The sequence below is a fragment of the Pinus tabuliformis genome, chromosome 9, assembly GCF_031772625.1.
Source record: "Pinus tabuliformis cultivar Carrire ecotype Pingquan chromosome 9, CPIR1, whole genome shotgun sequence".
Classification (NCBI taxonomy): Eukaryota; Viridiplantae; Streptophyta; class Pinopsida; order Pinales; family Pinaceae; genus Pinus; species Pinus tabuliformis.
This window is the reverse complement of record NC_142307.1, coordinates 1,507,039,318-1,507,111,406: the sequence shown is the minus strand read 5'-3', so window position 1 is coordinate 1,507,111,406 and position 72,089 is coordinate 1,507,039,318. Positions and strand designations below refer to the sequence as shown.

General features: G+C 37.9%; 1 pseudogene; it reads right to left on the bottom strand.

Annotated features, from left to right (window-relative positions):
* Nucleotides 1–34,984: 34,984 nt before the first annotated feature.
* Nucleotides 34,985–65,640, bottom strand: LOC149154321 (2-oxoisovalerate dehydrogenase subunit alpha 1, mitochondrial-like; annotated as a pseudogene).
* Between the last annotated feature and the right edge of the window lie 6,449 nt (nucleotides 65,641–72,089).

The window sequence follows — 72,089 nt, the reverse complement described above, 5'->3', positions numbered from 1 at the left end:
ACATAACAGGTTAGGAGTAACTTGTACCAGGAGCACGATCATTATTTAGTTTACGCAATATTCTTTGTTTTCTCAGATGAAAAAAGCATTATATTTAATTATGGAAGTAATTTCATTATATATCTTCAGATATAGTGACTGCATAGAACTAACCAGTCTATCAACAATTCAAAAAACTACCGAACTGTTCAAATGATTTTCTACAAATAACCTTCGAAAAGATACAATTTGATCGATAGACATGTTTCATTCTACATAGAATCAAAAAGGAAAGTTAAAGAACAGCATGGAATCAACCAAAACATATTATCCAGGAATTGGATACACCCCAATATCATGCCAGTTATAGTGCATTTTAATGTTCACATGTAGACCATCAAGCTCCTCCCGCATTCCAAGTTTTGATAATCTGTCTACCTCCAAGTTTAGATTCTTGCATATGTGCTGAATGGAGGGTTGATTGAGGGAGTTCCATATGAGCTTGATCTGATTTAGCCAGCCCTGAAGTGAGGATTTATAGATATTAGCATTTGTGCTCACGTAATCAGTAACAACCTTGGAGTCACTGAAAACATGGATGTTTTGTATGTTCAGAAATTTAGTGAACCACAATAGACCCCACAGTGCCATCACTTCTGCCTTTGAGATGGTTCTAGAGCCTGCCCCTAGTGTACATGGTATGACAATTCAGGATGCATATAAATGATGAAACTGCATCCACATTTACGGTCTTGAGTGGCCCCATCGAAATAGCCCGTCGGATATTCAATCTCCAGCATTTTTTGTGGTCATGAGGGCTTTTGTTTTGAAACATTTTGTAAGACAACTTGAATCTTGTTTAGAATTTTCATCAGCACATCCGACTCGAGCTCTCTATGGCTATTGAAAATCATGTTGTTTCACCACTTCCATATTTCACAAATGAATATAGCAGGGATGAGTCGTCACAGGCCATTTTGGTTGCTCCACCATATCAACCAGTTCTCCATATCTCCAAAGTTCAGCCCCATGAGACCAATTTTGTTTTCCAAGAGATTCTAGAGTATATAGACCTCTGAGCATGTTCTAAAGAGATGTAGATGGTCTTCTGCAACATTTCCACATAAAACACAGTAACCAGGGCCACACCAGTGACTCTTTTGTAGGTTCTTCCATGTAAGGTTCTTGTTCTTCCATACGAGCCACAAAAGGATGGAGATTTTTATGGGGAGGTGTGGGCTCCAAAATTTGGTAAACCATCCAGTAGTAAGCATCAGCAACCACAATATTATTTTCAGACGTTTTACCATTCCAGGTAATTGAGTCACATGCCGCATCACGGTATATACCCGCCAATCTCATTTGAATGTGAATACTCTCCCAATCGGCCACTTCAGTGCCCATAAGATTTAACTAAGATGTTTTTTTCCAAACTGAGCAGTCATTTTCCCAAGCAGAAATGATTTGGTGCCAGAAGAAGGTCCCATTTTGGTTTAAGCTTTTGATGATGCAGTCTGGGAAGGGGTCCATGTCCATCAGATCCTGAATGTGGTCATGGCCGATAATCATATGATGCCCAGTGCCAAGTTTCCAAGCGAGCATATCAAGAAAAGTTTTCTCAATATCAGAGAAACTGCGCCATATGGCAGTGCCAACAAATTTTCCAATGTGGCCTAATCGCAACGAGACTTTGACGTCCATATTCTTCAAGAAAATTTTTTTAATGACTTGGCTCCAAATGACATTACCAAATATTCCATGCCATATGGATTTTAGGAGGATAGCATGCCATATGGATTTTAGGAGGATAGCATGCCCAAATCGGCGGAGATCGAGGATGCCCCATCCATCCATCTTCTTTGGTAGAGTAATGAGGTGCAGCTTTGAGAGGTGAAACTTTTTCCTTTGTTTCATGCCAGACCATATAAAATTTGCTATGATTCCGTCAAGTTTCTTTATGGTGGTAGCAGGTAATTCGTTTAAATGCGCCCAATAGACGCTGAGTTGTGTTATCATAACTTGAACTAGTGTGAAACACCCTCCCATAGGAAGGCACTTGTTTTCCCATCCAAAGATTTTCAAGAAGTATCTGTTGACTAGCCAATGCCGGTCCATAATCCTGTACTTGTAGGGTTTTAAATGAAAACCAAGCTATTTTAAGCCAGAAGAAATGCATTCAAAAGTGATACACAAAAAGTTATCAATATATGCAATGGTCACAGAAATCTCCAACGCATGCATTATAACCGATTTTCTTTGATTCATTTTGAGACCCATAGCATTTCCAAATGTATAAAACATTTGACATAAATGCAACCATGCAAACCTGTTTAGAAGCCCCGTAATAAGCACGTCATCCACAAAAAAACTATGAGATATCCAAATATTTCTTCCAATCTTAAGAGGAGAGAAGAGTCTCATGGCCACATCATCAGATATGTGCAAGCTTAACCTATCCAATGCTAGTATGAATAAAAGGGGCGATAGAGAACATCCTTACCGAAGGCCCTTGCCCACTCGGAAAAAAGATGTTGGATATCCATTGATAATTACAGTGAACTGGATGGTTGTGACATATGCCATTATCTAGTTTATAGCCGTAGGTTGTATACCGATCTTGTGGAGGACCAATCTCAGGTACCCCCAATCCAGACAATTAAATGCTTTTTTTAGGTCAACCTTCCTAACAGCAGCGTCAAGTTTATTCGACTGGATGAAATGTAAGCATTCATGTGCTGTAACAATAGCATCATGTATTTGGCGGTGTTTGAGGAAGCCATATTGTTGTGGAGAGATAATTTCGACAAGATGGGCTTTAGTCAGTTTGCAATGGATTTGGAGATGATTTTGTAGACTAGATTGCATAGAGAAATAGGACGAAAGTCAGAGAAAGTGTGGGCGGTATGCTTTTTTGGAATGAGGGTGATATAAGCAGAATTTAGATGAGAGTGGATAGTACCCAGAATTCAGGATTCTTCAACAAGGTTAACTAGGTCCGATTGAAATAGTTCATAGAAATGAGTAAAAATTTCCATAGTCCAACCATCAGGTCCAGGACTTTTGTCACCATGGAAAGAGTGTAGGACCTCATATATTTCTTCGACTGTAATAGGTTTAAATAAGTCTCTATTCACTTCCTTGTCGAACATCTTTTGATAGTGCTTAACCCCCATAATAAATCTTCTGGGCTGTCAGAGGGTAAATGGCTATAGGCCAATTTGAAAAACGTTAGAGCAGGCCGACTGATTTCTTCTTGTGTTTGACATTTTGCATCATCTAAGTCGAAAATCTCCCATATAGAGTTTTTTTTACGACAGCTGTCTGCAAATCTATGAAAAAATTTTGTGTTGCGATCACCCTCCTTGAGCCATGTGGCTCGGCCCTTCAGCTTCCAAGTCATCTCTTTTATAAGCAGTATTTGAGTTCTTCTTTTCTCAAGAAGATGTATTCGGGATCTAGTGTCTGGTTGGAGCACATGTGCAGACAACAATGGGCATATTGATTCCAACTCCTGTTCAATATCTACAAGTTCTTTTCTGCGCTGTCTTTTTTTCTCGCTCCCACTTCTTAGTAGCCAATCAGAGAGCCCTTAGTTTGTCCAAGAACAAACCCATATGATATGTGGTGTTGTTAGTCACAGAGTCCCAGATACTTTTGACCAAGTCAGCATAGGAAGGGTCCTCCAGCTAAATCCTATTAAATTTGAAAAGAAGCCTGCACCTAAAGTCTTGATGTCAGCAATAAAGTATGATAGGGAGATGATATGAAATATAACAACTAATGATTTCAAATGAAACCATTCCAAGTCTTTCAATTAACATATCATGCAGGAGAAACCTGTCAAGTCTTTTTGCAATCTATGAGTCCCTCAATCTTCCATTATCTCAAGTGGGGGCAATATTAGATGGGCAGATATCAACTAGATTGTGATCCATGATTATGGACTTTAGTGAGTCCGCCATAGAATCCCTACGACAATTGTGACCCCAGTATTCATGAACCCCAACAGTACAATTTAGGTCCCCCGCCAGAATGAGAGATGTCAGGTTCAGGAGTCCTGACTCAACCAACCTAGGAGAAAAATGCTCTCTGTCGTGAAAAGGAGCATAGATATTGAGGATGCCAATATGTCCCAATAAGCCGTGAATGTTCCCAGCAAGTAAAATGTCAACAAAACATGAGAATGCCTGCAGTCGGACACGGTTAGGGTCCCAAGTAGCATTCTGATGTCCAAAGAGGCAAGTTGTGTCTATGGCCACCATGTGCCAAGTCGAAAGCATTCGACGAAAATATCCAATAGAGTGGTGGGCAGGGTGCATAGTTTCTTACAGTAGTATAGTGAATGGGTGGTACATGGAGAATAATTCTTTCAGAGCCAAATATTTGGGGGCGGCCCCTAGTCCCCTTATATTCAATGAGAGAATAAAAGTCATTTGTGCCATTTGGTGGGTTGTCATGCTCTAAGGGATCGTGATGAAGACTTAGCAATGGGGATGTCAATAAGGGAGGGTGCATCCGAATGGCAGGGTGTAGGGGGTTTACGTAGATGGCCATGAAAGTGTTGGTTGTCCCATGGATTTTTCTTCCGAATAGTAATGTTACCTGCTGATGCGGGTCTGATGTGTGGTGATGGTTGATCGAGAGGTTTGTGTATTGTGAGGGACCAAAGGTCTAGGGTTTTTTCTGTAGCAGGTATTCTAAGATGCTATCCACCGAGTTTGTGGGAGATGCCATCGGAGTGGTTGGGGTGGTAGGGGAGGATTGATTGGGCATATCAGAGGTCGGGATGGTGGGGACAGTACGAGGCAGGGAGATAGCCTGGACATAATAGATATGTGTAGCTGATAGGGGGTCGTTTAGAGTAGGCTGAGGTGAAGCATTTGGTGGTGGGGATGGGAAATATTGATAGGGAATGGACTGTTCGATTGGGGGGAGGGTGGTAGTGAGGGGTCCAAGTCAACCGATGATGGGGAGGATGATATGTGAATATGAGAAGATTTCAGCGGATGCTCCATAGAAAAATGAGTGGAAAATCTAGGAGTGGAGAGAGGTGGAATACCTTAGTGAGGTGGTGGACTTTTCCCATGAGAGGGAGTCTCAGATCCACTGTGTGATGAACTATCAACACTCTGGAATATATTCTATTTCCAATTTATTTGTCGCGGCCTGTTTTCACTTGAGGGTCGAGTGCTCCATCGATTGGGGCAGTGTGCCAGTAGGTGATGAGTGCGGTGGAAATTCAGACATCAGAAGGGGACACCCCAGTAGTCGAGGTGTTGAACTAGCATAGAATCATTCCAGCATATAGAGATATGGTCTGTAAAGCCCCCCTGTAGTTTTTTTCTACGAGGATCCAGGAAACTTGGTTGTCAGGTGCCCCTAGACAGCGAGATTCCACATATACAAATTTTCGAATGGTGTCCCCAATGGCTTGTAAAATCTTATGCAATAAGAATTAAATTGGGAGCCCTTGTAGTTTAACCCAGAAAAGATTATTCTGTTGAGTATCTTTCAGTGGGTTAAAACCAATGTACCAGGAATACAATGCAAGGAAGCTGTGTCCTTTTACCCATGGAATGGACCTTATATTCTCAAGGTCTTCCTGGCATGAAAAGTGGAAACTATACCAACCCTTTAGAAACCTAACCATCGTAGGCATATAATCCAGAAGAACGTGCCATTTAGAGTGCAACCAAACCCTCATGGCTGAATCTTCCATCTCAGCAAAATGTCATTTCCCAACCAAAGCACAATTTTGTAGACTGTTAATTCTATCAGATAGTTCCTCGAACACAAAATCCAGATTAGGAGCTGCTTCAGTTATTTTTATGGCTCAAGCGGGGTGGTGAGCACGTTGATCATTCCCTAAGTGTGGTAAAGCATGCGACGATGAAGGCACATGTAGGCCATGTGGCCAAGTGGATGATGGGAGAGTTAGTGACTTTGTGGCCTGGATAGTGGTTCTACCAAATGCCCAATCATCCGCCAGTGTGGCATGTGAATAGGACCATCATGGCCACACCATGCATTCTTAAGCATGGAATCATGTGCCATTAAATAACCCATGGCATATGGAGATATAAGAGTGAAAGGGGGGACCCAAAGTCGAGGAGTTGGGGCTATGTCAACAAAATGCTAAGGGTTCTGAGAAAGGTTTCCTAGCTTGTTTCATGTAGAAACTCAAGGGTCACTAGAAATGATGAGTTTCATCCATACTCGAGGCTAAATTGGTTTTCTATCCAATGAACATTTATGTATTATCATATTAACATACTAATGCAGAGTGTGGACTATGTAAGAGAAATTTATCTACTAGCACTGTTAGCTCTGCTACATGTCGTCGATGTTCGAGGAGCCTAAGTAAGCTCATTCCTCGGTTTTTTCTCAAAAAAGGTCTACGACGGTTATCCTCGCCCTTTCTCCATTTCCTCGTCCATTCTCCTCTCATCTCCTTTGCACATGCTTCTGTTTAAAATCACATAAAGTGCTTCTCCTTCAACCCCGAATGCCAAAACCCCATATAACCGCACGCCTTCACAAACGACGCTCTCCGCCACCCCCGACCCAAATGTTTCCCTGTCACATCAAACGAAAACCATGCGATCAAATCTACATCATCCAATCATCTCCACCACGATCGGACGACGATCGCTTCCCCCGCGTCCGCAAAACAACCGCGTGATGAAAAGTGGTTTTCCCGCCCTTCTGCTACCACGTGTCGCCCTCCGAGTGGTATCACACATCGTTGTACATTTGCCGCCTAACCTCCAACAGCGGTGCAATCAATACCACCTGCTACCAAAACCACTTTTCCCGGCCGTTAAACCCTGCGCGTCTCCTCCGCCCGATGGCCATCAGATCTGCTCACCCGAGATCCAACGGCTCATGAATGTCTTGCCCCATTTCCTCCTGATAACTTCTGCCAAAACATACCCGCCGTCCATCTGCTCAATCCGACAGCCGGTCTTTTTCCTCTATCCAGTTCGCTTACCTACTATGTAGCCCACATCCTTTAACTGTTCCGTGCATCCGAAGGACGAATATAACCAGTTGTCGGTACTGTTTTTAATAGATCCTCAACCACCGCATTCAACAGATTGCAGACCCGAGAAGGAAAAGGACAGACCCGAGCAGGTGAATGCATTTAACAGTTATGGGACTTTATCCCATATGAGACTCCACCTACCTAAGAAGGACAACAGAGCACCTGAGAAGATCAAATTTGTTCACTGAAGCAGGAAAATTGCACCAGAGACTCCATCAGGCAGTTAAAGCGGTTGGTGGTCGATTATGACCTCCCCATACTTAGAATGGCCAAGTTCCTTTGAAATAAAACTCTATATATACCCAAAAACAAGATGTAATCAGGGTTGATGGTTGTGGTTTTGATGTAAGGTTCAACTTCTGGAGACTGTAACTGCTTTAATACTTCTAGCGTCTCGTCTTCATTTTCAGCTAACACAAGCTTCTTTTGCTATTAATTGCTCACTTTCCATTTCTATTCTGCTCTAGGCTATGCTTGATATGCAATTTTCCTGAACTCTTGATGTTTAGCATTAGAGGAGCTGTCATCCTACCTTTGTGTTTAAATCTTGTATGTATTAGTGAATGTGTTATTCAGGTTTCTTTTTACTTAGTGACAGAGAGTCCTCATCTTGTCTATACACTAGGGAATTAGATTTGTAGACCTCTTTACTCGTTGCAGCCAGCCATCACAAGGTCTTGTGCATCTGATGGTGTGGTCAGTATTCTCCATATTCTCCCAATCCTTAAACTGTGAGTAATTGGTGGTCTAAAGCCTCGTAGTCTAGGGGTGTTCACGCATGTCTGGAGTCAAGCAAAGTAGAAGTGGTTATCTGGCTTCAACAAGCATCATTCCTTCCATTCATCCATTTCCAACATTAAGTTGAGTTTGTAATGTTGCCGAGCATATCCAAGCTACAACCTAGAAGAGTTTCTTAGGGTGATAACATTAATTGGTGCCGTTTCTGGGGAGAGGAGATTGAAGCTCAACTTCCCTGGGAAACAACATAGTTCCATGCTTTGATGATAGACAAAGTCTAGACACATTTCTAGTTGTAATCATCTATTTGGCGACTCTATTGGAGAACCAACCTTTGGTGACTCCACATTTTAGTTCTGGCTCAGTTTGTGAGGCATACCTAGAGAAATCCTCAAAAATCACCAGCTGACCCAGTGCCTAACCCTAAGAAGATTGCTAAACAAAGGAGAACATCACAGAAAGGAGCATCAGGATCAGGTAAGCCTAAGAAATCTTCTGCATCTCTGAAAGACAATATTATCGCTGAGCATATACAGTTTGAAGATATAGAGCCTAGCATTGTTAGTAAAGAAATACCTTCAGAGATTCATAAATCTCCTTGTTCAGTTAGTTCCCCTTTGGATCTCAGTCCAAAAAAAAGCCTCCCATATAGTCCATCATATTCCTTTGCGTCTGTCATCAATTTTATTACTCCCTACCATTCAATCTTCCAGTATCCTTCCACCTATCCGAGTCATGGGCCGCCAACAAGCTCCCACAAAAATGGAAAGAATCATAGCTGCTAGGTATCGACCCCTAGTCTTGCATGTTCCTTTGAATGCCATGCCTGCAGGAGAATATCGGAAATATATGCCCAAATTCACTGGTACAGAGGGAGTAACTGCTGAAGAACACCTTGAATCTTTTTATAGCTATGCTGATAACTTTGATATCAGTGAAGATGATGTGTGGATGAGATTGTTTGTCCAGAGCCTTGATGGAGAGCCTAAAAAGTGGTTCAGAGAACTGCCCCATAGGTCCATAGCAGACATCAAAGCTTTAGATGATGCATTCCTGAAGCAATGAGGGGATAGGAAAGATCTGCTCGATTACCATACAGAGTTTGGAAACCTAAAGAGGGAGAATGGGGAATCATTGCCAGATTTTAATAAAATATTTAACCGTATGTATAGTAAGATACCAGCTGAAGTAAAGCATACCCCCACCTCTACCAAACTCACTTATGCTAATGCTTTTGACTCTGATTTCTGACTGCTTTTGAGAGAAAGAAGATGTGCCACTCTAGTTGATATGCAAGATGCAGCACTAGAGGTGGAATCTAATATTATGGCTGCAGAAAAGCTTAAAATTCATGTTGATAGAAGGAGGTAGAGAGGTGAGGCTTCTTCTTCCTCTGCTTCATCTTCAGAACCCAAATTAGATAAGATGACTAAGATGATAGTCATTAGTTGCTGAGATTTCTAAGCTGAAAGTTGAGTAGAGTTCTGGGAAAGCAAGGCTTCCAAACACGGTTTCTCCAAGAAATCCAAATCCATTTAGAAGAGCAAATGAAAAAATTCAAATCATTCAGAGGGGTAAATAAGCAAATCAAGAAGAAAAGGTTAAGGCTCCTTTCCAAAATGTATTCATGGAGGATGAGCAGTTGGAAGAGGAGGATGAGATTCATTGCATGGAAGATAAAGGTAGTGCTGCCTTTTTGACATTGGTTGCATATGAAGAATCATTGCTGTAGGACCAAAACAGTCAAATGTGGGACAGAGAGGCCGTTCTGCAGACTGGTGAACAGCAAAGATATAATCTGAGGTCAAAAAAGAAAACAACGTCAAGGAGAACCCTGCCCAAAGAGCTACTGTCCAAACAGATCAACATAATATCAGACAAAAGAGACCAGCAGCTAATCCAGTCATCCTCAAAGCACCAGCTCAAGAGGTAAGAGGTCCTAATAAGTCCCCTTCCCCTTTCAGTTTTGAGTCAGATGTCTAGAAGTTAAAAATATCTGTACCTCTGATAGAACTAGTGAAGAGTGAAGTTTTTAGAAACCCTATCCTTGATGCCCTTGAGCTAAAAGCCACACAAACCTCCACCGACTTTGTCAATTTGCAAGATGATAAACCCACAGTTTTGCTTAGCCCAATGACTGAACCTGCTGATGATAATTTTCCATCATTTTATGTCTCCTTGACCATTCATGACAAAATCCTCCACAATTTCCTGCTAGACATGGGGGCCAGCCACGATTTGATGCCTAAAGCTGTCATGGAAGAGTTAGGCCTTGATATCACTAGACCATATCATGACTTATTCTCATTTGATTCAAGAAAGGTAAAATGCCTCGGATTAATCGAAGACCTGGCCATTACCCTAACTCAGTTGCCCATGAAGAGCACGATGATGGATATTGTGGTAGCAAATGTCCCTCCCAAGTTTGGCATGCTGTTATCCAGAGGGTGGATTAAGAGACTAGGTGGGACATTACAGAATGACTTATCTTATGTCACTGTCCCAGTCTTTGGAGGGGAAAGGAGGAGATTGTATAGAGAAGCACAGCTGGCCTACATCATTAGTGATGAGAAGAATCCTTATAATCATCCCATATATGTTGTGGACACCGAATTTGGAGCTTGTATTCTCCAAATTGAGGAACCCAGAAGGCCTCTATGCAGATCAAGAAAACAACAAATTAGGCCGAGGGAGAGCAAGGAGATATAGTTTGGGAGAGGTTCTTTGATGGAGCATGTTCCAGGGAAACTGCAGGAGTAGGGGTGGTGTTGATATCTCCAACACAAGAAAGCAAAAATCTATCTTTTAAGCTGGCTTTCTAAGTCACCAACAATATAGCAAAGTATGAGGCTTTGCTATTGGGTCTCAATGCAGCCAAAGATAAAGGAATCAGGAACATAAAGGTGTTTGGAGATGCTAATATTATCATTCGGAAAGTGAATAAAACATTCCAAGCAAAGCAACCAAGGTTGAAAGCATACAAAGATGAGGTATGGAGACTTAAATATTCCTTTGATAATTTTTGTATCTCATATATCCCTAGGGTAAAAAATTGGCTTGTTGATTCCCTTGCTGTGTCTATTAGCATGTTTATCCCTCCCATGCCTCGCAGACTAGTTTATGAAGTTCAAATGAAATACAGACCATCCTTGCCTGATAATGTCCAGCATTGGAAAGTCTTTGAAGATGATGATGAAGTGAATAGATTCCTGCAAGTCATTGATGAATTTTCTAAAATGAAAACTGACCAAGATAATGAAGCCTTGGAAGAAAATCCCCAATCCCAGTTTAGAAACAAAATTGGTAAAGATAGCATTGTCCAACTGCCCAGCAATCATATACCTAAGGATCTGGTTCCATTAGAAAAGTTGTTTGACCAAAATTATGTGCCTGATAAGGCTGCCCAAAAAGAAGACCAATCTGCAGTCTGTAAGCATAATATAGGGAGTCCAGATCAGCCCAGATATACAAATCTGTCCACCTGTTTATCTGCTGCCCAGAGTGCTGAACACTGCAATTTAATGAAGCAATTTGCTGATGTCTTTGCCTGGGAATATAGTGACCGGAAAACATATGACAAAAATATCATCCAGCATAAAATCCCTTTAGAGAAAGACACCATCCCTTTTAAGCAAAATATGAGACCCATAAATCCTTTGCTCCTTCCTCTTATTGAAAAAGAAATAAAGAAGTTACTGGCTGCCAAAATCGTAGTTCCTCTCAGATATTCAAAGTGGGTAGCCAACCTAGTAGTGGTAAGGAAGAAAAGTGGAGAAATCAGGCTCTGTGTTGATTTTAGAAACTTAAACAAATGCTTTAAGAAAGACAATTATCCTCTGCCCAAGATGGAGCATTTGCTATAGAAAGTCCCAGGAGCCAAAGTAATGTCTTTCCTGGATGGATTTTCAGGATATAATCAGGTTGCTATACATCTAGATGACCAAGAAAAGACTGAATTAACCACTCCTTGGGGCACTTTTATGTATTCCAAGATTCCTTTTGGACTGATGAATGCTGGAGCTACCTTTCAGAGAGCTATGGATATAGCATTTGTGGCAGATAAGGATAAGTTTGTCCTTGTATACCTTGATGATATAACAGTGTATTGCAGCCGCCATCAAGACCATTTGCAACATTTGAAGAAAGTGTTCCTGAAGTGCAAAAGGTTTGGAATTTCAGTCAATCCTAAGAAGTCACAGTTTGCTTTGGAAGAGGGCGAGCTATCAGGGCATGTTGTTTCTACTGCGAGTGTCCGAATTGACCCATAAAGAGTAAGAGCAATACAGACCTTGTCTGTCCCAAGATCAAAGAAGGATATCTAGTCCTTTCTAGGCAAGATAAATTTTGTAAGGAGGTTTATCCCAAATTTTGCAGAGCTGGTAAAGCACACTACCTCCATGTTGAGAAAGGGGTCAGAGATCAACTGGACTGATGTAGCAAGAAGATCCTTTGAGTCCATTAAGAAAGCTATTATGGAATCTCCCACTTTAAGCAGTATAGATTACAGCAAGGAGTTCCATATATTTTCATTTGCCTCTAAAGACACCCTTGCAGCAGTTTTATTTCAGGCAGATGAAGAAGGCTCAGAGCATCCAGTAGCATTCTTTAGAAAAACTTTAAGAGATGCTGAGCTAAAGTATGATAGCATTGAGAAATAGGCATATGCTCTTATAAAGTCTTTGAAAGCTTTCAGAATTTACATTCTGCATTCCAAGATAATTGTATATGTGCCCTCCGCTTCAATAAAAGAAGTCCTAACACAACTTGATGCTGATGGAAGAAGGGTTAAATGGATCGCAAAGTTAATTGAATTTAATATAGAATTGAAGCCCACCAAGCTTGTCAAAGGTCAAGGCCTTGCCAAGTTATTGGCCGAAGAAAATTGCAGAACGCTGAATATAAATCTCATGAGCACAATTACAAAAAATGGTCAAATAGCAGAAGAAACAGCTAAACCAGGAAAAAATCAGTCATTGGAAGAAAATCTAGCTTCTTGTGATTGGTACCATGCAGTAGCTCAAGTTTTGCTAAAGCTAGAAATTCCTCCAAGCCTTAGTTCAAGCCAAGCCAGAACTATTAAGCTCAGAGCAGCTAGATATTGCATTCATGAAAATCTGCTCTACTGGAGGGATCCCTCTGAAATCCTTGTAAGGTGTCTAGACAAAGAACAATCCATTGAAGTCATGCAACACTTTCATTCCAGCGTGTGTGGAGGACACCATTATTGGAAAACTACAGCCCACAAAATCCTCAGAGCTGGTTACTATTGGCCCACTTTATTTGCTGATGTTTTTTCATTTGTCAAATCATGTGACAGGTGCCGAAGATTTGAAGGGAAACAACAATTGAAGTCCCTACCCTTAAAACCCATAGATGCTAAAGGACCTTTTTAGCATTGGGGCTTTGATTTCATTGGAGAAATCAATCCACATTCTAGTGGTCAGCACAGATGGATATTAGTAGCCAGAGATTATTTCACTAAATGGATTGAGGCCATCCCTACCAGAAAGGCTAATCATCATGTGATTATGAGGTTTTTAATAGAGAATACCTTATCTAGATTTGGTTGTCCACATAAATTAGTCACAGACAATGCAGCAGCCTTCAGGGCAAAAGAATTGGTGGACATGTGTGACTCAATGGGCATTAAGCTGGTTCATTCCACCTCATACTATCCTCAAGGCAATGGTCTAGCAGAGTCTTCCAACAAAAGCCTGATAAGGATAATTAAAAATTTATTGGAAGACAACAAAAAGAATTGGGACTCTAAACTCAAGTATGCACTGTGGGCTGATAGTTGACCACCAAGAAATCCATTGGGAACTCTCCATTCAAGTTGGTATATGGCACTGAGGCTGTATTCCCAATTCAGTTAACCCTCCCTGTGGCAAAATTCCTACAAGAATTGCAGGATGGGGAAGAAGACATGGCAAAAAGGATCACTGATTTAGTAGAGGTACACCAAATCAGAGAACAGCTGGTGGAAAGGTCTATGGCACATCAGAAGAAGATCAAGGAAGTCTTTGACAGAAGGACAAAAACAGATAATTTTCAAGTTGGAGACATGGTTCTGAAGTGGGATGCACTGAAAGAGAAGAAAGGCAACCATGGGAAGTTTGATGCTTTTTGGACAGGGTCTTTCATCATTTCTCAGATCCAAGGGAACAACACCTTCATACTGCAAAGTATGGAAGGGGAGACAGTTTTTGATGGCCTAGTTAATGGGAATTTTTTGAAAATTTATGTTGTTTAAGGTCTTTTGGCCTTAAAATTGTAAACATGTTGCTTTATCTATTTTAGTATAGGCTCAGTTAGGCTCCATGCCAAATGGAACATTAGGAAATTTTGCTAATCTGATTTTCACAGGAAAGGCATTGGTCTGCAGTTCTTGAGACCTCACAGGGAGGATCTCATCCCCAGAAGGAGCCAGTGTTAGCTCTGCTACATGTCGTCGATGTTCGAGTAGCCTAAGTAAGCTCATTCCTCGTTTTTTGCTCAGAAAAGGTCTACTTTAGTTATCCTCTCCCTTTCTCCATTTCCTCGCCCATTCTCCTCTCATATCTTTTGCACATGCTTCTGTTTAAAATCACATAAAGCGCTTCTCCTTAAGCCCTGGGTGTCAAAACCCCAAAACCCCATATAACCGCACACCTTCACAAATGCCGCTCTCCGCCACCCCCGACCCAAACGTTTCCCTGTCACATCAAACGAAAACAGTGCAGTCAAATCTACACCGTCTGATCATCTCCGCCACAATTGGACGGTGATCGCTTCCCCTGTGCCCACAAAATAACTGCGCGATAACGCGCGATGAAAAGTGGTTTTCCCGCCTTTCTGTTGCCACGCGTCACCCTCTGAGTGGTATCACACGTCGTTGTACGTTTATCACCTAACCTCCAATGGTGGTGCGATCAATACCACCCACTGCCGAAACCGCTTTTCCCGGTTGTTAAACCTCCCGCATCTCCTCCGTCGGATGGCCATCGGATCTGCTCACCCAAGATCCGATGGCTCACAAATGTATTGCCCCGTTTCCTCCTAATAGCTTCCGCCAAAACATACCTGCTGTCCATCTGCTCAATCCGATGGCCAGTCTTGTTCCTCTGTCCAGTTCGTTTACCTACTATGTAGCCCACATATTTTAACTGCTCTGTGCATCTGAAGGACGAATATAACCAGTTCTCAGTACTGTTTGTAATAGATCCTCAACCACCGCATTCAACAGATTGTATACCCGAGAAGGAAAAGGACAGAGCCGAGCAGGTGAATGCATTTAACAGTTATGGGACTTTATCCCATATGAGACTCCACCAACCTGAGAAGGACAACAGAGCACCTCAGAATATCAGATTTGTTCACTGAAGCAGGCAAATTGCATTAGAGACTCCATCAGGCAGTTAAAGCAATTGGTGGTCGATTATGACCTCCCCATACTTAGAATGGCCAAGTTCCTTTGTAATAAAACTCTATATATACCCAGAAACAAGATGTAATCAGGGTTGATGGTTGTGGTTTTGATATAAGTTTCAACTTCTAGAGACTGTAACTTCTTTGATACTTCCAGCGTTTCATCTTCATTTTCAGCTAACACAAGTTTATTTTGCTATTAATTGCTCACTTTCCATTTCTATTCTACTCTAGGCTGTGCCTGATATGCAATTTTCCTGAACTCTTGATGTTTAGCATTAGAGGAACTGTCATCCACCTCTATGTTCAAATCTTGTATGTATGAGTGAATATGTTAATCAGGTTTCTTTTCACTTAGTGACAGAGAGCTGTCATCCTGTCTGTACACTAGGGAATTAGATTTGAAGACCTCTTTACTGGTTGTAGCCAGCCATCACAAGGTCTTGTGCCTTTGCTTGTGTGGTCAGTATTATCCATATTCTCCCAATCCTTAAACTATGAGTAATTGGTGGTCTAAAGCCTTGTAGTCTGGGGGTGTTCATGCATGTCTGGAGTTAAGCAAAGTAGAAGTGGTTATCTTACTTGAACAAGCATCATTCCTTCCATTCATCCATTTCCAACATTAAGTTGAGTTTGTAATGTTCCCGAGCATCTCTGAGCTACAACCTAGGAGAGTTTCTTGGGGTGATAACAAGCATGATGAGATTTGGGCATAGGAATGCTTGCTCAAAGAACAAGAAAGTCTCTGGAAATCAACCCCCATGGCCTAGAAATTATCATTTTAGCTAGTTCTTAGACCTCGTCTTTGGTTGGTCGCTCTTGAGATAGTCTGGTTATGCCTTTTTGGGTAACTATGAACACCCTTCATACTTATCATCTTGATGTTAATGTTTTTCATAGTTTTTGATTTTGGCTTCTGAATTTGATTTTTGGTGGTAAATTATATAGGGGTCTAGTGTCGGAACTAAACTTATATATTCAAGTGAATTGTAAGATTTGGTTTCCATCTCGACTCTCGGGTCGTCTTTTCTTGCTAGTTTCTTGTATTTGTAATTATGATTATTGTTGTATTTTTCGCTATTGGAATTTCGATTACTGGAATTATATCTTTCCCCTTGTGGGCTTTGTCAATATGATTTTGCAAAAGGTCTTGATTGAGTGTTGTGTAGTCATCAATTTCTTACCATCTATCCATTTCTATGTTGTTGTTAGGACGTTAGACTTGTCTACCAACATGGAACGTCTAAATGGTCTTGATTGAGTGTTGTGTAGTCATCAATTTCTTACCATCTATCCATTTCTATGTTGTTGTTAGGACGTTGGACTTGTCTACCAACATGGAACTTCAATGTATGAGGAGTTGTTGTGGAGGGAGACCATGGGCCTTAGGACCACAATTTATCTCAACAATAAGCCTTGGAGGTTTCTACCACTTTTCATTTGGTAGCTGCCCAAGTACCCATGATGAACTTCATTAAATAGAAACCTTGGAAGATAGAAAAAGGTAGGCTTTTTTTGCAGAGATTTTAAATGAAGTTGGTCAATGGATTCATGGCCCTAGTCATACCTGGGGAAGGAAAAATTAACATTTTAATTTCATCTTTGTTTATCATCGAAAAACTTGCTAGGAAAGGTGTTAACTAAAAGGAAAGAAGAAATATATGATATCTTTCCCAGCCTTGAAAATGTAAAATGCATGTATCTAAACAACCAGGTTTCTCTTCAACGAATGGATGCCATGTTGGATTGTATTGATCCACAAATTCTATTTATTTTTGTTTATTTTGGTTATCCTTGCTTCACCAAGATCTAATCCAAGGATCCAACCCTCGTCACCTCATTAGACTCTTAACCTCTGTTATAATTTCCTAGAGCCATTTTTTAAATTTTTTATAGTTGACACTCTTATTATATTAGAATTGTTAATTGATTTTATAATTTTGGAACAATTACTCTATAGGTAGATGGTAAACAATTATTGGTTTCTCTATAGGCATGTTGTGACCACCTACTAGAAAACATGCTTATGATGGAGGCATGTTGTGACCACCTACTAGAAAAGATGCTTATGATGGATAGAAAACTGACGTAACTGGTTGAAATGATTTTGTGACACAATACAATACCAACTTTACAAAAACGTAATTTAACATTATTAATTCATAAAATGAGAACTAAATTTTAACATTAATGTAGAAATAATTTAAGAACATATAATTTTTTTTCCAAATGTATTCCTAAATATTAGGTCCAACTCCCTTTAAATTCATGCTTTGGACATTCTTAATCAATCATTTCTTTTAGTTTTATCACTTAGTCGATCTCAATGTATATTTTTTACAAAATTTTATTAGGAAAATAAATAATAAAGGATGAGAGGAAATGACAAAGATGAATGACATTAAACTAGTAAGATAAAAGAGAGATAATTTATTTTCAAGATTTTACTAATGAGTGATTGAGATACATGTGTGTATGAATTTTAAAGAAAAAATATATTTCTATTTTTAAATGGTTTATACTTATTGTATATAAGATGATCTAAAATTTAAAATGGCAGTGATGTTGTCTCATTAAATTATTAAAATAAATATAATATTATCTATATTAAAAATATATAAATATTAATGTTTATAAAAAAATAATAATATTAAATATAAATATATCTATATTAACTATAAATAGATCTATTGTATTCTAGATCTACCAAGTGTTGATAGGGATTAAATCTCCCAATATCTAAACCTTTAAAAAAATATGCACCTAGAGATATTTGATTCTTATCTAAGCTTTGTCTATACACAATTAAGATGGATCTATATTATTATAACATATACATATTTTAGATTCAGATATTTCACTTTACATGGGTTATCAAATCTCATATGTTGAAAACTTATTTTACAGTGAAAAACTGGAATAAAGTCTTACATCTTACATCTCAGGAGCTCTGATGTACCAATGCTAATTATATGTGCATATGTGTTCATGCCATGTGTCAACTCATTGTAAGTTTAAAAGATAATTCCATGTCTACCTGATTTGACTAATACACTAATAAAATGTTTTAATCATAAAACATTTTTTACTTTTAATACTTTATATAATATATTATCTTAAAAAATTATCAAAATGTAAAAAGATAAAAAAAAATCATATATCACCAAAAAACAAACAAAAAGTGGCCACAGAGTTACCAGACATAGCAATCGTCTACTCTTCATTTCATTGGACCCTTCCATAAGGGAGTCTAAATGATTAAGGGAGACGATTAAATTTGGTCCCTTAAATGTAATTGTTTCAAATGTGTTTCTTTATGTTGTTTAGTCTCTAAAATGAATTTGATCCTTTTATTATTTCAAAGTGATGTTGTCCTATGAAATTACATTAAGAAATAAAATAATATCTATATTAAAAATATGAAAATATTAGTAATGAACTAATATTTCAATGTTGAATATAAATATTAATAATATTAAAATATTTCGATATAAGCTAAAAAAAATTCAAGACTGCAATATCCACTCAAAAACATAATTTTAAATCAATTTTATTCCTAACAATATAGAGTAATGTATAATAAAAAATTATAATTTTTTTATTATTAGAAAATATGTCACATTGTATTAATAGGTGAAAATACATAGATTACAAGCAGGAATACTTGAGATCCACCCACCTCCCATGGGGTGCCAGGGAAAAATGCAGAAGGAAGGTTATCTACACCTGGAAAGGGAAACCATAATAATCATTTAAAAATTGGCAGCTAGAAACCATTACAACGCCTAATCGAAAAATACTTTATTGTTCGACAAACATTCGAAAACAAATCAAACATCAAAACATTCCAGGCTAAAGAGAACCTAAATAATATTTGTTGGCAACATAAAGACCAAGAGGATCGTTGACCTGTTATTCTTTAAAAATGTAGTGGCCATGAGCACATGGTCGAAGAGGGGAGACCCTAGAGGCTATATGTTGGGCATCCATAGGAGAAGAAAAGGTTTATTGCAGTCTACGGGCTTGCGAGATACGACCATCATTCACATAGATGGTGGAAGGCGATGAGGAGCAAAGAGGAATAGTGACAGACGTAGGCCACACGAAGGTCACGGGAGGTTAGCGAAGGTGGGAGATAATGTGCCAAGTGTTGGCAGATATTTCAGCAATCCATTTGACTGTATTGGACAATTCACGTTCTTGAGTGAAGAGATGATGGGAAAGGAGATTCTGGAGCACCCAATATGTGTTCCTTCCCTATTGAATATTCTCAGCTTCCAATTCATCAACCTGACATCGAATATGAGCTGGGATATCATTATCATAAAGAGAAGTGTTTTTATCCACAGCAAGGATAGTTGGACGGTGGCCTCTTCCCTTTCCATGGCCAACCTGGTCAAATCTCCATTTTCATGGAGCATAGTGGAAAAATTGGAACCAAGGAGGTGTGTAGGAGGTACATGGGTGTCGATAATTATAGAAGCAGAGAAGGAAGGCGAGTGAGGCAGGCATTGATCAATAGAATAAGAGGGAGAGGAGGAATGCTCCCTCATGAATGCATGAAAAGGAGAATAAATGATCAGTGGGTGACATCAACATGGACATTGGTTTTAGCCTTCTGAGGACACTATGAGGTGGAAGTAATGAAGGAGGGTGTTCACATGGAAGTAATGAAGGTTCAACGGTAAGTTTCCCAGGTGTAACCCGTGAGATGAGGGTTCAAATCTTATTGAGTATATATATGACCTGTTGTGTCTTGGCTAGAAGAGTAGGCGACCCATAGCGGACGTCTCGGCTCTTGTTGAGGCATAAGTTTCCTGCTATTGTGTGGCTTGCAGGCGGTTGCACGTAGCCTAGGTTTATAGTGGCAACCAGTTAGATTTGATCTTGGGTCTATTCAGGATAACTCTCACCAGTTACCGATTGTCCTAGATTTTAAAAAAAAAAATGAAGGAGGGTGTTCGCATGGTGAATCGAGCCAGAGAGAAAGGACGCTAACTCCTAGAGCATGATCCTTACAATTGTTGGGCTAGCTATGATATCCACATCCCGAGAATAAAAAATTTATAATTAGTATGAGAGAGATGTATATTTTTTTCACTAATTAATAGTAAAAACCATCTTATATTTTTAAAATCATGTAATTCTTTCAATTTTTTATACTTATATTCAATAATATTTTTTAATTTCTATATATATACACACACAAACACATACAAAGAGTGAGAAATATCTTAACATTATCTATAAATAAAATATTGCAATGCCAAATATATTTAAAATAATTGTACTTCAAATATATATATATATATATATATATATATATATATATATATATATATATATATATATAATGGGGTCGTCTAATGAGTCAGAGGAATTGTCGGGACGGCCAAAAGCGGCCAGAATCCTGACAAAAAAATAAAATAAAAAAACTTGTAGAGGCAGTATTTGAATCGTGTTTTTGAGGGTGGAAATGGATTTAGCACCATCAAAAACGTCTAGGACACCTAAAATTTTGAATTTTAACAACTATTACTTGGATTTACAAAAATCCTTGCTAGACTTTCTCTAAATATAACCAGAGTTTCCATAACCGGGATTTCCATAAATTCAAATTCATATATATATATATATATATATAGATAATAATACCCATGCTACAATTACTTTTGCCAAACATTATTACTTTATGCTCATTTGTAAATATTTAAGTTAAAAACAAATGTTATTGGATGAAAACTAAATTTGAACACTCGAAATGACATGCATAAATATTTATTTGCAATTACTAATAATATTATTTTATTTAGAAATATTATGGGAACTAGCATGTGAGTAGTCAAGTTTCTATGATATTAGTAATTGTTTAATAGGTTGGAGTCTTAGGTAGTGGACAAGTAAAAGCCCTAGTTTCCATGGTTATAACCTCCCATGATTCCCTAAGATTCTAGGAGGAATGGTCATCACCAAAGAGACAATGTAACTTGCGATAAAGGTTATTTTGGGTGGGAAAAGAGATAGCATATTTGGAGAGAAACACAATCCAAGAAAGAAATATACCTGTAAAATTTTAGGTTGGGAGAAGGAAAATAACATAGATTGAAAAAGTACAACGTTGCTAGACTCTATATGGGGAAGCAAGAAAAACACCATCACATGATGTTAAGTTTCTAATAACAAAGAAGCCTGTGTCTCGGGGGAAATTTTTGCGTTTGCAATTCATTGGTTGGGAGGAATGTGCTCCATCCCACTATATTTCCAGTGTTTAAATAAGTAAAATAAGTAGTGTAGTCGTTCCATTATCAGGAAAGTTGGTTTTGAAGCATGTATTACTAGGAATATAGAGAATGTGGGTGTCGGCATCAAGAATGAATAATGAACAAATAATTTAGTGAATAAATAAAGGAAAATAAATAAAAATAACTAGAATGTAATAGAAGATATATATATAGTAATTTTCTTGAATGTGTGTAATTTTAATAGTAAATAAATCATGGATACATGTATGTTTCATAGTAAACAAAGTAATGATATCTATATATATATATATATATATATATATATATATATATATATATATATATATATATATATATATATATATGAAAATACAGTGACCAAAGAAGAGATAGGTATGAATATTTTCTATATAAGAGGTTGGAGATTCCTAAATAAACAATCTATGTGAGTAAATACCAGATATGATAGTATTTTAAACCAGTATTATTTCTTTTCATAATATCATGAACAATGAAAAATATAAACTTTGTAAATTATTAGATTATAAGCTACTATAAAGTCAAAAGAAAATATTTAAATAGGTTTAACATGCTTTTAAACTACTATGGAGGGATAACTTTCAAGTGCATGCAATAACCACTTGCCATGTAAAACACCCTTACGACGTAGTTATAGAACCTATTTTCATAGGTACCCTAGAACTATGCCTTTGTGCACAAATTCTACTAAGAAGAATTTTGAGCTTTCACTTTAGCTGAGTATTTAAGGGAGGAATTAATGACACGAACTGACACTATGGGATAAAGGGAGTGTCAACTCTTAAAACAAAGAAGTATTGAACCAATTAAAAAGAATAACTATACATATTTTGGCTAAATATCATGTTGAAATAACCATAGAATTAAAAGTATTTACAAAGAGTAAATGTACTTGCACTGAAGAACATATTTAGAAGCTTGCTTAAAAATATATATTAATAATGCATAAATTGTCAATTTAAGAACCTTATTCCCACAGAAATTAGTACATATTATTTTACCATATGAATTACTCAAAAATGAATTGTTTAGGCATACTCCACTGTCGAATTGAACAAACGTTTCACAAGACAAAGTATGAAGTTAAGAAAACTAAATCTTTGAGCTAACAACATAACTCAGGGCCAAGTCAAAGCCATGTATGCGAAACACTATACAATAAAAATTCTGAAGATGTTGCTATGGATTTCATCAGTGTACATCATCCTCCATATCATTTAAATATCTATTGTAGAAAAATGATGTGAAGGGGATTCTTATGTGGAGAGGTAAAATTTAATGTACTATTTGAAAAACTTTGAGTTGGGGTTTGGAATTCAAATATGTTAAAAAAAAAAGGATGATTTTCTATTAGTAGCCTCATCATAATATTTATAGCCATACAAAAAAGGGGTTCTTGAACTGAGAATATCACAACGGAATTTACCTTAAAGGTCTCCTAGCAGTCGTAGTCTTGAGTGACCTGTTGGAAGCATATGGGTAGTGAATAATTAGAGAATACATTTGAGGTTATAATATTCAAACAAGATAAGCTGCGAGGTAGCAAATCCCTGCATTGTGTCGAGTAGTTATGGACTTGGAGCGAGGAGTTTAATGCCCAGTGAGAGAGCAAGCTTGTGTTTGAGATAGATACTTGAAAACTAACCTACATGTTTTTCATCCACTACCTCCTTTTAGGGACAACTGTATTCAACAGATCCATCTAAAATTGGAATTGACTACAGGTGAATGTTTCAGCAAATATGTTTGTTATAAGTCGAATTGTTGGATACAAAGAAAAGAAGGAAAAGTTGGGTGGAACTTTAACTAATTACTCTTTAGTCCTTGATGAGCTACCCTCCCTTGTCAAAATGGCATCCACCTCCTCGTAGCTCTCTTTGTTTGCTAGCTTCTTGAGGATCAGGTACTTTTAGTCGAAGGAGAATCCAAAGGAATATCTAGACTTTTGAGTAGTTCTAGGGCTTCTTTACTTCCTACTTGTTTTTCATCCACTACTTCCCTTTAGGGACAACTGTATTCAACAGATCCATGTAAAATTGAAATTGACTGCAGGTGAATGTTTCAGCAAATGTGTTTGTTGTAAGTCGAATTGCTGGATACAAAGAAAAGAAGGAAACCAATATATTCGAATAAATATATTTACTGTATGATTATAATTTGTAAACCCTAATTGTAGTATTAGACTGCTCAGTACAATTCTAATTATAATAGCTATGAATTTTTTGAAGGATCCATGGATGTTGTTCTCTTTTAGTACGCAATGTCACAAGAAAAATGGTGAAGCCTGACTATGCTTGTGAAAGTAAAAACTATGATTGGTAAATTTTCATGGGGCAGCTAAGAACAATACAGGAAAATCTGGGTGGCACTTTAACTAATTGCTCTTCAGTCCTTGATGAGTTCTAATTATAACAGCTATGAATTTTTTGATGGATCCATGGATGTTGTTCTCTTTTAGTACGCGATGTCACAAGAAACATAGTGAAGCCTGACTATGCTTGTGAAAGTAAAAACTATGATTGGTAAATTTTCATGGGGCAACTAAGAACAATATAGGAAAATCTGGGTGGCACTTTAACTAATTGCTCTTCAGTCCTTAATGAGCCACCCTCCCTTGTCAAAATGGCATCCACCTCCTCGTAGTAGCCCTCTTTGTTTTCCAACTTCTCCTCCCAAAGGAAGATCTAGACTTTTGAGTAGTTCCAGGGCTGCCCATCTTCTTAGATTTGGTGAAATGCATATCTGCGCTCAAAAAGCTCTGATATCTTGATGCTACTTTGTTGATTGCCCGTCTCCATGATACTCTGAACCACAATGAAAACAAAATTGTGATTAGTTAGAAGATAATTGTCCCAGTATATAAAAAAAAGAAGGATTAATTCCTGTGATATGTATTGTGCAATACCCAGACCATTTGCAAAGGCCAAAAAAATTGAAAGAAATAAGAAACCATACAGACTTCTGAAAATGGAAATGGAAAGGAAAATGAATGATGAGAAATGAATTCAAGATTGGGAAAGCATACAGACAGAAGGAAAAGTATAAACAATTGAATGAGCACATTTTTTTGCAAAAAATTGAAACATCGACATTAGAGCCTCGAAGAGCCTGCAATGAATCTTCAAAACTTTTATTACCAATCTTTGCCTGCATGTGTATGAGCATAAAGAATGAGACCTTACTGATAATGGATCATAGTAAATCAGTGACAAGGGCACCAACAGAAAGTGTCATATCATTTCAGTGTACATGCTTGAATGTGCTATTAACTCACCAACCATCTTGGTGATTCCGGGATAAAGAAGAGTCCAAGCACGAAAAGGGCACAAGGAATTATCCATGCCCAACTAAAGATGTCATTATATGGCTATTATTTGGAAAATGATAAATGATCTCCATAGACTATCCCCAAAAAATATGAATTCAAGGTATACCTATAATTGCAAGTATGCTAGCATAATACCAACTGCCACTGAGAGTTGTTAAAAAAATAAATAGTTATTATTCAAACATATTATTCGTATGGATTTTTAGTAAATCACCATTAGTGATTCTGAATATTTAAATTTATGCACAATCATATTTACTCTGGCACTTCAGAAGACAATAACAAGACTAAATGTTACTAAAATTACTAATACAGCAAAATCTCACCTAATTTACTGCCCCAAGACCTCCTCGAAGGTGCCTTGGTGCTATCTCAGATATGTATACAGGTACCTAAAAGAACCATATCAAATATTGTATGTTAGAATCATACTTGTCCATTTGTAGTTTTGTATACACAATCTTCATTCACATATTCTACACCTAAATATAGAAAACATTTAAAATACTACTAGCCCTTTCCCAACCTTGTGAGAGAGGTCTTACTTACAAAAAATCAGATGATACCAACTCCAAACCCTGTGAACAATCTTCCCGAGTATAAAAATAAAGAATCATGCAGCCATAGCAGGATCAAAGTCAAGACCCTTCTCTAAGATAGCTTAACTTGCCTTTGCAAAGAAAATGACAAGCCACCCAATAATATTTGGAATGGCAGCCACTAATAATACCTGCATACAGACATAGAATATTAAAGGTACTTATGCCTTTCCATCCAATATAATCACCAACCTGTCCACTGACTATTGCACCCACCATGGCTCCTACGTTTGATGAGGATCCAAATAAAGAGAACTGACATAGAATTCAACATGTTTTAGGTCACAATGGGCTTTTCTGTAGCCCCATTGGGAAAGATCAACCATTATAACTCAATAGGCAACAGTTGAATTCTTTTATGGGAGCATTCAGAACTTACGGACTGATTGTGTTTGAGAATAGTAAATACACCTAAATAGATATTAAATAGGTCCATGAATTTCTAAGGAGATGTATGATTGTCTGTGGATTTATCATAAAAGTCTAATTGAAAGGCATGCCCTTAAAAATCTTCTAACAGTGAAAGACTACCCGAGACAAGGTTAAACCAAGATCATCAACGATCCCATTTTGAGTAGGCAAAGAATATCCAACCTGTTACAACATTACTTTGTCAGAATTGTGAGAAATTTAATCAACCTTTCCCTATTTTGAAGACTGAAAGGAATTCAAGAAAAACATTGAGAAGCAAGCTAAGAAATAAGAAAAATGACCTACACAGAATCCAAACTCTATAGGCCCCAAGGCATCAATAGATGTACAAAGTATTGCAGCAAGAGAATTCCCTTGGAGAGCTTGAAAATCTGCACTTTTAGCCCCTTTACCACTAGGATGACTAGATTTTGATCTGCTATGTCGGCTACTTCTTTTTTCTAAAAGAGGCTTCTTTACATCTCTACTGTCAGCCCCATTTCCTGTCTCCAAATCATCTTTGTATGCCATCTAGTCCTCGAGGGTAAAAGTCACAGAGACCAAATTTCTTGCAAATTTAATGCTACTTTACTAAACTCCTGCACAATTCAGCCCATGAAAACCTTTAACAGTAGCACATGATGATAGGCATCAATGCTAGTAAAGAAAAGGGCTTTGTTGTGTTTGATCACCCTGCAACATGATTGCAAAGATAGTCACCATAAAATATGGCACATAATAGAGACTTCACTAGTGATATTCGGCTCAATTATATGCAAAAAGTCTTAATTTTCTAAATAACAACAGCTAGGAAATGAGCAAATGGAGCATATAAGAAATCCATTTCTTTCAAGCACAAAGAGATACAATGAAAAATAGACTAATTATGCGTTTGGAAAATGTGAAATTTACAAGTCGCAAAACCTCCATAATAGAAAATGTCAAGAATACTACAAGAACAGAGTGGCCATGTGGGAAAGACAAGTCTGTTAGCCACTTTAAACATACAATTTAGCAATGCATGTCTTCTTCTCTATATAGAAAATGTCAAGACTGCTACAAGAACAGAGTGGCCATGTGGGAGGTCAAGAATACTATAAGAACAGAGTGGCCATGTGGGAAAGACAAGTCTGTTAGCTTTTGAAGAATCTAAGCAACAATGAAGTTGATTAGGTTAGGTCACCAACACAATCTATGGGGTGCAACGTGATTGAAAGATCAAACATACAATCTACCTGCCAATCTATCCTTTGCAGGGCAAGCAGGATAAGACCCTACAGACCAAACGACCCAACTTTAGCATAATCACTCTCCTATAGCTAGCCCTTTGGGATACATATTTCCCAAGATATTGCGTTACATAGGGGAGATATTGTTCTATTCTAAACAATTTGCTTCCTCCCCGCACAAAACAATTGTCTTTGCATTTATAAAATATGATGAATAACTCATAATAAGATGGCGAAACCATAAATTAGTGAAGAGTTGTAAGTTAACTAGTGACAAAGGTAAATTAAACTTCACACATTGAAACAATTTGATAACTATATTTTTAAACTAGCTCTAAGCTTTCTATAGTGGCAATGTTCCTGCGTTCTTTATTTTAAATGAGCAAAATAAAACTACATTCTAGAGAAATAAACCATGAAATGCAAATCATAAGTGCAAGACTGAATAACAACACAGCCAAATACTGAGTCAAACTTCCTAAAAGCTGAAAATTGCATATTACAATTAATCGATGAACTACACTCATATCAACAACTGTAAAGAAAAGTAATCTAAGAATTACTCACCAGCAGCATTTAGGAATCAAATTTATGTATACAAATTAAAAGACATTAAAAGGAATAGGACACCTGGTTGGCTACATGGAGTTGCAAAAGAATATCAAACAAGTAAAAGAATGTTGCATGCAGCCATTGAATTGAGCACAAATGCATAAAGGGCTATTATTGGCAACTATTGATAATTCCAATAAACTAGTTCAGCACTACACGAGATCGAATTGATGAACTGTGAGAAAGGTATTACTTACATCAAGTGAGATGACCCCAACTCCAAACATTGTGAACAATCTTCCCCAATATAAAAATAAAGAATCTTGCAGCCATAGCAGGATCAAATAAAGAATTGGCTTCCAATTTAGAATCCAAATGAAACATAAACTTTCCAATTTCTAGTCAAGATCCTTGTTTAACATAGCTTAACTTGACTTTGCAAAGAAAATGACAAGCCACTCAATAATATTTGGAATGGCAACCACTAATAATGCATGCATACAAACATAGAATATTAAAGGTACTTACGCCTTTCCGTTCAATATAATCAGCAACATGTCCACTGACTATTGCACCCACCATGGCTCCTACATTTGATAAGGATCCAAATAAAGAGAACTGACATAGAATTCAACATGTTTTAGGTCACAATGGGCTTTTCTGTAGCCCCACTGGAAAGATCAACCACTATAACTCAGTAGGCAACAATTGAAATCTTTTATGGGAGCATTCAGAACTTATGGACTAATTGTGTTGGACAATAATAAATACACCTAAATAGATATTAAATAGGTCCATGAATTTCTGACGAGATGTATGATTGTCTGTGTATTTTTCATAAAAGTCTAACTGAAAGGCATGCCCTTAAAATTCTTCTAACAATGAAAGCGTACTTGAGATAAGGTTAAACCAAGATCATCAATGATCCCATTTTGAGTAGGCGAAGAATATCCAACCTGTTACAACATTACTTTGTCAGAATTGTGAGAAATTTAATCAACCTTTCCCTATTTTGAAGACTGAAAGGAATTCAAGACAAACGTTGACAAGCAAGCTAAGTCAGTGGAGTCCGAAGGCCAGCTGTTAGCATGTGTGCCAGTTAGCTGCATTGAGAAGGGAAGATCTGTAGCAATAAAAGCAAAGGCAGAGGAACTTAGTTGGTATAGCATCTGTGTAGTTTAATTCAAGCAGTAAGCATACTCAATCCTCCAAGTGAGTGGCTTCCATATTTCAAGTAAGTTTTTCATTGCAAGTTAGTTACAGGCTCAAGGTCAAGAAGGTAGTTGAAGGGTTGGAACATGCATTCAAAGGTCATAGGAGGGACCCATAGAAATGCATGATTTATAGTTTCTAATTCAAAATGAATTCAAATCCTATAAGCATGTACATAACCCCACTGAGCATGAAGACCACCAGAAGCAAGGCCATGCCCGAAGAAGAAGCCATAAGCAAGCCCCAGGAAGATTGAACCAAGCCCTCAGATATGAGAATGTTACGAAATAAAAATAATAAAGTGAATTAACTTAAATTAAAAAGATACGTTGCCACGCTAAGAGCATGTTTCCCAGGTGTATGCTTCCTAGGTGTCGGAGGTATGGAGATCTTTGGCCTTCATGACCCGAACATACAAATACTGCATATGCTCTACCAGATCATAAGTGTTGCCTGTCTTATCTCGAATCGTGGTTCCTACACCACCACCACCAAGCTGAGGATAAGTTTTCCTTAATGCAAACTCCATCGGAAAACCGTACCCAGTTCCGAGAACAAAACCCATACCAGGACCATGACTACTCATATGCATCACTCGAGGCCTCACTTCCAATTTCTTCTCCTGCACAGACTTCGCCACCATTGCCTCCATCTTTTTCATTGACAGTATAAACTATCAACCTAATGTCCCCCTTTATGAGCGAGAACAAACTCCTTTTCTTCATTAGGAACCTCTTCAAACTCTCCTCCCTCGCTAACTCGATGCCTAACAGAAACCCCCTACGCGTATGACTAGTAATCCCTTTAAGATGCAGATTTTGAAACTGATAGACGCGGTTCAAGTCAGTCATTCATTCCAAATGCCTTCCTTACCTTCCTGGCATTCCAAATGCCTTCCTTCCCTTCCTGGTTGTTTAGATGATGAGTGGGCAGCCATTAATGCAAGCATGAGGAGATAAGAAGTAGATGCGAAGCAGATGTTGGTTCTTGTCCGTAGAAGTGGTTCCAGGTTGAAGGCAGAAGGTGAAAGGCTCCCGGGTAGAGGCTTATTCCTTCCTTCTCCTTCTGTGGTGGGATTTCCTTGGTTGTTGATGACTGAAGGTGGAATTGATAGGTTACAGGGTTATGGCAAAAGGTGAAATGCTAAATAGGCCGAACATAACTACAAGAGTTTCAGATCCAACCCTATACTAGTCAAAGTTGTAGAGCTTTAGAACGATGAAACAATTAGATGAACCCTTATTCTAGGGTTGCAGGCTAGATAATGTAACAATACTGGAAAAGCATTCAATAGTTGAGCAAGGTTGCATTCAGTAGTTGAGTAGGGTCAATCACAGAGAGTTGGTGATGCATAGAAGAAGGACGTCTATCTTTACTCTTTGGTAACTTCTGAATTTTTTCTTCATGAATCATTCCCTCATTCCCTTGTATGCCCTTCATGAATCATTCCCTCATTTCCTTGTATTCTGAGGGTAAATTCTGTATTTTTTTTCTTCATGATTCATTTCCTTTTCTTCATGAATCATTCCCCCTATATGGGGGGTTTCCAGTGTTGTCAGTCTTGCAATAAGATTTTCAATAAGATTTGTTACATAGCAGGTGTTTTGTTACATAGGAGGTGTTTGTGCCTAGTTCGATGTGAACATTATTCATCCATTCAATGTCTTCATCCATTCAATGGACACCTGGTTACATGCAAACATAAGAGATGGCACCTAGAAATTGTGGCAGGCATACAAGCGATGATAAGCAGTGGTGGTAGGCATACCCTGGTGCACAAGCAGGGCTGATGGTTCCTCTATTATACCATGTAGTCCATGGAAATCCAAAATACAAGCATGTTCCTGAGCTCAGCGGAGCTAACATTTAGTGTCGTCGACTAATGCCAACATTAGATTAGGTAGTATTTTTATGAGTTTCAAAATATCAAGCAAACACAAAATTATAACTTATGCTTTAGCTTCGGATTAGCTTTAGTCCTCGGGAAGAGGCCAAATAACATGATTTATCAATATGTGTCTACAAACTTGGTTTATTGTTGATAACTGAGGAGTAAAAGAAGCACTAATAATACTAAAGTGCTCATTTCCGATTACTATAGTCCATGCCAGGACGGTAGGGACTAATAAGGAAAGAGGTGATTCACAAATATAAAACCATTTCCTCTACAATATAGACTCACGAGAATTAGAAACCTTTTTCAAGACACTATATTGGGATTTTGAGACCAAACAACCAACATAGTAATAGCGAAGCGCAAGGGTCTGTAATACCCTTTAATACATAAAAGGGAGAAATTGTTTCCGAAAATATATAATACAAGAATGTCATGGAATAATCTAAAAACCCATAACCCTAATATCAAGAATATCAAGAATACATAAAAGAAACAAAAGAAAAGTGGTTTGGTACCTGGTTTGAAAAGTTTACCTCTAGCTGTCAAAGTGTTTTCCTTTGCTAGTTGAAGTCTCCAATTGAAATCCTACAAGAAATCAAGAAATACATTGTTGTGTTGCCTTCCATCAAAACCATGGAAGAAATTTAAACTGAAAGCCCTCATGTTACTTTAAAACCAAACCTTGAGAGGAAATTCATGAAGGAAAACCCTCTTAAGATTTAGAAAGTTGATTGCAACAAAGCTAAAAGTCAAGGTAACCTATGGTAATGGCAGATAACAAGGGGTTTTTGAATTGTTTCTTGAAGGACCTACAAAAATCCCAAAGAAATTGTTATACAACACAGTGTTTTTGAAATGTTATTGAGAGGACCTGCAAAAACCCACAATTGTTTGTCAAGATTCTTTTCCAGTCACCCAAAGACAAATAAAAAATTTCCAGTTGAAATATGGTAAAGCCTTAATGACATAATCCATAGAAAGGCTTCAAGATCAAAGTGGGTAAACCCTCGACAATATAATCATCGAAAACAAATGTGAAATTATGTGTTGCTTGTAGCTTAAGGCATTGTAGATGCAACCAAGTCACTATCAAAACATAAGTATAACCAAACAATAGGAAATTGAATAATAGTGTTCAAAACCCAACCCATCATTGTATCAGTAGATAAAAAGAACAACATAAAATGAAAATTTTGGCAAGGAAGTCAATCAAACAAGCATGAAGCATTGAACCATTAATGGAACCCAAATGCCATGGACCATCTGAATCATCCATCTGTGACCCCGTCACATTTATGGCTCAAAGTGAGGATGTGCATGTACGACACGTAACCAAGGACCCTCCCATCATGACTTCCAAGTGTGACTCGAGTAGGGGGTGTAATTAGCTTAATATATTGAAAAATTAAGCATGGGCACATCAAAGGCCTTGGACTATGGCATAGGTTCACATATCACATGATATGAGGACTCAAGGGTTGATATGAGGCATTAGCATGAAACATGTCTCAAGTTCGAGTAGCAAGAAGGTGAAGATAATGTATTTCTTTCATGGTACCCAATCAAATTTTATTTTCAATATAAACTATGTATCCACGAGATGAAGATGTGGACGAAGATTGTTTATGTGTTGTGGAACCTTAGTTTAAGGGCTTGATTTGTGAAATACATATATAATATATTTTTAAGCTAAGAAAATAAATCATGATAGTAAGAGTTTCTCTATATTTATGCTGTGAATCCAAGCCACACATAAAAATATATATAAATATATTTTTATGCTAAGAAAATAAATCATGATAATAAGAGTTCCTCTATATTTATGATGTCAATCCAAACCACAGATAAAAACATACATATGCTATATTCATGATGCCAATCCAAACTATACATAAGAACATACATATGAATTTATTTACTCTATATGATCTTGGAATGATTGATTTAACTAATGAGTCTCAAGGTTTATAAATTCATTGAATAAGAGAAGAACCTCTGATCCAAACTACATATAAGAACATATGTATGGATTTATTTACTCTATTTGATCTTGAAATGATTGATTTAACCATGGAGTTTCAAGGTTTATAAATTCATTGAATAGGAGAAGAATTTTTATTTCGCAAAGATTGATTTTTCTGAGGAGTCTAAAGGTTTTTCAACCAAGTATTAGCAAGAAGCTAGAATAGATAGGGATCTTATAAAAATGTTGGATAAATTTATTGAATAAGAAAAGAATAAACTTAGTTGCAACTTACCAATGATAACCTGTTTATATATGTGTGTGCGTGCACCAAAATAGAAAGAAAGATTTTAAACAATTGATAAGTGCTTTCTAATTCAAAATATGAGAGGAAGACGAGAAAGATATATAATAACAATGAAAATTTAATGAACATATTTTTATATGTAAAGAGAAAAAGTGATCTTATTCCATGGATATATGTTTTCTATTTCCCAAAAGATAAAGATATCTATTTAAAAATACACTTGTCACATATAAAAATTTTAATGTGAATCACTTGAATAAAATATTTGAATGTGTATGTTCAATAAAATATTTCAATGTTATCTATGTAATATTATATTAAATAATTAAAAGAACAAGAATTCTTATAATTAAAACATTTTGTTAATGTGTTACTCAAAATTAAAAAAAACTAATATTTTAACTAATATTTTAATGTTTATAAAACATAGTTAACACATACCATATATATAAACTCAGATTTATCAAGCATCCACATATATCAAAGCTCTATAATTGCAAAAAAAAAATTCAAAACTTTGTACTTTTAAAAAGGTTTTTACTGCAATTTTTTTTTAATATTCCTTAGATTTAAAATATATTTATGCTAATTATAAAAAAACAATATACATGAAATATTACATTACGGTATATAAAATTACCAAGGTATAAAAATAAATAAATTACCATAATCAAAACGTCCTTTAAATAAACTAACGCTGTAAATGTAAACTTAAACTTTGAACACTTCATCTAGGGGAGTAAATCTTACACCATCTCAAATTAAATAAAAATAATTAATATTCCGGATCGTAACTCCTGATACTCCAATAGACCTTACAACCTCTCAAAATAAATAACATTAATCAAATTCCATATATCATATATGAAGAGATTTAACGCAGCGGATGGGAGATCGATGAGATCTGACCTAAGGGATTAGAACCTTGATGATACGCCGTTTGTTGCAGTTGTTCAACATATTCTGGGCGCGGAAGAAGTGGCGTAGCTCATCTTCAAAGCGATAAACATTTGAAAATACATTTTATTACGATGGAGGACTTTTACGATTGCTTCCCCACAGTCATGATTACCTTTCATTGTAAGGATGGAATTAGAGAAAACAGAAGTTTAACGCTGGAGTTCAAACATATCAGGAATAAGCTACTTATAAACCAATGGTCAGACAAAGCGGAATACGCATAAGACGACGAATTCTTGGAAGTTATCTTAATAACAGACAAAGAGTACATCGATAAGAGATGCGACTTTAAAGTTATCTTAATTAACTTAATAGTTGATTTCCAAGAATATTTCAGAATTTCTGTGCTAGAAATAAATGAATCTAGCAACGAAGGAAAAGTTCTTAGATTATAATTAGCAATTGTCCCAAAAGGTACAAAGAGAGGCCGATAGGATCATTAAATTGGAATTGTTGAATTTTTCTAGAAGAGTCAATTGGTATGTGGAAAACCTTCTTTTCTTGGACTGGATTATTGTGCAATTACTTTTCTTTAGATGTTTTATTTATATCTATATTACAAGGAACACATTGAATGTCAAAGCAAATATAACAATACATGGGTGGGAACACTGCAAATCTATTTCAAACACCATAGACAAATTTGCGAATCGATTTCAAACACCAGAAACCAAAATTAGTAATAAAACTTGCTTTGCTATTGTTTATATCCTCCTCCAAAACACATTAAAAAATACAACACAGCACAACACATTGATGAAATTGCAACATGGCACATTGATCGAGCGCTCCACCACCCAGACCCATCTTAGCTTTCAATGAGACTGCCTGATACAGCTTTACATTAGACTGCCTAAGAGAAAAAGAGAACTAATAAGCTACCAGAGTCAAAGATATCCCTGTTTAACCTTCTCTATAAAGAGAAAAACCATTTTTTTTTCAGATCGCCCCATATATCTCAAGAATGAATTACAAAAAACAAACAAATTAAGGAAACAGAAAAATACCAAACAGATTGTTCATGAGCCATCAGTGTCCATAAGTGATTAAATTGTTAAATCACAGTGTCCCAAAGTTTATGTGGGATCAGTAAGCCCATGACGACCATTGACTGGGCTGATCGAACGAACTGGGCGGCCTCCTGGGAATCTCCTATAATATATAGGAGTCAAAATTACTTCAAGATGCATCAGATACTCTCCCTGGAAAAATCCGGGCAGGAAATTACAGAGGTGACGCAGATCTAATACCCTGATCAAGCTTATGCCAAAGTCAACTAAAGTTAACTATAGGAAACTTTTAGAACTTTAATTTACCTGTCCCCTCTCATCTTGAAATCTTTCAGACTTTTAAACAGGAAAATTAAATGATTAAATCTGCTAATCCTTCCAAAATTGCAAGAAGATGCTTTAAAATTCTTATAAAATAATGCAAAGTCCAGATGCATTGAATTTAGCTTGCCTGCGTGCATTCATAATCAGAAAGACATCACATACCGTAAATAATCTTTTTTCTTAGGCCAAATCAACGCCTCTGGAAGATCCGCATGTGTTTCACACAAACAGCCTTTCAAAATCAGATAAAATTCTGTAAATTGCCAACAGTATCTGGCGGTCACTAAAATACTCGCAACACGCACCTCTGCTGAACTTTAAGGGCTAAAGATGTGGTCTGCAACAACAAAAACAAAAATACAACACTTCTTTGTGGCACATTCCACCACTGGCAGCCGGCATTAAAGCATTTTGTTCCTTCTTTTGCAGCTTTCCCCGTTGGAATGAGGAAAGCTAAAGAGTTGGCCGCAAGTAGTTTTAATTGGTGTATGGGGTATATAATTTAATACTAATAAGTTCTTGCCAAAAGCCAGGGAAGAAGAACAGCAACAATAATTGGCAGACCAAAGAAACAATTAACTCTGAGGCCAAGAGTGACATAAAAGAATGGGAAAAAGCAGTAAAAATATCTTCAAGAATGACATAAAAGAATGGGAAAAAGCAGTAAAAATATCTTGCCATGAAAAAAAGGCAACTCAACCGATATTTGGAAAAAGCAGTCACACTTCAAATCAACAGTTGAAAGTGTCTCACCTGATCGAACGGAACAAGGTAAGAAGAGATTTTCAATGCTTGGTTTTTCCATGCGTTCAGCAATTTGTATTGCCTGTGAAATCTATACAGACCAAAAGGAAAGTTAATTTCCCGAACATGGTTCATGTGGATTATCAACAGCTCAAAGTTGTTTACAAATGACATAATCTAAATCAAAGCTGTGACAGTGAATGCCATAAAACACTTTTCTGTGCAAAACGAGCCTTTGGATTTCAAGTATATCTCGTTTCGTATTTCAATCCGAAGGTTCAATTCAGCCTTCTCAGTCCACCAGTTATTTTGAGTCAGCCAATTTCTAAACCTTGACACAGGGTCATGCTTCAACCTCCAATGTTCAATTTCATCTATTCTTTGATATTTCGTTGAGTCATCTGATGTTGAATGGTGACCTACTCGGTATGTAAGTGTCTGCCAATATAATAATCAGAATGGACCATCTTCATCTTCATCATAAATGTACTATATAAAGATATACATTACAAGCATTGCTAGATCCCCTTACAAACAGCCAAGTATTAGTGATTTGTCAACATCCAAGAAAAAACATAAATACAAATACAGATTCGTTTGGACAAATATGTTGTTCATGTACCGAAAGTGAAGATGAAACATTAAAACCATAAATTAAAATCCATAAAAGATCACAACTCTTTTGTTACTATTTGTCCCAACAAAGTATTAGGATTCAAGAAATGGTTGGACTTTAACAAAGTGAATACAATAAAACAGCATGTGAAGTGTAAGGAGTTAACTCAATGGGTTGTCATGAATATTGTTGGGCATTTTGCTGATTAAAAATCAACAGGGTCCCTAGTTTGAATCCCACTGGGTTACATGTATTAGTTTATACTAATAGTTTTATTAAAGATATTATTCACTAATGTGGGGAAGCATCTCTTTGGTTTCTTGTAAAGTTTTCTTAAAGAAATAATGGAATCTGAACTATGTGAAAAACACTGAAAGTATACCTCTATCAAGATTGGTTTAAACTCATCAATTGCCATCTGTCGTGCCTTGCTAACTGCAAAGTACATAGCAAGTGCATCATTCCCGTCGACACGAATGCTTCTTATCCCATAACCTTGCCCTCTAACAACTACACAATCACCTCGAATTTGCCAAAAGATAGGGAACAAATAGACAATCAAATTAGAGTGCCCTTCCAGAAGAGTCATTTTTAGTAACAAATAGGCATACAAACTTATTAAATATGCAGAGTACTTTTGAACCGTTCTGACGATGGGGTACTGATTGCCCATCCATTGTTTCGGCAAATAAATACAACTGGAACTTCTAGAACTGCTGCAAAGTTTAAGGCAGCCTGACAATCTCCCTGAGGCAAAAAGGAGAAATGCATCAGTTAAAAGCAATAGAGATTTTGAACTAACATTAGGAGCACAGATTAAGATAACATCTTTCTTTGGAAGGATAACTGGGTTAGTAAAAAATGTGATGGTTGAGAGCGGAGACTGACCTCACTCGTGCCACCATCACCAAAAAAAGTTACTGTACAAGCTTGCTTCTTGTCCATTTTTAGGGAATATGTTGCACCTACTGAATGAGGAAGTTGTGTCCTGGAAAATACACATGATACATGGAATGCAGTAAGAACTCCCAATCAGCCCAAAAGATTGTTTACAAAATAAAACTAATACATAATGTACCTGATATCTAAATTTATAAAGATAACTACCATTCAAGTGAAGGAGACCCTTACGCTATAGGCAATGATATTGTGAAGTAATTCAATGCATTAAATCCATAATGGATAGGCATCTAGCGCCCCTTGCCGTAATCAGCACAGTTCCCAAAGCATTGGTTTGCAAATTCTTGCATTGTGAAACCACGCCAAATAAGGACCCTGGTTCTCGATACTGCACACATTAATAACATAAGCCCTTTCGGTTAAGCTTACTGTAGTGCTTAAGTATTTTGGCAGTACATTCAACCATCTATAAAAGGCTTCTAGAATAATAATATAGACCTGAGGTGCTTATAAATGAAACAATTCATAACCCTGGTGGGATGCTGGGATGCTTTTAAAAGTGATATTATCTATATGGAAAGGTTGCAAAACCATGGTGTATATGAATTTGGGAGACTAGCTCTTGCTTCAGAACAGCCATACAAGTTAAAATTCCATTCTCAGCCAAGGTCTTTAGCACTGAACAAGCGGATTAAGATAATTTTTCGAAAACACTTTCATTTTAAATTTCTAAACTAACACATCTTGATCAAACTATATACCTGGGCAAAGACCACATCATCAATAGTCAAAGCTGCTGTTGATGAAATATTGATGGCCTCTTCTCCATTACACATAAGATAGAAAGAATTTTGCCTTGCCTCTGTGCTTCATAAAATATGGTGTCCACAACTTGAAGAGTTACCATACTCTCATACATTTTCAATGCCAAGTCTTTGCTAGTCTGTCAGACATCAAAATTATGGATATTGATGTCACAGATAAACTCGTGATTAAATATACATCAGAGAAGTCCACGTCACAGCAAGGGAACTCATCAAATATTAATAAGTACATAGATCACCTGACTGAAGCCATCAGTGGAGGCAAGGGCTAACCAGCCTGCCATAGGGAATTAAATGCCCGGGTACATGCATGCTCTATAACAAAATATAACGCGCACGCGGTGGCTACACAAATTAAAAATAACGGCGGTGTGCTATTTTGTTATAGAGTATGCATGTACCCAGGCATTTAATGCCGTATGGCAGGCTGGTTAGCCCTTGCATCAGTGGAAATCTGACACCCAACCTCATTCAGAACCCTGTAGCAAGGTACACGTTTATTCGAAGACTCGGATATGAAGTTCATTTCATAAGTGAGCTCAACTTTCCCGCCTGGAACATCCAGAAACTGTCAATTCAAAAATAGAATTTAAAATCAGAATTGTAAGAGTAATCATTCATTTTCTAGCACTTAAATCTGCAGTTCACAATAACAATCTCTACTCTACATGGCTTTGATTCTTCCTAGTTTTCAAGCAGGTCTTAACTATGTTGAATTAATAACTAATTTTGAATAAATTGGTTCTATATTGAGCTTTCGAAATGCATTTTTGAAGTCTCAGTCAAACTGCAGCAGGGGCATCACATGGAAGAGCTTTTTTACCGAACTACTTCCAAACGAAAATATACTCAGGCTCACATTGCAATAGATAACAGAAGCGCTGATTCTAAATAAGGTCATGTACAACCAAGCTTCAATTTGAATGAAATTCAACAACCATCATGAAGATCTCAAATTATAAATGGTAGTCTATAAATGAAAATTAAATAATCTTGACACAGATTCAGTTTTCAGATGTCAAATATATGCAGGCCTGTATTTTAAAGGTTACCCCTATATGCAATTTGGAATATCTCAATAGCTCTTGAAATGCCTGGAAAGGGAATCACCGCGAAATTAACCTCTCAAACCAGATAGAGGGTAAGTTTCACTAAATTGGTTATAACCAGTCCAATTTTGAAGAGTATCACCACTAGTGGCCAGAATTTTGATCAACTGATGGTCATTGATAAGCAATGAAACTAATTCAGTCCAAACTCTCGACAAACCTCCAAATGGACACAACTCAATAACAAGGACTTGCCAGAAATTTGATCAATTGATTATCATTGATAAGAAATGAAACTAATTCAGTCCAAACTCAATACAAGCCTCGAAATGGACACTACTCAATAACAAGGAGGACGATAAAGAATACAAATAAAATTTAAATGAATACTTTCACAGCTAAATGGGGAAAATATAATTTGCTAGTGCTTATGATTCTTAAAAGCTCCTTAACAGAGAATTTGGCTGTGCACTTCTAGGGCTTTGCATTAAACTCTGTTATAGGGGCTGTGTCATTTATCCTAATGAAAAGACTTCATGGTTGTTGAAATCATGACCCTATTTGGAAATTGTCTCCTAAAACCCATGGAGAAGAACGAACCTGTACAAATTGTATACCTCAACTCATCTCAAACAGAAAACACCTCCTCCTAGGCTCTCCGGCCAAGGAACCCATTGGAGATGACTACAGAAGAATTTTTTTTTATAAAATACTTTTGTTCAATGATGAGCAGCATATGCTTTCGAAATGCATTTTTGAAGTCTCAGTCAAACTGCAGCAGGGGCATCACATGGAAGAGCTCTTTTACTGAACTACTTCCAAATGAAAATATGCTCAGGCTCACATTGCAATAGATAACAGAAGCGCTCATTCTAAATAAGGTCATGTACAACCAAGCTTCAATTTGAATGAGATTCAACAACCATCATGAAGATCTCAAATTATAAATGGTAGTCTATAAATGAAAATTAAATAATCTTGACAGAGATTCAGGTTTCAGATGTCAAATATATGCAGGCCTGTATTTTAAAGGTTACCCCTATATGCAATTTGGAATATCTCAATAGCTCTTGAAATGCCTGGAAAGGGAATCACCGCGAACTTAACCTCTCAAACCATATAGAGGGTAAGTTTCACTAAATTGGTTATAAACAGTCCAATTTTGACGAGTATCACCACTAGTGGCCAGAATTTTGATCAACTGATGGTCATTGATAAGCAATGAAACTAATTCAGTCCAAACTCTCGACAAACCTCCAAATGGACACAACTCAATAACAAGGACTTGCCAGAAATTTGATCAATTGATTATCATTGATAAGCAATGAAACTAATTCAGTCCAAACTCTCTACAAGCCTCGAAATGGACACTACTCAATAACAAGGAGGACGATAAAGAATATAAATAAAATTTAAATGAATACTTTCACAGCTAAATGGGGAAAATATAATTTGCTAGTGCTTATGATTCTTAAAGGCTCCTTAACAGAGAATTTGGCTGTGCACTTCTAGGGCTTTGCATTAAACTCTGTTATAGGGGCTGTGTCATTTATCCTAATGAAAATACTTCATGGCTGTTGAAATCATGACCCTATTTGGAAATTGTCTCCTAAAACCCATGGAGAAGAACGAACCTGTACAAATTGTATACCTCAAGTCATCTCAAACAGAAAACACCTCCTCCTAGGCTCTTCGGCCAAGGAACCCATTGGAGATGACTACAGAAGATTTTTTTTTTTTATAAAATACTATTGTTCAATGATGAGCAGCATATCTCAGATGTGAGATGTATCACAACTTAGAAGCATATCATTACCTACCAGCATTGATTTATTTTAAACATGGATCTAACATTAGATCTATTTTAAACACTGATCTAACACACTGATCTAACATTAGATTTTTTTAAAAAGGCAACATTCTTGATAAAATTGCTGGTATCTTATAATTAAACTCAATTCCAATTTTCCCATTTTTATTCTCAGAAGAGGTCCTAGAGACCGCGTAGGTCTCGAAGGGCGCTAAACCATAAACATAAACAAACAAAACCAAATTCATCCAATAACCTTGCAATAGCAATGATACAGCTACTCTATTATTTTGTGCTGATACAGATCCCATTGACCAAATCTAAGACCGCTAGATTTTGATACTATATAGCAACTGTATACTGATTCCTGACTTCACTTCTTAACATGCATAAGAAATAACTTCCATTATTGTTTTTGTTCATAAACAAACTCGTCTTTCAGCATCATCCTCCAACTGTTCGTCAGAATACTCATCAAAACCCTTTTCAGTGGTCAGCCCACGATGGCTTAAAAGCCTCCAGCCATGTTCTAAGCCACATTGCTGCAAGGGATTTTGCTTGTAATGTCCAAACTCTCGACAGTGAAAACCAGATGAACCCCAAAAGCTAGAATCATTATTACCATATACAGAGCCATCAAGACTACAGGGCGCTCTCTGTAACAAACAACCTGGGTGAAGCAGATTCAGACACAACTTAGAAGCTTTCGATGGTAAGAAGATCACCATGGCAAAATTCAATCCGCTTCCAACCCAAAATCGAAATGTGGATGTGGTCTATGTGGGGGAGGGCAGTGAAAATATCTTCGAGAGTGACAAAAGAATTGGAAAAAGCAGTAATGCATATCTACGAGAGTGACAAAAGAATTGGAAAAAACAGCAATGCAACTCAAAGGGCCAGGTTCAATGCACAGCAGAACTGGAGGAGGTAAAAAAAAGGCAACTCAAATATTTGGAAAAAGCAGTCAACTTCAAATCAACGGTTGAAACTGTCAAACTTTATCAAACGGTTCAGGTTAAAAGTGTTGACAATTGTTGATGCGTAGAAAGGCCTATCGGCCTAAATATGTGTGCAGTCAAATACATCTATGTTCTGTTTTCTTCTTTAAAGGAATTTTCTGATTTTTTTTTACTAAAAGTATAGTTCTTTGCTTTTTTTAATGTGATTTCAATGTGGATTTAGTACTTAATAAAAAAACCTTTGAGAAACTAAAACTATGTAACCAAACTAAATTTGTGATTCCAACTTCACAGAAAATATAAGTGCAGAAGAGTTAGTTTCATATAATCGCACACTATGGCAGTTCATAGTTTTAATTGTAAGAAAGATAGTAAAACAATACTGGTTAAAATCAAGTGTGGTATATCACATTTTAACAAATATTTGGAATTGTTTGACTTGTTTTAAAATTTCATTTGTGTAGAGAGAAGTTTAGTTTTGTTTTTGGTTTTTTTTTTTATCATTTAAAATTTTAGAAAGATATTAAAATAAATATTTTAAGTTATCGATTTAGTTATTATTATTATTATTTAATTTTAAGGTTATGGTCAAGTTGAACACCAAATTAGTGTATGAGACCTCTTGTTTGTACGACGAAAGATCCACTTCCACACAATGATTTGATTGTGTCTACGAAGGCATACATACTCTACCTCTAGTTTCGAAAGTGTGACCTCTTATAAATGTATTAGTACATTTTAAAGGTATTTTTATTTTTAATATTTTTAAATAAATATTATTAGTATTATTATTTGAATTTCAAAAAAATTAACACAATCATTTACCACATATTACCATTGTACTACATGGAGAACATCAATAGCCTAAGTTTAAAGTTTTTTATTACAGATTCTATTTTTTGTATGATAAAATTTCAAAAAGAGCACAAAACTAGTACAAACTTAAAACCATAATTGGTAAACATTCTATTCACATTGACCTGATAAAAATTATGCTTAAAGTGACAGAGTTGCTTGAACTTCATTCAAGAGTTGTGACTTCATGTTGAGCCTATCAACTTTGTTTAATTTTGTCCATCGGCTCTGCCATTTAGAGAACCAATTCCTGCTCGAAAATATCTCTCTTCTAGGTCTCACTCTGTTTGTTTGAGTAGGAAAAACCTATTAATTTTGTCCACAAGGTCTGCCATTTAGATAAATAATTCATGCTCAACATTACGTCTAAGTGACAAATTTTCCCGTGATATTTTTGATATGCCATTATAGAATGATGTTCTGCATATAGAAGAAGGAAGGTTTTGGCTATAACAAGCTTCCCCACCAGTGTTACCCAATCTTTGATTTCTTGTTAACTTTTCTATACAAAATACAAAATATGTATTGTCTAACTAGCGTTTCTATATCTAAAATAGCCCTTTCAATCACTACAGGGATGATATCCCTCTAATGTTGCATCACTACTTGATCTACTGCCAGGGCCAGGTTTGATGGCAGAGGAAGGAATATGGTCGGAGGTAGGGGAGTAACTTGTGCATCCTCTCCTTCCACTTCACAGAGGAGCAAAGCATCGACGCCTGCACATAGAGTGAGAACTTGTGTAAGATTACAGTCAAACCTTGAGTAAGATGGGTATCATGGAATGAAAATATTGAGCGATAAGAAAGCGAAAAGGATTTTGTAAAGGCCGGTAAGGAAAATAGAGAAGAGAACTCGGCGATAGAGAAGAGAACTCATAGAACCAGTGTTAAGGAATGCCAATGTTAGAGAGATTAAAAAAGGTTTTCTCAACATTAAATAGTAGAGGGAGAGTAGAAAGGGAGTAGAGATGGGTAAAAGAGAAAGTCCTATAGGTCACCAAAGAAAAAATGAACAGACTCGCCAAAATTAACATAGTTAAGAATGGAAATATAACCAAAAAAAAAAAATATTGGAAATACTGTCCTGAATGTTATGGACTGGTTATTTGGACCCTCTTAGTATTAATGAAACAATCCTAGTGATTCCAAACATGATCAATATGTAGTATGTTTTTTCTTCTGTAATCTCACTTCATTTGTGTTTTCCCTTTTCTGAAATAATGTAATGAAGCTACTGGTTTCTCTCTGATTGATGGATTTATCTAGGCTGCTAAATAGAGAACAATACCTGCAATATATTGCAGATTTATTTGTGTTATTGAACTAACCTAAAGTACCTATGTTAGCCCATATTTACTCATGTTGTTTGACGCTAATGATACCTATGTTATATCTGGCATGAAACCTTAATTAGCACATTGTTGTATCTACGATTTCACCCCCTCCCTCTTACATAATTCTGCTGGAACATTGTCGCCGAGGATTCTATTTTTTTACAGCCCTACGCATCTATTTCCCTCCTTCCTCCCCTCCACTCCACCATCACTACTACTTCAGTATTAGGTTGTATCATTATTGTGTGTTGGCCACCAGAGAAAGACATTTCTCTTTCAGGTTGCCTTGATATATCCTCCCCTGCATTGGGATCCATGTATTCACTTGAGTTTACTTTAATGAAGGCCTATTGAATCAAGCCCCTTTTATTATCTTTTTCTTACGTGACAATTGGAGTGCTGCAAAAACCTCTTGCAGATAATCTTCCATGCACTCCTTGATTTAAGATGTCCTAGGAACTGGTCTACAATAAAACCAGACGCTATCTCTAGGAGGTTTTTTATATCTCCTGGAGAACTCGTGCTCCCAATGGTGCTAGAAAAAGCCACAGCGTGTTTCTGGCACTATTGTCGGGGAATGTATTGAAGGATTTTTCCCCTAAGATACGACAAATTTTTATATTCCCTCAGTTAGGTGAGCAAGGGGAGTGTGGGTTTAAGATCTCTCACCTTGGTGACTCCACTGATTCAATTTTATGGTAAAAATCCCAGAAACTCCACTGTCCATATCTTTATTTGATCATCATGGCTTTCAAGCAGCCTCATACTCACTCTAAAGCTACAACAGCCAAAAACTTTCCATACCTTTGAATCTGAGATCACTCATCTATGAAGGTTTTCGAGATGGCCCTTCTTGCATTCGTGGCCAACAAATTTGCCCCACTGGATTTTTCTTCTATTGCTGGTTATCCAAATCATGTCCCTTCGTTTCATGAATGGTATACCTATTTTCCTAGATTCAGTGGGAGCACACATAGAAGGGCTGACCAACACCCCGAATAATTTCATGAATGCATGGAACAACAAGGTGTTTTTCTTGAAGATGTACAAATGATGTTATTTATGTATTCTTTAGAGGAGGATGCTAGAGTCTGGTATCAAACAATACCTTGTGGAAGCATATCTTTCTTAAAACATTTTGATATAGCATTCAATCACTATTGCAAAGAAATATATCCACCGAATGCTCTATTTGAATATTGTTGCACACATTTTAATGATGAATATGTTCCCGAGATCGATAACCATTCTTAAGATGTTTGTTCGACTCCACTCCAACACAACATCTACTCGCATCAAGAAGCATCACCCCATGAGCAAGAAGGAGAAGAAAGAAACATCATCAAGCTGCAAATAAACCCTCAGAGGTCTGATTCAACCGATTGATGGTCCCCCTTGCTATGACGAATATGACTCTGGTGGAGAGTCAAGTGATACAGATCTGCCATTCTCCTAGTTATAGGAAGCCCACCAAGAGGTCAGCAAAGAGGCTCCAATCCACGATGCACATCCTTCACCTAGATACCATGATTAAGAACCTCCTCTGATTTATGACTCATACTATTTAGAGGAGGATGAGATGGTTACAGAGGTTCAAAGGGAGTCATTTACCAACAAGTGGGGAGCTTGTTCCTAGCAGCAAATTTCTCAAGAAGAGCGTGAAGTTGAAGGACCAAGCAGTGTCTCTGACTATTTATTACAGAAAGATTCCTACTGGGAATTCTCAGGGGGCCCTCCAGTCTATGAATCTTATAGTTCAGAATCTTAAGATTCCATTGCAGATTCCCAAGAGTGTCGTCCCTTTGAAAAATGGCCAGTAAAAGATCAACATCAAGTTTTTCTTGAAAAATCTAAGGCTGAGGAGCTAAACAGTGTTTCTGGCTTCCTTGACAAAGAAGACATTGGTCCTCAGTAGGTTGTTTGTGAAAAAGAGGCAGCTGCAAACATTCCTTTTCAATTCCATGACCGCGTATCTGAGTACATGAGCATATTCTTTGGCCAGCATCATAGGTTGTTTCTGGAGTATGCATCAAAGCTTCTTATTTGCAGATTTTTCAAGGTGCATCCTTGTTTTGTTTTTAAATTTCAGTAGCATGAAGGCATTAGGTCCAGCACCGAAATGCTAGCCTGACTCCATTCGAGGGTTGAAATTAGTTAGGTGAATTGAGCCCTATGAATAAGTAGGAATGTATATAAATAAGCTCACTCAATGAGCATTTAATTTCAAATGGTTAGGATTTTTATTTCTGCGTTTCAATTTGAGGAGGAAGTGACTCCCTACAAACAAAGTTTCATGGAGATTTTATGTAAGTTCATATATTTCTTACCCCATGCCCAATGGTGAAGGATACTGGGTTGCAATTTCTGAACACTTTTCCAGCAAGGCATTGTCCGCAGTTGGAGACAATTTTGTCACTCACTGCTTCATAAAGTTATTAGTTTTCGAGAGTGCAAAAAATAAGTTAATTTTGAGGCCATTTCCCAAGCCACAAAAGCTCTCCGAGTTTAACTAATCCCTCACCTTTGCATAGTGATCGTGATAAGATTTCCAACGGTATATGGAAGTCCAAAAATGGACTTCTGGATCAGAAGTTAAACTAGATTAAAGATACCCTTTAAAAACATAAAAAGTAAGAAGAAAATAACTAAGGTTCAGGCTCATCGCAATCGCAAATTGAGGCTTACTAAAGCATCAAAAATGAGAGACACCGAAATTTGTGATCAATTGATCACCGATATCCCAAATATCATATCAGCAAGACCGCGGTAGTGAAAATATCACATATCGACGATTGGCGGGCCCTAGGCACAGTAAATCCTGCATATTGGCAGTGGGAAAATCCTACAGTCCTGCATCCCGTATATCAACCATATCATAATCTCATACTCCCGCGATATCGCAGTTCTGCATATCGCAATCCTCCAGTCTTGCATCATCGCAGTCCCATAATATAGCGATATCGGAAAATCGGCTATCTGCGGTGTCTAAGGCACAGGCTTACGGTTTATCGACGATTCATGATGTTGAACACCCATATTGCAGTTTGAAGATCACAGGCACAAACGGCTGCACTCAAGCATAAGGACATAATCATCGTTGAATGCTGATATTGTGGGAATTGCCGAAAACTAGGCATATAGTGTTAAATTGTCAGGGAAGGCTAAAAATATTTAACAAAGGAAATCGACGCAAAACAGGACGGGCAGGCATTTTAATCTCTCCTCCAGGGGGCCACGTGGCGTAATGCCATTGGTCCTTATAAATGACATTACAACTAACTTCAGCATGACGTCGCGGTACAGAGGACATGTGACATGCCGATCTAGCTTTTTCAAGGGTCCTATGGGAGCATATCCAGGTGACACCTGTCACCACTCAAGAGGTGCCACATCACACCGATGACATCATCAATCCTGCAAACAGGTGATTGATGGAGGTAAAAGGTCACAACTCCTGTTACAGATCTACGATTTCGATTTGCAGTAAAAAGGGCTCTGATAAGGGCACTCGCCCACAATCACATGGAGGTCCAAAGAACCAAGAGCCAACACTAAAGCCACAAATTAGCTATCGGTGATCACATAGGTCAAAGTTTCTCCTGCGCCAAAGTCCCTTCCAGCTTGTGATTACGACATGCGATAATTTCCCCGATTCGATGTTTTATGTGTTATATCATATGGGGATTTTGCGTCCGCACTGTCGACCAACTCTATGAAAGAAGTTAAATGGTCTCCCTCTCCGATATTGCGATATGTGGGGGATCCTCCCAGATGCGATATTTCATGTGTTCTATCTTATAAGGAGTTCGCGTCCGGATAATCAGCCAGCGCTATGAAATGAGGTAAAAGCTTCCCCTCTCATGTGTTGTGATTGCGATATCTTTGGTGGGCCCGATCACGCAGATCAATGATCATAGCATTCAAGGGGAATGCCACAAACAAAGCACTACAAATAGTTAGTATGCGATATTTTCCGTAACAAAGGAAAGCCCCCCCCGGAAGGTAGTCCAAAGGCCTTAGTGCCCAAGGACTAAGAGCCCGGTCATAGCCCCCGGTCATATGAGAAGAAATGTAGGTAGGGGCTAAACCAATGGGGGGCCAAGGAACACCAGAACCCATCGTTCTGTAATGCCTTTTAGAGTAAAGGTCCCGATGCGGTAATGCATCGATAGCATTGTAGAGAGCTTTAAAGGGAAGATGGTTTGCCAACTGAGGTATTGAATGAAGGCATGGGGCAATGGCACACTAATATGGGATAATCTTGCAGAAGCCCTTGTAGTAAGAAACCAAGTACTACATAGGCCGCAAAAATGGATTCGACGACTTCAAACTGTTGTGAGTAAATGACAGTATGGGAGGCTCAGGAAGACTTAGCACCTCAGCATGGTGCTCCACTCCGTCATGCGATAAAGGACTACCTTGATATGCTCCATTTCTAGTGCATGATAGGCATTCATAGCCAATCCATTCCCAACTCTGGGGAACGAGCTACTCAAGTAGTTAAGCCGAAAGCGATAGGTGAACTAGGCGACACATCATGGAAGAGATGTGGCTTTATTAGCGGGGCCTTCACAAGAGCAGCAGAGGGATACCTCCTCCATCATCTTTCATTTTTATTGATTTTTGTTTATTATGTATTTTCTGTTTATTTCCAAGAAGGGACCAAATCCCAATTGTAATCATTTTTGGTAACAAAGCCTTGCATTCCAAGACAACTAGTCTAACCGATAGCTGGAGCTTTGGCAAAGATATTTTTGTAACTGAAACATAAGCTCCCCCTTTTATTATAAATAGGGAGAATAAAGACTTAAGAGAGGTTCTGGAATTCCGCATCTACGGGTTAGGATTTCTACGATTCTGGTTTTGGTTCTATTTTCTTGCTCAGGGGGAGACTAGACTGATATTGTATTGAATGTTATGGACTAGTTATTTGGACCCTCCTAGTATTAATGAAACAATCCTCGTGATTCCAAGAATGATCAATTGCAATATGTTTTCACTTTTGTAATCTCATTTCATTTGTATTTTCCCTTCTCTGAAATAGTGTAATGAAGTTGTTGTTTTCTCTCTTACTCATGGATTTATCTAGGCTTCTAAATAGAGAATAATACCTGCATTATATTACGGATTTACTTGTGTTATTTAATAGATTACAAGACCTATAGTAATTGCAGATTTATTTGTGTTATTGGATTAGCCTATAGTACCTATGTGAGCCCAGATTTACTCATGTTGTTTAGCGCTAATGATACCTATGTTATATCTGGCATGAAACCTTAATAATCACACCATTGTTTCTACCATTTCACCCACTTCCTCTTACATATTTCTACTGGAACATTGTTTCTAAGGATTCTATTTTCTACAACCCTACACATCTATTTCTCTTCTTCCTCTCCTCCTCTCCACCATCACTACTACTTTAGTATTAATTTGTATCATTGTTATGTGTCGACCACTAGAGCAAGACATTTCTCTTTGAAGTTTCCTTGATATATCCCCCACATTTGGATCCATGTATTGGCTTGAGTCAACCTTAATGAAGGCTTATTGAACCAAGCCCCTTTTATTATCTTTTTATTACGTGACAATTGGAGTGCTGCAAAAATCCCTTACAGATAATATTTCATGCACTCCTCTATTTAAGATGTCCTAGGCATTGGTCTACAATCAACCTAGAGGCTATCTCTAGGAGGCTTTCTATATCTCCTAAAGCACTCATGTTGTCAGTGTGCTAGAAAAAGCCACAACCCTGCACATGCATCATAGCATCCATGGGCCTTTGGACGTCAAATTCCCATTCGAGTTATCATGTGCATTCCAAGAAAATCAACTCTAGAAATCTTATAGATGTGGACGTTTTTCATGTAACAATCTATGAGGAGGATGTTTAAATTGTTAAAAATTAAGGAAATAAATATATTATGAAACTTAGCAGCTCTCAAGAGCAAGCTGCACCTGGAGACGGCCTCACGGAGAACACTCTACCATCATCATTAAGAAACAAAAATATATAAGTTTATGTGAGAATATTTGACTATACCTTCTCTATAACAAAGTGAAACTACATATCAATATGTTTGTGTTTTTTTGAAACACAGAATTGTTTTCTAGTTTGATTGAGCTTTAATTGTCACATACGATAACTGTAGGATCTTTTTTTTCTTCTCTAAATTCATGGAGAAGTCTCCTCAACCAAACATCCTCACAACTCGCTACACACATTGCTTGAAAATCTGCTTTAGCTGAATATAAGGATGCAATATTATGTTTCTTGCTGCTCCATGGAATGGCCCCGAACCCAAAGTTGAATGCATGACCTGTTATGGATCATCTATCATCCAAATTTTCAGCCCAATCTGAATTTGAAAAGCCTGTCAATCTAACATAAAATGGATCAATATATTTAATACCAAAGTCTAAGGTTCCTTGAAGATACCTTAAAACGCCTTTCGCTACCACCCAATGGATCTCAAGAGGCTTTGACATAAACTGGCTCAAAGCACTGACTGCAAAAGATAAATCAAGTCTATTTGTAGTTAGATAAATCAAACTCCCAACTAACTGTCTTTATAGTGTTGCATCCACCTCCTTAGAACCATCGTCATTGTAAATTTTGACATTTTGTTGTAAAGGCACAGAGGAAACTTTGCACTGATCCATTCTGAACGTTTTCAATAAGCTCCTCACTTTCCTTGAGAAAAAAAATTCTAGCCAAAATCCCTCCAAACTTTAAGACCCAAACAATAGTGTAACTCTCCAAGGTATTTAATCTTCAAAACTTGTGACATCTGCACTTTGATTTCTTTAATGACCTCATGAGCATGACCTCTAATAACAAGATCATCTACATATAAAGAAATGAAAACAATTTTCTCCTTTTCATCAAACACAATATACAGATTTGGGTCATTTTTACTTCTGTTATAACTATGCTACAGGAAAAATGAATCAATTTTTTCATGCCACAACCTGGGTGCCTGTTTTAAACCATATAATGCCTTTCTTAATTTGCAGACTAAATGCTCCAGCCCATGTTTGATAAACCCTTCAGGTTGCTTTAAATTAGCCTCTTCTTTCAATTCTCCATTTAAAAATGCAGACTTCACATCTAGTTGGTGTAGACTCCAATGATGTTTTTTAGCTAATGCTATCATCATTCTAATATAGTTTAGCTTAGCTACTGGAGCAAAGGTTTCATCATATTTTATTTCTTATCTTTGTGAGTAACCTTTAGCTACCAACCTAGTTTTGTATTTATCTACTGTACCATCAAATTTAAATTTAGGTTTATATAACCACTTGCAACCTATAGGTTCTTTCCCTTCCATCAATTCAACTAAATCCTAGGTTTTGTTTTTAAGTATTGACTTATATTCCTCTTCCATGGCTTCCCTCCACTCATCATATTCACTTGCTTCTTTATAATTTGAGGGTTCAACAACATTTAACATAGTAGTTATAAGAGCATGATTCCTATATCGTGTTCGTAATTGAGTCTGCTTACTTGATCTCCTTAGTGGTGGACTGGCTTCAAATCTTTTTAGTTGACTCCTTGATGGACATGTGTTATAGACAATTTTGTGCCTTGCAGCATCAGGCATGAATTGTCAATAATCCAAGGGATCCAAAGTCCCTAAACATGATGTTCCTACCCCTAGAGGAACAAGGTCAGCAAACCAACAGCTCTCAGATCAGTTCTCCACCTGAAAACACTCAAAAACAAGCAATCCTGAAATCAAAGCAGGTGCTCCACTAGGCTTCTGCGCTGAAACTCAACTCCTCCATGGTGTACCTGCGTTGCAAAGGAAGTGGAACAAAGGCCACCTGCACTGAGCGAGATGGGACAAGTGGCACACTGAGTCATTGCTCTGGAATCTTCCAAAAATGACACTTGGATCAGGGATTTCGCCTTGTGATGAGTCAGAGGCTCTGTTTCTCCAAGTGGAAGCAAGGTTCTCCAAGTGGACTCAAGAACTGAAGATCAACTGAAGAGAGAGAGGACACAAGGCAGCTACACATCAGTTGCAAGCTGACTCATCCTTTCTCAATTCATCTATATATTGAGCTCTCTCCTATGAGCTCAGGAGGCTGGAATTTTGTGCAAAGTAATGATATGCTGTTGGTTTCACTATAGAGCTATTGGGTGATTGCTTGAAGGAGGTGAAGAGGAGAAATTCTTTCTGCTGGGAGGTGTTGCTGGATTGGGGCCTTCAATGGTTGTAACACTCTCAGAACTTTACTTCTTCCATTAATAAAAGCTATTGAGGTTCTTCTATATGCACTTGTTTCAATGATGTATTGTGATAATTGTATATTTGATTTATGCTAATCCTTGAATCAGTTATGATTGCATGCTTCTTGTAGTTTCCTTCTTTGTTATTTTGCAGGATCTCATTGTAGCTGGGCCAGCAAAAGAGCAAGGAGCTGGGAGCAAGCAAGCAAAGAGAAGAGTTTGGATTCGACATTAAGCACAAGATAACGGTTAGTGCATTTCTTCATTCTCTCTTGCTTTCATAAAGAAGTAAACCTTAAGTAGTTTTCTTTACAGTTGTTGCTGAGGTACTATCACCCTTAGAGTGGGATAGGGTCATCCGAATCGGATACTTTTCCCTACAACAAACTGGCGACTCCACTGGGGATCGTATCTGTTTGATTGTTTGTAGTATTTTGCTATTCATTTCCTGAACAAAAGAGTACCAAATCGAAAAGCTTTTGGCTATATCAAAAGCGAAGTAGAGGGCAGCTACTCTAGCTCATTTCTGAGCATGTTCATGATTTGAAGAGCTGATCTACAAGGATCCTTGTAAGCTCTTAGTGATAGCTTTTCACCTTCCTTGTCATCCCTTAGTGTGTGCTTGACTGATTGCTTCTGATTTGAGCAAAAACTGTGCATTTTTGAGAAAATTGTGACCCGGAAACTGAGAAAACGCAACTTTCGTTTTCCAAAGCAGGTAGTACACAGGCTACCTGCTTTGCAACGCAGGTCCCGAAGGGGCTACCTGCGCTGAGAGCCAGACTGGCTGAGCAGCACCTGCGTTGGCCCAATTTTGCCTTGTGCAGTTGGGGTTTCCTCCCTTTTTCTTGCCTGTTTTCACTATAGTTTTTGCAGCAAGTTGTCTTTCTTGTACCTATTCTGAAACCAACCTTACTTGCCATCATTCCGCCTCTGTTATATAACGAAATTGTACTTGTTCTTTTGTATTTCTTACATCATTTACAATTTCCCATAACGAAAGTGAACTAGTCTTGTTTTGGCCTCTTAGATCTGAACCTGTGTTAGGCATTTTTGCTGGTCTAAAGAGTTAGCTTGTTTGTTGTCCATAGCTGATTAGTCTTTTTATTTTCGTCATTATGGTTTGATTTCATGTATTTCCAGTGATTAAACAAGTAAATCTTAAGGTGTCTTTTGATTTTGGACTAGCTTGTTTACTTTCGCTTTAAATCGAAATCAAAGTTATATAACAACTTTCTTTTTGTAATACATCAACATTAAGAAAGGGAAAAGAAAATACATGCATTGTGCATTTTGCATTTGACTGTTTGCATGCTGATTTAGGAAAAAATTGCATTAGTGTGTGCTCTATGATCTGTGTGAAAAGATTTGCCTTTCTTTTCCCTCAGTAGTTAAGATTTTCAAAGTTGAAAGATTGAAAAGTTTGCTTCTCATCTTAGACTGCATCAGGAATTTGTCATATACATCTCGTGGTGATCCTTAAAGGCAAACTGCTAAGCAAGATCAACATTAAAATAAATCCAATTTACATAACAACGCTTTGAAACATAACGCAAACACATAGAGGTCTAGGTAGAGACGTGTTCCGGCGTCGTTAAACGTAGTGACTGTCGATCTCTACGAAGGTGGGTGATTCCTCCTGAGAGTCGGTGGCACTAATACGGACTTGTGCTCCCATGTACCGTCGCGTATATATTGGGAGACCCCTATAGGAACAAAGCCTTTATCCATAGGAAGCCGTGTCGGCCGCCCTACTGATCGCGATGCAGTGAACACAGCATTCACGAAGATCGACCACCCGTACCGTAAAACGTATTCTGTGGTTTCGCGAAAAGTTTGGCACACCCTCTGCCTAGAACTCCAGAGTAGTTTCTTTTGGCCTTTTTCAAACTCTATAACTGAAAAAGTCCATCCGAGCATTTGTCACTTCGGGCTCGTTAAAACATCGAAGGAGACTAGAGTCATCTTTAGCTTTTTCTCGACTCTTAAAACATGAAAAAGCAGAGTTGTGTCTAAAGCGTCGTTAATAAAATTTATTTTAATCGAACATAATCACCTGTTATTCCCACGTTGATCTTTCAGTTGAAAAGTATGGAGCCCACCAACCAAGGAAGTCACCTTGGTGGAAGTCCCAATCCCTTTTCCTCTTGGGGAGATGTTGGTGCGCCTCATATGGCCACATTGTCACTTCCAGGATTGACAATTGGCCTACCTGTATGGCTCTTTTCAACTAATGTAGTTCAAATTGCCACTAATCCTGAGCAGTCGAATCAACAGTCAGACCAGTCTCGAGCTACCCACCAGCCTTCCACCTCTTACAATTCTTCCTCTGATCCTTCATCTTCGCAGGGTAGAGCCGGCAGAAGTCAGCCTCCCATGGAGAAGAAGGAAAAGAAGAAGAGAGAAAAGAAGCAGAAGGGGCCTATGGCGAAGGCGACTGGGGGCAAGCAAAAGACATCTGACAAAAATCCACACACTGCACCGACCGGGCCTAAATCACCATGTGTCATTTGCAAAGGGACCCACTTCCATCGTGATTGTCCTTGTATTCCCCGGATACTAAGGGACTGGTCCCCCAGGTTGCACAATCCGGTAGCATCAACCTCTGGTAGTCATGTTGATTGCAGTCCATCAACTAGCGAGAGTGAAGGACGAAAAGGGAGACCAAGATCACCCTGTATGTTGTGTGAAGGCGATCACGCCATCCACCGATGTCCATTCTTAGATGAGGCGAAGAGAGTTTTGGAAGATCGTCCGGTATCACCGTTACGACTTCCTCCTGGATACCAAAAACTCGTGCCTAATCCCTCGATAGTTGAAAATCCAGCTGGCCCGCTCAAGTGGTCAGCTGAAGTGTCCGTCATTGAGAATGAACCTACTGAATCCAGACCAGACGAAAGTCTAAAGGTCGAAACGGCAGTTGACCCGGTTCTTCCTTCAGAGGTTTCATCCTCAAATGACACCGTCATTGAAGATTCATCTTCGAATGACACCCTCACTGAAGAGAATAAGGATGACACCATCCAGATTCTTTTCATCAACACAGACTCTGATGAGCATCAGGGCAACGCGCCCATTCCTTTATCGCAGGAAGGAACATCGTCAGGGTCGTATCCGGCCGTGTATTCGGTCCCACCACCAAGCAACCTGGTTGTGTCCTTTGATTGGAATCAACTAGGTAGACCCCGGTTACCAGCCAGTATCCCATTCAGAATCATCGTCCAAATCTACAGAATGGTGATGGCTGGAACTATCATTGATGAAGGGGCTTCTGTGAGTATCCTTTCCTCTATTGCTTGGAAAGCACTGGGTTCCCCGGCGCTTTTACCTGAGATGAGAAATCTATCAGGTTTTGATAAAGGAACCAGTCGCCCGTTAGGGATTCTCCCCAATGTTCCCGTTACATTGAAGGGGAAGACAGTTCATATGAACGTCATGGTCGTCCAAGGACCCTTGGTGTATAAATTACTCCTTGGACGAGACTATATATATTGCATGGAGGCAATAGTGTCCTCACTCTTCAGAGTTATGTGTTTTCCGCACGAAGGAAGGATGGTCAAGCTCGTAGACCAACTTTCATTTCCAGGATCACGCATCGCAAATAGTCAAATACCATCCCTTAATGGTTTATTCACTCAAGGAATGCCTCCACCCCCGGTTCTACTTCCCGATGAATGCGAGTGATTCGGAAAGATGTAACTGGGACCCAGGGGGCATGCACCCTGGCCTGCCTTGGGCAGAGGAAACCTTGGGTATAAAGTTGATTTCCGCAGAAGAATATGACTAGTCCGTACCCCGTCCGAAGGAAGGAAGAGAGGGTTGTTCTAGAATAAGATTCTTTTGTCAAAGTTATGTGAGTGAGATAATCAGCTTCTCGCTCCCCTTGTCTAGGTAAGTAGGCTCTCCTGAGGAAGGAGATCCATTTGTGGCAGCAAGTAGCCACCATCTTTGAAGGCAAGCCTCACCCATTAAAACATATGTTTTGAAGGATAAGTAGGGGCAGCCTCCAAAGAAAGAGATGAAATTGCTGCAACAAGTAGTCACCATCCTTAGCAACCTAATGATAGACATCGCCGAAAAGAGAGTCCAGTTTGCGGCAGCAAATAAAACCATTTTTCGGATAATAAGAAAGAGGCAGCGCCTCGAAATTATACTTTATACCTGGGGGCATGCAAACCTTTTGGAATGCAAGCACGGGACGACTATTTATTTTTTAAATTTTTAGGTCCTCCCTTTAAACCTGTAGGTCTAACCCGTTAAACTCGTAGGATTAGCCGTTTCCAGCTTGCATAAAGAAAGGATGTGGGGCAAAAGTCAAAACTTGCCAAATAGGAGCATAGCTTCGTGAGATAAAGCTCCTTAAAAAAAAAAAAAAATAGCTATCTCACCTGAGGCGTTTCTTGTATTATGACTGGTATATTCGAGCAGTTTTAGCACACAGTTCATGCTCGTTAAAAAATAAACGCAAGATCCGAGCAGTTTAGCACATGGTTCATGCTCGTTAAAAAATAAACATAAGTTGTGAGCAATCTTCCCTTAGAGTTCAAGCTCACCCAGAAAAATGAACCAGTAAATAACCTTGGTAAATGTAACCTTTGACAGCCATTTAAAAGCCCTTGGTCGTGTTCTTGCAGTCTCACCTCCATTCGTTCATTTGGCCAATCGTTCATCTCCATATGTTTGTTTACCCATTTTGAGGAACAGCTGCGAAGAGTGATATCACTTAGCCATCCTTGTGACACTGCCGTGATTGGAAAATTCCAACCTGTACCTGGAATCTGCTGCTATCCCTGTTTATCACTCGTTCCTCAAAAGACGAGTCTTCTTTGAGCTCTTTTCTCCTGACTCGTAAAATATGAAAAGTTTGCCGAGTTTTGGCCTTCCAGCTCATTAAACGACCAGAAGAGCTATCCCTCCTCTAGATTTTAATCTTTTTGGACCTGAGGGATTATTGCACAAAAAGATCGAGCGCTTGTTTTGTTCGGCTCGTTAAAAACAATCGAAAATTAGATGACGAAAAAGGAATTCTGGAGTTGACTTTATGTACCTTTTCAGACTCTCTAAAAATGAAAAGGACCGAGTTATCCTTGTCGTTAGACTCGTTAAAATTCATTAAATAGCGACAAACTTGTCTTTAGACGAGAACGAGTTTCCCTATCGCTAGGCTCGTTAAAACATAGCGATGGGCTTGCCCGAAGGGCAGGTTATAGAACAAGCATATGTTATCCTCCTCAAGCTTGATAAAAATAAAGAGGTACTGGTCAGCAATGACTGGGGAAAAATTGGGAGAACCTCACAGCTTTAATGGTAGCAAGTCGCTCTTGAACATGACACTTTGTCCTCCGTATCACATCGGGTTGGGTTGTTTCATTCACCGGTCTCATCACCATGGTCCTCGCCACACCATCCACATTTGGGGTAATGCTACCAATCCATCACATCAGTGTCGTTATATGTTCAAGAGATGTTGTTCTGCAAAGAGTCAACCGTGTGCCATCCACTTCCATACATTGTCCTTCATCCATTTCATGACCGCCACCCTGAATCATACATCACAGTTTGTTTTCACCTCATCACAATCACTAGCTCCGTTCCGTGTCACTGATGTGGGATTCATTAAGGCCCTCCTTTGACGGATCGCTCCTTGTCGACATCAGCTCATTATCCAAGGAGTTGATCTAGGAACAACCCCTTCAGTACTTTGAAGCTTGCATGCCTCAATGGCAAGTTTCTCACTTCCGACGACAGGTATACATCAATGACCTTCGACCAGAGGATTTTGCATGGTGGTCGACGCCAAGTCCTTTATTCCCACCATGTGAATTGTACTGCTGTACCTTGAGGGTCATCATCCTTATCGGTGATTCCTCTCGCGCTTGTTAACGGTTTACATCATTGACCGGTAATCAAGCGATGTCTTTCCATGTTCGACTTCAAGAAATTCTCACATGGATCGACTTGTACATCGAGTGAAGATCGGAAGAGATTGAAGACCCCGGATCTAGTTTCATCCATCCGGGCTGCGATATATATTCAGGATATAAAGACATTTGATGTGTACATCATTGCAGCAGATGATCATGCTTCTCAAAGGATGATAATTTCAGCAGAGAATTATCAGTCTACCATCAGACGATCGTCTGTTCCATGTACCGAAATGTATTTATAAAGCTGAGCATGGGAATGCCCGCCTCAGCTAGATCATGAAAAAGAATGAAAAATAATGTATTGTATTGTATCTTATTACAGGACCCTTCTCAGCAGATTGAATGAACTTCGGATCCTCCTAATAAAGCATTTCACCCGATAAACGACCTCATACTTTAGGGGGCATCTGTTATAGACAATTTTGTGCCTTGCAGCATCAGGCATGAATTGTCAATAATCCAAGGGATCCAAAGTCCCTAAACATGATGTTCCTACCCCTAGAGGAACAAGGTCAGCAAACCAACAGCTCTCAGATCAGTTCTCCACCTGAAAACACTCAAAAACAAGCAATCCTGAAATCAAAGCAGGTGCTCCACTAGGCTTCTGCGCTGAAACTCAACTCCTCCATGGTGTACCTGCGTTGCAAAGCAAGTGGAACAAAGGCCACCTACGCTGAGCGAGATGGGACAAGTGGCACACTGAGTCATTGCTCTGGAATCTTCCAAAAATGACACTTGGATCAGGGATTTCGCCTTGTGATGAGTCAGAGGCTCTGTTTCTCCAAGTGGAAGCAAGGTTCTCCAAGTGGACTCAAGAACCGAAGATCAACTGAAGAGAGAGAGGACACAAGGCAGCTACACATCAGTTGCAAGCTGACTCATCCTTTCTCAATTCATCTATATATTGAGCTCTCTCCTATGAGCTCAGGAGGCTGGAATTTTGTGCAAAGTAATGATATGCTGTTGGTTTCACTATAGAGCTATTGGGTGATTGCTTGAAGGAGGTGAAGAGGAGAAATTCTTTCTGCTGGGAGGTGTTGCTGGATTGGGGCCTTCAATGGTTGTAACACTCTCAGAACTTTACTTCTTCCATTAATAAAAGCTATTGAGGTTCTTCTATATGCACTTGTTTCAATGATGTATTGTGATAATTGTATATTTGATTTATGCTAATCCTTGAATCAGTTATGATTGCATGCTTCTTGTAGTTTCCTTCTTTGTTATTTTGCAGGATCTCATTGTAGCTGGGCCAGCAAAAGAGCAAGGAGCTGGGAGCAAGCAAGCAAAGAGAAGAGTTTGGATTCGACATTAAGCGCAAGATAACGGTTAGTGCATTTCTTCATTCTCTCTTGCTTTCATAAAGAAGTAAACCTTAAGTAGTTTTCTTTACAGTTGTTGTTGAGGTACTATCACCCTTAGAGTGGGATAGGGTCATCCGAATCGGATACTTTTCCCTACAACAACATGGCTTCTTGAATTTACATGCATCACTTGATTCTTCTTTTTGCTACTGCTGCTGCTCATGGTTGTCCCTTGTTTCATCGCTTCCATCTTCCACTAGCAAAGACATGTGCCACTCTTCATTACCTTTATCACAGTTTCCATCATCAACCTACTCATGGAATACTATATCTATACTCACAAAAACTTTGTGAGTAGAAGGATTAAACAATTTATATGCTTTAAATCTATACAATGCCCTACGAAAATGCATTCAATGGCCTTTTAATCCAGTTTATTGCTATCCTCTTTTAGAACACGAGGAAATGATTTCGAGCCAAAAACTATTAGATGATTAACTACAGGGTTAAAACCTAATAAAGCTTCGAATGGAGTCTTAAAATCAAGACTTTTGGTTGAACTCCTATTCTTTAAATACACTGCAGTATTCATTGCTTCTACTCAGAAACCATTAGACATGCTCTTCCCTTTTAACATGTTGCATGCACACTCCACAATGGTTTTGTTCTTCTTCTTTACAACCCCATTCTATTGAGGAGTGTGGGGTACTGTGAACTACTGAACTATCCCATGGTCCTTGCAATATTTGATGAAGCCACTCTGCTTGTGTTCTCCCCCTTGATATGAGTCGAGAATTTCGATGAAATTCCCTGTTTGTTTTTCAACCATGCTTTTGAACTCTTTAAAGTATTCAAAAGTATGAATCTTTTTCTGAGAAAATATACAAGGTAAATCTTGTGCAATCATCTAAAAGCAATCAAAAATAATAGGCACCTCCAAATTACCTTGTCTGCATCGGCCCACATATATCAGTGTGCACAAGCTCTAGTATATATCTCTTATTTCTATCTAATCTTGCGGGAAAATCATCCCTATGCATCTTCCCAAGAGCACATGGTTCACAATCAACATGAACACTTTTTAAAATAGGGAGACCATTGACCATACCTTGTTTCTGAAGTATCAGTAGGTCATGAAAATTGATATGACCAAATATTTGATGCCACAAATTATTTGTAGTCATAACTGTTGAATTCAAGGCTTGGTTTCATGAGCTCTTTACATTCAACTTTTATAGACCTCCAACTCAAATAGCTCATGTAATTGGCTTCATATGATATAGCAAATCTTTAATAACACAATAAGACCTAAAAAAATCTACCTTGAGATTATGATTTGTTATCATAGAGACAGAGACCATATTCTTTTTAATTCCAGGTACATACATCACATTTTGAATACGCCTAATATTACCATTAGGTAATACCACTAGAATATTTCCATACCCCTTAATTTGGCAAACCAATCTCTGTCACCTATCATGTGAGTGGAAGCTCCTGCATCCACAAACCAATTTTTGGCTTAATCAATCTCAATAGATAAAGAAGAATTTGATACAAACAATCTGAGATTCTAATTTTGATCTTCATTAGCAAAGTGCCGTGCATGCTTCTTATGTCGATGTCGATTTTCATCCCGCTTCTTTTTATGGCAATTCCTAGCAATATGACTAGATTTACTACAATAAAAAAATTTGATCCATGAATCATTTCTGATCAAAGACATACCTTGAGGTGGCTTTCTTTGTAGTGTAAGTCTATCTTTCTATCATGGGATTTCCCTCTAAAAGGCTTTTCTTCGCCATTAATGCAAGATCTGCATTCTGGGTTTCAGAGTCATCCACCTTTCTTCCTTTTGTATTAAAATTCCTATCAATTCTTCGAAATTGAGGGCTTTCTCCCTCGCGTTCAGACCTGTAATAAACAAACATCTAATAATCGCCAGTCATACCATTCATGTTATCTCCCCAATATCGGCCAGTTTATTTCTTAGCTCCTTGATCTGAAAGATGAATGCAACGACTGATTCATTCTCCTCCATTTTAATGGAGATAAGCTTGCTCTTCAGGAACCATAAGAGATTTGTCTTTTTTATCTCATACAAATCCTTGAGAGTTGTCCAGATCTTATTTTTTTATTTACACTCTCTGATGTGAGGCATAATGCGGTCCTTCACTGACAATTTCAACAACACTTTCACTTTGTTCTCCCTCTCCCGATTTTGAATTGTTGCAGCAGTTCCACCTCCTGCTACAATTGGCTTCAATTCATCCACATTTTTAATCTTCAACACACTTTTCCCTTCAAACAAAGTCTGCAATTTGAATTTCCAATTAAAATAATTGAACCCATCGAACTTATTGCTCTCATTCAAATACACCTCTCCCATTTGATTATTCATCATTACAAATAATCAAAACACTTTCTAGGCGATTTGCTACTTATTGAGCAATTCTAGCGATCTCAATATTGCTCTCCAAACTAGAAAATTCAATCTCATTTAATAAAAACTACGTCGACATTCGATTCGACTAAGATTGGAAAATATGCATATATTTAAAAAATATGCAAATCGCACCTTTAATTAAGACCCTTTCTTTGCAGAACTTGGCATTCGATTCAGAATTGGCTTTATATGCTTGACCGTTGCTTTGTAGAGCAGACGATGGCAAAAAAACGATGGAAACAACCATCAGTTTCCAAGTGGGCATCAACTGATTATTGTTGCCATATGTGGGCATAAACTGTTATGAGTCACCGGTCTCCTTGGCATGATTGGCGCAACCTGACTCACCTGTCCTACGTGGAGTCACCAGCACCACGCTTTGCTCACGACACCCCCATCCCTGCAACCAGCGTTCAGTATCACGGCTGCGCCACTCCACGACACTTCGTCTGCAACCACTCGATCTATCTCTGTTCACTTCGAATCCACCAAATGAAATGATCTATCTCTTCTACTCACTTGAACTGATTTTCCAGTAGCCACTGTCTTTGGGCCACAAAAATACACACAGAACACGCTCACGCTGCAAACTCAACGTAGCTTGCCACTTCCACATCAGGGATCAACACAACGAGCAACACAGATCAAGTGATACCACGATGTGATTGTGTATATGGATCCACATCCACCGATTCTGGTTGGGTTCACTGCAATGGCCCGCGACGGGCGGGGCAGGAGCTTGCCGATCCACCAAATTCCAAAAAAATGCCTTAAATTTAGCCTAATTCTGGCTTCACAATCAGCTTCGACGTAGTCGAATTCACCAACAACATCTCAGCCAATGAATAGATCCGATCTACCAAAAACGCTTGGAATAGTCACATTTCCCTTTGGGCGTTGCCTCACGCAGCTCCAAATCATGGAGGTAAACTCCACCGAGGTTGGAAATTACACCACACCACGATTTCTCAGGAACCTTCAACATTCGATGCTACAAGAACTTCGGAGGAAGGCACCCACAACAAACAGATCGTGAAGCACAATAAGCACGGAAAAAAAAGTCAACCAACGCTTGTATTCGGAGAAAAACAACGCGATGATGTGGCGCGCTGGTACATATCAGTGTAAGCGACAGATGATCAGTGCGTTTCCTAGGGTCGCAGGTGCGCTGGCTCTTCTTCTGACCACATTTGACTAGCGCGAGTTTCGAAACAAGATGGGCGTTGATAAAAGTTAACCGCAGAGCGAAGAAACACTCAGTTCTCCAGAATCATCTCTTCTCCCGACTTTCTCCCAGCAAGGACACTCAATCATCCAATAATCCAGTCACCAAATTCACTGGCTCTGATACCAGGTTAAAAATGGAAGAAAGAAAGAAGATGAAAGAAAAAAATTTCTTAGAAAAACACTGTACCTGGAGACTGCCTCAAGGAAACACTCTTTTATAATCATTAAAAAAAATATACATAAATTTACCTGACAATAGGAGAGTTAGGCCTAACACCAACTAAGTCCTAAAATAAAACACACAACTAATAATCATATTACTTAATAATACATATTACTGCATTAATTTCAACATAAATCTACATCTATACATCTATCCATCCTTTATTAAGATAATAAAATATTTATTATGATAATAAGATATTCTTCTGTATATTTCCATCCATAAATCGTTCTTGACCTAAGCCTTGCAAGATGAGGCTCAAGTGCTCTAAAATCTCACACGGCTAATCTTCATGTTTCTCCATATGCCTTGTAAGTGCAACGATGCACGTTGCCATTGAGAGTGGCTTTTCAGCCTCATTTAAACCTGTGTTTCCCCATGTAAGCACCCTCACTGGAGATAATTTTTTAAATTTAAAATATATTAAACTTCAAAATTAAAAAATAATTAAAATGTTTAGTATCTAAAAGTTTTCTTCTGTATTTTAGATTCTGCCAATATCATTTTATATTACATGAACTTTTTGATCGTATTTAAACTTTATGTCCAAATTTATCATAATTGTGATATATATATATATATATAAAAAAAACAAATTGTTGTGGCTCCTATTGATCCTGCCCATTCAAATGTAAAGTTCACAGGCCTCTCTGTGGCACATAATATTAATCCAAAAACCTCAACGAAGTGCAACGACCGCCACTGATTGAATGTGCGTTCCGACTGCGTATTTGAAAGTACTCTTTTTTTTTTCAAGAGGAAAAACAACTTTTATGGTTAATTAAAATATTAAAATTATAATAGTTATAATTATTTTGAAATCAAATGGTTTTAAATATTATTATTTTTTAAAGTTTTCTGGTTTATTTTCTAATTTAATATTTTAAAAATATTATAGGATTTACTAAAATTGTAATTTTGACAGATGAACTTTTCACAATAAAACTACTCTAGGGGTTTATGGTGGTGGTGAATACATACATGAAATCAAAGGAAATCAAAAAATAGTTTAAACAACATAAATCAATATTTTGCTACAAAAATACTCACCAAATTCTAGCTACAAATCCACAAGTAAATCCAAAAAATTACACTTAAAAATTACTCTTTTGGAAATCCCCATTGACAACTATTCTCCCACCTAAAGAATTACTTATCCTACAAATACCAAATAGTTCATCCATAATCCTAATGATGTGGCCAATGTATGAAAAACAATATCCACATTACGTGTTGTAAATAAGCCAAATAAAACATAAAAAAAAGTCGGTGGAGAGGTACAACACACATGAGCGATCTCCAGTTCACCACTATCATTTGTAGCAAAAACCGAACACAACGTTGAAACACACAAGGGATATGCAAACACAAAAAGCCACCATAAAACCATGAAGGATCAAAATAAGAAAACAATTAAAAAGGAAAATTACACCAAAGTACCCTATCCATCTATATTTATGACAAGATATTCGATTCTTATCTGAACTTGGTCCATCCAAAGTTAATATGGATCTATATTATTATAAAATATACATATTTTTGATTCAAATATATTTTTTTTCTCAGTAAAATTAAACTATTTCTATTGAGTAAAATATAGTACAATCAAGAGAGACAAGAAACCGGCCGACCGGAAATGATGAAACTATCAACCTCGGTCCCGGAGAACTGGTTAACCACTCACGGAGCTATAGCAATTAACTTGAGAGCAAAAAACTGACTTTTACCCCATAGGGGCAGAATTCTCAACATGATGTTTTTTCCCTTTCTTTTTATTGACTTTTATCCAAGCATCCTGGGGAGTATGAGCTAAAACAACTTGAAAACTGGAGTTCTCCAACAGGGGGATCTCCTTATCTGATTCAGAAGAGGAGGTCTCATGGACGCGTTTCTGGGAGATTGCTGTGACAGTGGTATGCGCAGGAGTATCAGTGGACGGATCCATCGTCTGAGGCGCCTGGTCCAGTTCTGCATCGCTCTCCTCATCTTCCGAGCCTGAGGAATCAGAGCTCACTGCTGGCGGCGGAGAACAAAGGGTCCAACGCTTGGGTTTGGTCTTTGCAAAGTTGCCCTTTTTTCGAATTTGCAGGCAGCGATGGGTGTGAATTCTGCAGGTGCCCTGTTAGGTGACAGTGGTGGTAGCGGAAGGCAGTGTTTTCGTAATCCAGGTTCTGGGTCCAAACAAAGTCATTGATCTTGAGAATGATTTGATCTGGTAGTCCCTTGCTTAGATCTAGCTCCACACATAATCTGGCATATGTGTAGAGACCTTGATGTTCCCGCCAGGAATCTCCCATTAAAAAGCTGCCCAAGGTGTTGCCTATGCTCCTAAAGACTGCTAAATGCCACAGGTGAGCTGGAAAGTTTGGAAGTCTGATCCAGACAGGCGCTTTGGTGATGACAGTAGATGCTGGGTCAAAATCTGGGAACCATGGAGTTAAGAAGAGTCCTGCTGTACCCATAAACCAAGGACCTTCTTCTAAGGCCTGTTCATAGTGCTTAGGATTGTCGAACAGAACTATAAAATATCCTTTTGAGCAGAAGCAGACCTTGCAATGGTGAGTCCAGTTGTCATGGATCCAGTCATAGAGGTCCTTAGAGCGTGGCCAAAGCCCATTGAATCTGCAAATGATGGCCCTTTCAGCAAATTTTTGAAGGTCATCTGCCAGGCCAGGGTGGGAGATCTCAACAGAGGGAACCTCCTCTAACTTTTCAACCAGAAAAGGCTTGGGTTTGGGAAACTCAGGGGAAATGGGAATCTCAGAGTATACTGCAGCTTTGTAGGAGAAGGGAGGAGCAGAAGAAGATTGACCTGCAACTCCACCTCTCAAGCGAAGGGAAAACACTAAAGACCTATTATTTTTTATGCTGTAAGAAGAGAGGGGAAGAGGATCATCGAGTTGTTTACCTTGAAATATAAGTCTCTGAAGGGAAGTAGGGATCCCGAATCTGTGTTCCAGTTTTACCTTGAGATTCTGCACCAGATCTGAAGGGTATACCCATTGCAGAATGGTCTTGCGTGAGATCTGTGTGATTTGAACCTGAAAGGGGGCAGAGAAATTTTCGGAGGCACTCTGGTGCGGCGCGAGAGTTGCTAAAGACAGAGCCATCGACAAAACCCTAGTCTCCATTTTTTCCCGAGGCTGTTGCCATGTTATTGATATCAGCTCAGATTCATTTAACCCATCTGTCAGTTTCTTGTGGAGGCTTCGATCTATTCCATTATAGCTCCGATCTTGTATTGCCAGTGCTTCGATGACACCGATCTCTGTTCCAGAACCCCACATAAAGAGGGAAAAATCCATGCTCAGGGCAGGGTATTTTCCTGCATAACTCTGCAGCGGCTTCTCTATCTCCAAAGGGACGGCGTTTCGATCTCCATCATAGCCTGCCATAGAGCACTCTGTTGAGGGTATGATCCGCAGGCGTCTGAGAGTCAGAGCCAAACTATTAAGGCCGATCAAATTGCCAGCTATTAGCTCCGGGAGAGGGGCCACGACAGGCAACAGAGCCATCCATTTTTCCTCCTCTGAGGTTCTTAGAAGCCATATCTTAAGCAAGGAATAAGAAAACCCTACTTTCGGCGATGCAGCATAAGACAGTGGTAATCGTAAGGGTGTTGATTCGGGCTGGTGGTTTATGGACCCATCAGTAGTTTTGCAGATGCAAGAAGGTCGGATTGATGCCATTGCCGTCGCAGAGAAACCCTCCGTTTTTTATTCAAATATTTCACATTACATAAGTAATCCAATTTTATATGGTGAAAACTTCTTTATAGTAAAAAACTTGAATAAAGTTTTAAATCTTACCTATTAAGGGCTTTGATCCATCTAAACCAACAGGTGTAGCAATGCTAATTATATATGTGTATGTGTTCATGCCATGTGTCAACTTCTTGTAAGTTTTAAAAAAAATTCCATATCTACTTGATTTTAATTAACACACTAATAAAATGTTTTAATCATAAGATATTTTTTATTTTCAATTACTTATATAATATATTATTTAAAAACTTATCAATTTTTAAAAGGATAAAAAAAAAAGTCTAAATGTAATTATGAAATGGAAAAATCATATATCACCAAGAAAAAAAACAAACAAAAAGTGACTAGCATAGTTACCAGCCATAGCAATCATCTACCCTTCCATACGGGAGTCTAAACGATTAAGGGAGATGATTAGATTTGATTCCTTAAATGTAGTTATTTTAAATATGTCTCTTTATGTTGTTTCACTTTATGTTATTTCACTTGTAAAGCATATTTCATCCCTCTATCACCTGAGAGTGATTTTTTCCCATGAGATTACAGTAAGAAATAAAATAATATCTATATTAAAAATATAAAAATATTAGTAATGAAAAATATTTCAATGTTTAATATAAATACTAATAATAAAAAAATATTTCGATATAGGCAAAAAAAATATAATACTGCAATATCCACTTTAAAAAGCATAATTTTAAAATATAAAGTAATTTATAACAAAGAAATTAAAATTTTTTTTTTTTGGAAAATAGATCACATTATATTAACATATGAAAATACAGAGAGTACAAGCAGAAATACTTGGGATCCACCGCCCATGGGATGCCTTGGAAATGTGCAGAAGGGAGGTTATCTAGCGCTGGAAGGGGAAACCAGAATAACCATTCAAAAATTTGTAGTTTGAAACCATTAGAATGCATAATAGAAACAAAAACAGAGACCAAAGAACTATGGTGAACGTAGAAAGAAATCAAACATCAAAACACGCCATGCTAAAGAGAATCTGAGTAAGCTCGCTTGACACCATGAAGACCAAGATGGTCAATGACCTGATACCACATAACTCACTTATCGTTGGAAGGGTCAGTTGTGATTTTCTCTAGTGTCGAAAGGACTAGTTGCAAGCTACTCTTCAAAAATGTAGTGAGCATGAGGACTTGGTCAAGGAGGGGAGACCTTGGAGGTTATCAGTTGGGTGTTCGTAGGAAGAGAAAAGGTTTCCTGTAGCCTGCTGTCTGGTGAGATAGGACCATTATTCACATAGATGGTCAAAGGAAATGAGGAACAAAAAGGTGGAGTGAAAAAGGTAGAGGCGCCGAGGGAAGAAGAGGAAGGAAAGTCTGGATGATAGGCTATGAAAAGGTCACGAGAGAGCTAGTGAAGGTGGGAGATAATGTGCCAAGCATTGGCAAAGATTTCAGCGATCCATGTGACTGTGTTGGATAGTTCACATTTTTTAGTGAAGAGATGATGATCAAGGAGATTGCGAAGCACCCAATCTGTGTTCATTCCCTATTGAATCTCCTCAACTTCCAATTCATTAACTTGACATAAAATACGAGCTAGGATAGCATTACCATAAAGAGAAGTGTCTTTAAAGAGCAATGTCTTTATTTGCAACAAGGTTAGTAGGAAGGTGGTCTCTTCCCTTTCCATGGCCAACTCGGTGAACTCTCCTTTTTTCACGGAGCATATTAACAAAATTGGCACCAAGGAGGTCTGTAGTAGGCACATGGGTGTCCATAATTATAGAAGTAGAGCAATATGGAGAATGAGGCTAGGCATTGAGTAAGAGAATAAGAGGCATAGGAGGAATACTCCATAATGGATGCATGACAATGAGAATAAATGAGCAGCGGGTGACATCGACATAGACATTCGTTCTAGGCATCTGAGGACACTGGGAGGGGCAAGTAATAGAGGATGGAATTGGCATGGTAAATCGAACCAGAGACAAAGGACGCTAGGTGGAGGGCATGCCCATTCTAACAATGATAAAACTATTGGGCCAGCGATCACACCTAGATCGGGGGGAATACAAAAATTATAATTAGTATGAGAGAGATGTGTAATTCCTTCATTAATTAATAGTAAAAACCTTCTTACATTTTTACCTTTCCAAATTTATTCCTTCATTTTTTTATGCTTACAGCGAATAATATATCTGAGTGTCTATATATATATATATATATTGATTGTAATATCAATTTTTCAATTACTTATGCAAAACTTTATTGCTTTATGCTCATTTGTAAAAATTTAAGTTAGAAACAAATGGTATTGAGAGAAAACTAAATTTGAACAATTGAAATGACATGTGTAAATATTTATGTGCAATCACTAATAAAATGTTTTGTTTATTTAGAAATCTTATGCGAACCAACATGTGAGTAGTTAGGCTACTCTGATATTAGTAATTGTTTAAGTGGTTGGAGTCTTAGGCAGTGGACAAGTAAAGGCACTAGTTTCGATAGCTAGAACCTCCCATCATTCCTGGAGATTCTAGGAGGAATGGTCACCACTGAAGAGACAACGTAACTGGAGATAAATGTTATGTTGGGTGGGAAAATAGATAGCATAGTTGGAGACAAACACAATGTTGAAGTCCAAGAAAGAAATATACCTATAAAATCCTAAGTGAATGAGAATGGAAATAACATACATTGAAAGAGTATGATGTTGCTAGAGTTTGTATGGGGAAGCAAGAAAAACACCATCAAATGATGTTAAGTTACTAATAATAGAGAAGTATGTGTCTCGAGGGGGAATTGTTGTGTTTGCAATTCATTGGTTGGAATGGATTAGATGGATCCCATTATATTTTCAAGTGTTTAAATAAGTAAAAACATTATTGTAGTCGTTCCGTTATCAGGAAAGTTGGTTCTAAAGCATGTATTACTAGGAATATTTAGAACTTGGGTGTCTGCATCAAGAATGAATAATGAAAAAATAATTTAACGAATAAAAAATGGAAAACAAATAACAAATATCTATAATGTAGTAGAAGATGTATAGAAACTCTCATGAATTCATGTAATTTTGATATTATGTAAATCATGGATAAATGTAAATTTCATAGTAAACAAAGTAATGATATATATATGACGATATGGTAAATAGAGAAGAGATAGGTATGAATATTTTATATATAAGAGCCAGGAGATTCCTAAATAAACAATATATGTCGACAAATTCCAGATATGATAGTATTTTGGACAATTATTATTTCTTTTCTTAGTATCATGAACAACGAAAAATAGAAACTCTATAAATGTGTTGACGGTGCTGGACCCACCAACATGTCAGGGGATCTCCCAGATAAGAAGTCCCAACTAGACTTCATACCATTTGGAGTAAGAGTCCCAATAGTGGGTAGTACAATATCGCCTTCACTGCGGTTGCGTGCAGAGGTAAGTAAGATGTCCTTGTTGGAAGTAAGGGTGTGACCTTGCAGTAGGTCAAGGAAGGTGCATGAAAAGGAGCTAACACATGAAATGGGAGAGAAGTGTGCCCCTTAGAAGCTTGTGATAGTATGCATCTTGAAAGGGACCACATGAGTCGAAAGACATCATGAGATGGAAAGCATGATAGTGTTGTCAATGTTAATCCTCTTTGTGGACAAAGATGATCCATCTAGCCCAATGAGTGGGTCTAGCAACTAAAGTGACAATCAACTAGACATCTTCCTAGGTTATAATTGAAAAGAAGAACGAACGACATGGCCTACCTCATTCTGATGTTACTCTGATTTCTTTTGTTGAGGGCCTCAAACCGCTTGTGTCACGGACTTGTTGCTGCTTCTCTCAGTGTTTATGTACCTACACAGGTGATCAAGAAACAACAAAGCATGCCACAACCAATATCAAATCCAATAAAAACCTACTTAAATAATCAAGGAATGTCAAGCTAAATAATACATGAACATATATATTTTGGGAAGATGAACCAACAGTTGTATATTATTAGGAAATAAAGGGAAGATTACAACTAAAGCCTTGATGTTGAAAGGCTCTCCTTGAGTGGTAATCCAAGTCCAAGACAAGAACTCTCCAAGCACTCCTTCTCCAAGTCAAATGGATATCCTTAGGGACAATCTTAGCATAAAGGTGCAAATATACATAGACCAACCATTTGGGAATGGGAGAAGATGAATTTATATACTGGGAAAGGGATTTAGGGCTTCTCCAAATATAGGATTAGGCCCTCATCTCAACGAGGTAGCTCGTAGGGATAATACCAAGATGCGAAGTTTGGAGGATTTGACCTCATCTATGCGAAACAACCTCCAACTCATCGCTTTGGAAGCTTCTAAATCACGAAGCTTCTCATCCTCTTTGGGAAAATCACCTTTTTTGGATCATCTCGAGTATGCAAGGGAATAGAGCGATGTCATCATTGGTCAAATATAGTGCAATAGGCGATCATCATGGTTTTAAGCCTCATAAGAGCGATGAATCTCATTTTAGGGTTTTAAGAGCTATTTCTTCAGGGAAAGCTCAAGGTATTTTAAAATCAAAGTCTTAGGAGGGATCTAAGTTATATACATGGATGAGTATACTGTATAATGTTCATGTTTTGGGAACTTCAGGGGTATGTCACAGGGAAGTGCAAGAGGCGTGACAAAATA